Source organism: Rhamphochromis sp. 'chilingali' (genome assembly GCF_963969265.1).
Source record: "Rhamphochromis sp. 'chilingali' genome assembly, chromosome: 4".
Lineage (NCBI taxonomy): Eukaryota > Metazoa > Chordata > Actinopteri > Cichliformes > Cichlidae > Rhamphochromis > Rhamphochromis sp. 'chilingali'.
Window position 1 is genome coordinate 12,696,368 of NC_137948.1, and position 72,089 is coordinate 12,768,456.

A 72,089-nucleotide genomic window follows, 5' to 3' on the forward strand; every position below is an offset into this window, starting at 1 on the left:
TTGTGATGAAGTATCAGTTGCAGATGGAACTGCTTAACGACACATAACGACATCCTGATTTGAAAGACAAGATAATAAGCCAATTTGTCTAAAAGTCTCGTGTTAGACGTGTTTGAATCAAATGTATGTGTTTTTTTCCACAAATATAATCATTTATCATAATGTTAAAATTTGCCAGTTTTACTTGATATGCTTGAAAAAGATTCCCATCAGCCTCAGCTGTGCTTTGAATTTAGTGCTGATCAGCAATTATTAGCAGGATAACACAGCTACAATAGTGGCAAAGGTAAACATAACCTTCTGTGCCAAATGTCATTATGCTACCAGTCGGGCTGGGAACCGGTTCACTGATGTTAGACTGGCTACTGCTGGAGGGTAGAGCGAACAGCATGAAGCACAGGCAGACACAGCTGCAAATGATTGTCAGAAGTATTACATGTGCTCCTATCCGGTTGTTCAGTCTGACGTCACTAGCCGTGTCTGGGTCTAAACTCCGCTGCAGGTCCATATATCAAACGATCATATGGCATTACTGAGAGTTGAAAAACTGTCTAAAGTCTTTCATCTTTAATAAAATGATCAGCGTTCTGCTCTACCAGGTGTAACAATTGAGTTTAATATCCAGGCATCCATGAAAACTGAATTTATGACATTTAAAGGAGTTAGAAGTTAGCAGGGAGTTAGCTCGCTAGCTTCTATCTAAATACAATATAGCATGTCCTGACTGCGGGGTTTTGGAAACAAATTAAAACGTACAGCTCTGTTATCACTTCCAGCATAAATGAAGACAGAAAACTAAACAGCAGTGACGTTTGTAGGGTTACTGAAGTTGGGCTAGCTGGTATATAATGATGTGCTGCGTGACCGCTAGCGACACAGCTAGGTTAGCATAATATAAACAAGCTAACTTTTTTTCCACTCGATAAAAGTTACCGTGAGTGTTCTCGGTGGTCAGGAACAAATGTAATCGCATGGCAGGATGCTGTAAAAGGACCAAACTTCAGCCAGGAGAACAACTGAGATAATCCATCCACAATACGAGGTTAGTCATTCATATACTGCTGCATGGGCTGGGCTGTAGTTACATCCTAAGGTTTTAAAAACTGAGCTTAAATAAATGATTAGCGGTAATAAAAGCCGAGGGAGATCAACAGTGATCACTGACTGTTTTAGGAGCTTTTTGAGATCAAATAGAAGAAAATACATAACATTAAACATGTTAACAACACAAAAGCCATATTAAACGCAGACTACTTTAGACCCGGAAGTAGGATTCGTCGCGTCATCACTGAACAACTGGATAGTGCCTCAGTGCATTTTCACAGCTTGGTCAGTTCCTGTCGACATCTTTATTTGGTTTGGTCATATTTTTTGACAGCCAGCCCAAGCGACTGTCACTGCAGGATGAATAGTAGAGTTAAACACGTTGAACATCAAATATTTACCGTTAATGTATTTGTGATTTCAATGTGTTTAGCTTTTTTATTTTTCCATTTCATTTGGGCGTTTTCATTTGCCACTGATGAGAGTTTTAAGGCAGCAGGGTTTGAAATTGCTTCTACTTTCCAGTGACTTTGTGACTGATGGTCAATCAGGCACAAAATTAACAAATCTGCATACAGCACCTCCTACGTTAACATTTAGGCTCAAGTGAATCTGGCCAATAAATAAATAAATTAATTAAACAAAATAAATGTAATTTCTTATCACAACAGGTACTTTACAGTGAGCCTCCTGCACATTTCTCAGCCTAGGTCGCAGCATGCTTAGAGAATCATTAGACTGATAATTGGGCAGACTTGCAGGGCTATTTTTGCTGCTAATGCTTCCATAGCAGGTTGTCAACTCTTAAATCACAAAGGACAGATGGCTAATTTTTCACACTGGGGTTAGGTAGCTACCTCTGAACAACATAGTGTTGATTATTAGACGATGACTCACAATTCCCTGAGGTGAAATAAGTGTGATGATCCTCTACTAATAAAAATAAATTCTGTTATTATTGACGTTCATTGTGTAGACAGGTATGACTATGAGAGGACATGGAGGAATTATACTGTACCTCAAGAAAAGTAGAAAAGACATATAAAGATACACTCTTTTTATGTGCGAGATACAAACTCATCAGCGCTGGATATTGTGTTCGTGTCACTTTACCTATTTATCTCGAGTACCAGTCATATATTATATTATGCGTCACAGATAACCTTGACAAAAGGACTAGAGTTTATTGATGTACTTGTCAACAAATGCAACTTCTCATGTGAAGCACTGGTAGCGTATATAAAACTGTATGACTGATAATACACCACAGGTGTCGTATACAATGATACTGCACCACACAACCTTTAGAAAAACAATTCTCAAAAACTGCCAGAATTTCAGGCCACATCTAGAGTTGATTTGTAGTTTTTAGATGCATCTCATAAAATATTTGAATGTACAATATTTATGATATAAAACACTGAATGAATAAGACATACTCAAATATGAATGCAGAGTATACTGTAGAAATAAGGCTCTCGGTAAACACACGCAACATTAGGCTGTTGTTCCCTGGGAACATTTATTAAAGCCTTATATAATAATTATTAACAAGGTAATTGAGGTTTACGACACAGATTACTCAAGCGCATACACTACAGCACATTCAGTTGGAAAAGACAAATGAAAGCAGTATCATCTGAGATGATGAGGGATGCTGCCTCCATCTGCTGAAGAATGACTAGTACTGCAGTTTTCTACGTGAGACGTTAAGCACAACAAGTTATCTGAATAATAAATAATTTTCTGAAGGTTCTGATCGATTTTAAAATCTGTTCCCCAGATTCCCCCTGATTTAAACAAGAAAATGAACATGTATGTGACAAATTTGCCCCTCATGATATACACTACTTTCATTTCTGCTCTTTTGCACTCAGTTTAGATGCATCCTGACTTCTTTAGAAGATGCTTGATGGAGAACAGTGCAAACAGCCTCATTTTAAAAATACATTTTCCTACATTACCCCCAAATGACTAATTTTGTGCTAATATACATTGATTATTGATTATTGTTTGATTTGCATTGTATATGTAAAAACTCTACACTCACTTTCTTGAAGCTGTTTTCATTGTTAGAATCTTATGTCATCAGTTGTGGTAATTCATGATTAACTACATTGAAAATGCATTGGAAAAGGAAATATTACTGAAATAAAATTCCTGTTCATCATAACATAAAATGGTTAAGTTATAACCCAAAAGCTATACTTTAATTTTGTGTAATATTAAGATGGCTATTTTATTGTATAATGATTTCATTAATGCAAATCACCTGTTGCACATTCTGAATTTGTTCAATGTATTTGTGTAAGTTTTGCATTAACTGTTTAGGAATTACAACAATTTGTATACCGTTTCAGAGGTTCAAAAGCAGTTGGATAATTGACTAATAAACTGTTTTATGACTATGTGAGATTGGTTCCCTCAATGTCTAATAAAACATTTGACAGATAAAAGATCTGGAGTTGATTCCTAATGTCATTCTTTCATTTGGTATCTGTTTACAGGAACGCTCAATATGAAGTTCAAAGAGACGCTGATGCAATTGCACCAGCAGAAGCACATTATCACAGAGCTTCACTGTTGATACAGGAAGGCTCTTTCACTGATCAGTATCAAAATTTATTAGGTCAGATCCTCTGATATGTAGCTTCATATAGATTATCTGTATGTGTGTTTATAAACAGTTTTCAGTCAGAAGATAAATATAGAGCAGTCTGTGATAAACGTTTTATGATCTTTATCTTTATCAGTTTTCAATGGCAGTTACTTAGAGAAAAAACTCTAACCCTCTGAACATTCAAGTGATGCAGGTTTATCAATCTGACATAACTTTTATTCTTGGGATTACATGGAAATGCAAAGAAAGGATCTTTGACACCAAAGCAAATATATACTTAACTGATCATACTGTTGAATGCAAAGATTATCGTTAAGCTGACAACAGAGCCCAGACACATTTCCTTTCTTCAATTGTTTGCCTGATTTTTCAGTTTGGTTTACCCATGTTTTGAACAAACTAAATGAAAAGGAAATTAAAATGTAAAGGAAATAAAAAGAAAACACATTTATGTAAGATGTTGAAAACGGCAATCTGTTCTGCAGTTCAGATTTTGATGCACACAAAGGTCATCTTCACCATGACATCCTTTTGTTCTTCATAAAACCATATTTTACATGTTGTTTCACACTAATATGGTGACACTAATTTTTCGTGCGTACCCAGTTAATTCCTTTAAAGTCTTTACTTAGGTGTAATCAAACAGCAGGAATGTGCAAATGCAAATGGTAAAAATGGTAAATGGCCTGTATTTGTATAGCGCTTTACTAGTCCCTAAGGACCCCAAAGCGCTTTACACAACCAGTCATCCACCCATTCACACACACACACTGGTGATGGCAAGCTACATTGTAGCCACAGCCACCCTGGGGCGCACTGACAGAGGCGAGGCTGCCGGACACTGGCACTACCGGGCCCTCTGAACACCACCAGTAGGCAACGGGTGAAGTGTCTTGCCTAAGGACACAACGACCGAGACTGTCGGAGCCGGGGCTCGAACCGGCAACCTTCCGATTACAAGGCGAACTCCCAACTCTTGAGCCACGATATTATATTAACATTTTCCACACAAGCATTTAAGTGCAAATAATTTTATTGACATAATGACAAAGACAGAAGACAAAGCAAATCTGAAAACTGTTATTTGAAGGTCTCCTTTATGTAGTGTTGACTGCGTATCTGTAGTTCTCACTCTAATAATATAGATTTTTTTTATTTACATTTTCTACCTACAATCCAAAGGTAAGGTCTGTGAATTGCAGATGACAACTCTGCTGGATGTCATGTTAATGTAACTTTAAAATGACATGATGATCCAGTGATCATCTCATGATGATGACTGAATCATTCAGGTCAAATATGGATTTCTGCTGAGGGACAGGATTTGTAATTATCTGTAATTATCTTTCTCAAGATGCTCAAGATGTTTACTCTATTCTCTTGCTCTTCATGGCCAGAGACTCCATGACAGTGAAGAAATTATGTGGTGTTTCTGTTTCCTCCAGTTCAGAGTTGGCACAGAAATCAGGAGGCAAGTAGTCCATAGGGTTTGAGGTGCCAATTACCCAGTTGAAGGTGCTGAAATTAAAAAAATACAAGTTTACTTGTATGACTAGGTTACCAACATCAAATTCAAAATTTACAGATGGAAAGCAGAGAATAGAACACCGTAACACTTCAGTGTCTTAACTTTTGCATGGTTCAGGGTCAAAAATCCAAAACAGGTTCTCATACATATGATTCTGTTTTCTACTGTATAATATAATAATATGATATGTGTTTGCATTATATTGTTAGACATACTGTAATAAAAAGAAATTCCCTCTCAAATCTAAAATGGTTGCTGAAGTTGTTTTTAATATCATTAGCACAGTTTTTGTTCCATTTTGTCTGTTTTAGTTTTATATTACTGCGACAAAGTGGGTGGAGCATTTGCACACTTTAACACTCACCATTTGTCTTATGCGTGTTAATTTTACACACAACATTATATTGTTTTGTCTGCTTGTGCTTATTTGCTGTGGTTTGCCAATCCTAAGGTAACATTGCTTCACTTTGTGTGTGTGTTAAATTTGTGGTTAACATCAAAACAGTTGATCAAGTTAAAGGAAATACACACACATACATTTTCAAGTTTCTTTTATAATGTTCAATTTTAAAAAAAATTTTTTCCCCAGGATCCATGCAGGTCAAGTATCTTGTTACTTTTATAGTGCTGGTGATGTCATGGTTGACATCACTGGGCCAAACCAAGTTGGGAAGGGGGGGGGTCTTTCTGTAGGAAGGCTTGTTTTAAATGGATTTGTTAAGAATATTTGAATTTTTATTGAATTTTTAATTATTTATTTATAGGGAACCATTTAGCCATGAAATTGAGCTAGTGATAAATTACTGAGTGTTATGTGTTTCTCAGATGTTCATGTTGCTTTGTAGTTTTACTGGCTTACCAGCTATTGGTATATCTGGACTAATTGGCTGTGTAGGCTTCAGATGGGGAGAGGTGTGCTGTGTGTGTTGTGTGCCTGTCATGTTGGTTAGTATATATTAATTTATGGAATTTCATTTATGTCTAAGTTTCATATGTCATGTAGAATACTGTAAATCTTATCTAATCTACCCTTTTCTCATAACTCAACTTTTTTTTGCTGAGTCTGTCTACATACCTTCCCTTTACATTCGAGACAGACTCTCTTACAGTTACCTGACAGTGAGCCACCCAGATTGTGGAGTATAGCTTGCGAAGGACACAGGGATGCAGCCGATCTCAGTAAAGACAGTTGAATAAAAGCCTGAAAACATACAGTATAAGTTATATGTAAACAGGCTACCTGAGTGGCATAAATGAAAAAAAAGTGTTATTTTACATTTACTAAATTCACTACTATTTCTTTTTATTTTGTCATAAATAGGAATTTACACTTCTTGTCACTATGCTCGACATGCATGCACAGGCAAAGGTAATTTGGTCATTTAGTAGTACATTGGCTTAACCTAATAACTAGTAGGATAGAAAGGTTTATTGTAACATACTGCCAATCCTTTACTACAATGTCTACTTGAAATTACCAATCAGTGTGTACATTTACACAAAAATAAATTAAAATTTGTCTTCCAAAATAATGAAAATGGCACATAGCACTAGTGGTAGTATTCATGGCCTTTCAGCCTTAGAATTAGTACAGAACACATTTATTTTTGCTTCTTCTTACCATTTTCTGAAAGACTGCCATACCAGGTGTTGGTTAGCACACCCATTCCCCAAGAGGAGGAGGAGCCCATGAACACCTGACCCATCAGTTTAGCATCAGGGGGAACTTGCATGGGAATGAAGGAGGAATCCAGCTTCATCTTCTTGCAAGAGAGTGTTTTCCAGTTGGACTCGTAATAGACCCCCTGAAAGGATGAACAAAGAGAGTGAATGCTCTTTGCCTGTTCACATCTTGGCTTGTATGCTGCCACTGTAGTATTGTAGCCAGCACGGTCTTATAATATGTTTGCATAAATATCAGTGTGTTTTTGTCATTTTATACTTTCATTTTATTTTTTCAAATGTCACACTACGTTCATTTATTTTTTTATTCTAAAGATTGGAATTCTGTTTATGTGTTAGGTAAGACAGAAGAAATGAGTAATTTGAATGATATTTAGATACTTTTTGAAGTGGGAGGGATCATTATGAAGGAAAAAAAACACAAAACATTAACAGTTTAATGAGGCTTTACTACCTCTCTAAAAAGCATCAGCTGGTCCAGAGCAAAGTCCTGATTGTCACCAATTCCGAAGTTTTTAACTCGCATCCTCTGTCCCAAAGCATCATAGGTTATTAATCCCGTTGAGGAGATGAGTCCATCGCCAGTCATCTGAAAAGGAGAGATAAAAGCCAGTTTTATGAATGACCTAAACATTACTTAATGGTCATTAAATTATATTTAATCTGCTATGTCTTTAGTTCAAAAGTTTGTATGATGTCTGACTGCACTACTGAGAAAAGCACAGAGAACTGTCTAATTGATTCACAGCAAGAAACTGGATATCATGTGTCCATCCAAGCAACAAAATCTTTGTCTCAATGAAATGAAGTGTTTCTAGTTGTGAGAACTCATCTGAAGCAAATGATATCATCTTGTGAGGCTTGTGAGCATGTGAGAAAGTGAATGTCTCAAACATATATTCCTGAACTTGTCTCTAGTTAATGTCTAAAACCCAGGTACTAATGTTAAAACATATTTCAGTACAAGTTGAAGTACTTCAACTTCAGCTTATTGATCAGCTGACCTGGTCTTTGTGGATCTACACAGCTGAATTCAACAATACATCAGCAGTTATTTCATAAGTTGTCCTGGCTGGTTTCCATCCTTTATACTGACAGTAAGCTGTTTATGCTGTCTTCATATTATACTGTATACAGCCACAATCAGCTTAATTTCAAATTCATTTCAAAACTTCTGAGTATTTTCATGAAACCTTTAAATAATGCATTCAGATTGTTTTGCAGCATGTTTCACAATATGTAAAAATATAATGCCACACGTACAGACCCAATATTTGATTTACAAAAGTGAGGACTTACATGTAAACTTTGCATTTCCAGTTTATCCAATACCACTGCAATATAGTGTCAATATGAATATAGCTAGCAACACTCTGTGTGACAAACTGCACACACACTCATGTGTTTGGCTAGATGCTGAAGTGCGGGTTAGGCAAACCAAGTGTGCGACAAACCAAAGGTAACAAGCTTTTTTTGAAAATGCGTGAACTAGAAAGTACAGATATTTTTTAAAAATGTAGGGAATAAAAATAAAAAGTTGTCAGAAAAATAAATACTAAAGAAAAGTACAGACACCTGAAAATTCTAGTTAAGTACAGTAATGAAGTATTTAGACTTCATTACTTTCCATCTCTGTTAAAACCTAATCTGTACATATTAAGGCACAAAAAACTGCTCTGTTGCTGCATAATCATACTATTATGTAAGGACATATTACATCCAACAGAAAAGGGTTTAGTTGGCATAAAATGCAAGAGAAGTTTGCTTAACACTGATCAGAGCAATAGAGATATATAGTAAGTTCCTAAAGATTATCTGTGGAGCACATCAGTGAACTCACCACAGTGAGCCCTCCACTCAGCAGCTCTGGAACGACTGTGGAACAGAAAGTCAAAGTCAAGCTTCATTTGTTATAACAATCTAAAATTAAATGCATAAATATACTCATTGGAGAACCTTAGCTTACTATACAAATTAATCTTGGCAGCCTAGTTTGACTATACCTGGTTTTTAAGATAGATTAAAAAATATGTCTGTGTCTCTGAGTAAAAATAACTTTTCTAACATTATGAATTGAGTTTTTTCATATTTCTGTTTCAGGCACATTTAGCAGGTCTCTTAACACAGATATAGACATCAGTTTGAGTATCTTGTTCATCTAAGTCCATACTCACCACAGGGTTTGGGGTATTGGGCGACACCCACTGCCAGCAAGAGGCTCAGGCAGGACAGCACACTAATGAAGTTCATGGTGAGAAAGTTGCAGAGTCGCCGGACCAGGAGAATCTGTGAGCGCTCTGGTTCAGGAAACACTTCCATATAAATCTGCTAACAGGAGGCAGTGCCCACATCATGTGACGTCCTTGTGCGTTTTCTGGACTATCTACTTCACTAAATAATTAACAGTTGTACTTTACAGTTTACAAGACATGGCTGTTTTTAATGTTGAAGCCTAAAGCTCATGACTTAAACTGAAAATAAAATGCAAGTAGGCTATTCTAATATGCCTTATATTTTATCTTAAATTTACATATCTTTTGCAAAAAAAAAAAAAAAAGGGTGTATAGAATGTCATTAAAGTATTAAAGAAAAGGTCCTTAATCTGAAAGATAAAAATTAATAATAATAAAAATGAACATTAATAGTATAGCCCTTTTTGAAGGTTATTGCAAACAATTAATCCTTAACCTATAATTATTTTGCATTGCATGTGTTGCAAGTCTTCTTACAGTTTGTGCTATTCAAACCTGAAGATTTAGTGCCTTTCTCAAAAACAAATTTACCTGTAAATCATTAGTTAATGGGCTAAATGGCTCCAATCTTTTAACTGCAGATGTAAATATTCCCATGTTATTCTAAATAACTCCACCTGCTTATTTCTCAGCCTTGATGACAAAAGCATATCTGAATGTCACACTGTGGCGAGTTCTTCAGGATCCTTTGGTTATGCACTTCTACCGGGGGAACTAAAAATTAAACAACTGACTCACTTAAAAGCATCAGTTAGTACAGACCAAAGGTCTCACCGGCTTTAAAAACTAACGTTTTTAACTTGCATACTCTAAAAGCATGATAGGTTATCAATCCTGCTGAGGTGATCTGCCCACTGACATTCTAGGTTTTGAATACCACAAGTGGCAACAATGATTAATACATCAACATTAACCAAAATACAAAAAGTAATGCTTACTTTATGTGTTGAGTATTTGTATAAAAACAAATATGATCGCCACCACTTTTCAGTAGCCCAACTGTAGCTGATTAATAATGTCATTATTTCAAATATTCCTCTAATGTTCAGAAATTCTAACGGTCACCTTCTTATTATTCTTCCCTACATAACAAAATCCACAATGACACTTTAATAAATATATTTTTTACTTGTTATTATTATTTATTTTTTACCTGTGAGTGAGTGTGATAAATGACCCCCTTTATTCAGGGCATTACAGTTCACACAAGGCCAATTTCCAGTGGAAAGAGATTTGGGAAAAAAATAAAAATGTATATCAGCATATGCATGTTCATCATATATATAAATCTGTCTTTACACAATTGACTCTCAAATTAGCAGAATGCATAGTGGTAAATAAAGAAGGATTATCAAATACTTTACCAAGAGAAATGGGTGAAAAAGCAGAAGCTATTAAATACATTGTGTGCGTTACTGTCAGTGCTAAATTTCATATAAATAACAAGTAGCATTAATATAACAGCATGATTAAATGATCTTAAAATGCCTGTTGAAAAATAAATGAGGAAGATGTCTGGGGAATCTGCTTAAAAATTATGTTCACAAACAGTGAGATCTGTAAAAAGTCTTAAAAGTAATTTTTAAAAATATGATCTATCTCTAGATAGATATCTATCTATCTAGATATCTATAGATATATATATATATATATATATATCTCTATATCTATCTATCTATATATATATATATATATATATATATATATATATATATATATATATATATATATATATATATATATATATATATGCAAATAAACTTCTGGTGTAGACCAAAATCAGTATCCTTTTAAAATAAGCTGAAAATCACAGCTAGTAGACAGATGTGAGACAAGTAAATCTCATAAAAACAGTTTGATAGACAAAAACAATACAGGTTACACATAATTGGATGCATATTATATTTATTTTTCAATATGCATATTAAATATTAACCTTTTTTTATACCTTAGATTCCCTTGGCATCTCAAGTTTCAGGGCAATCATTAAAACAACCATCTTTAAAGAAAAGGAATAAACTCAAACATTTCAGTGCAAAGTGCTCAAGCCAAGTTCATTAAAACAACATACGATCCTGTCTCCGAGTTTAAAAATGAATTAGTTGACATGTATAAATAAAAGAAAACGAAAACAAGTCTGGCAACTGTCCATAATAACTGAACTGATGTTACAAGAACAAACCCCTTTTTTTTTCCAGTGTAAGTTCCCTTGGTTTGCAGCAAAGCATCAACTTACAAATTCTCACTTCATATACATATATTAATATGAACATTTTGTGTATTTTAATATAATCTTGTTACAGTTTCTACAAGAGGTCCATATGAATTAAATATTATATTAGGTGAACTTCTGTGATTTAGAGGTTTAGGATTACTCGGGATTTCTGCGTATTATCCACATACAATCTGTTGATATTGTCAGGGTTTTATAGATAATGTTGGCTCGTTTTGGAGATTATCATTACTCCAAAATTTGCAATGCACTCACACGTACACCTTGTTATCACCAGAGGACACTATTGGCATAAATGTCAAGTCATACGCAGGAACCCTGAGTACTGTGCGTGTGACCTTGCCTAAGCATAGGCAGACGCAAACTTGTTTGTTGTTTAGTGTCAGTCAAATGATCGCTCCACAGTCATGCTCATTCTGAGTGTGTTGAACTCTGGTAGAAAAGGCATCGTCTTTATCTGGCATCATCTCAAAAAAAACAACTCAAACGGCAGATTTTTAGCACACAGACAAAATGTCGTCCACTCACATTCATCCCTAACTTTCACCGCACACTCCATATTCCTCCCCATCCACCCAGCTTTATCTCAATGTATTTTTGAAACCTGTCCACTGCATTAATTCACAAATATTTCTGCTCATTCAACCACTCCACTTTGGTGATAACAATTTGCCATTCTTCCTGTAGCATTCCCTAACTGACTTTCTACATGGTATCTAGGATAAGCTTAACATAATTACATTATTAGTAATTACAGCTCTGTCTATGCTCCCTACTTTTCCTTTTAGTGCCCAGTTACCATTTCAACAATTCACAGCTTTACACATCAGTACCAGTCACTCCAACACACAGGTAACCCACACACACTCATCTGAACAAGCACACATCAGAACTGAGGACTATGTATGTCAAATCATCAATGACACAGTGCAGATAAGGTGTGCTGACATTAAAGATGTACATAAAGATTTAGAGAAACAGAAGGAACATGCAGGTGATTCCAGTTGCTGAAATGGAAGTTTAGAGTCTCAGTTTTTGTTATGGTTGGAATTACAGTAAAGTTGACGTGTCTGAAGAGACAGATTCTGGGTGGGGTAAATTTTCAAAGCCTGTTCTTAAACCGCATAATCAGGAGAAAGTCACTTGATGCAAAGAAGATTCAGCAGTTTAGACAATAAGTGGCTATGCTCCAGAAAGAAAACTTTGAGTTTTTAGTAGATGCAAGGGCTGAGTGTGATGCCCACATCTAACACTGAAAATTTATGGACCCTTAGTCTTATCCTCCTACTCCTTCGTGGCCGACTGTCAGCAGTCTGAGACTTCAGAGGTGTTGGAGTCACTGGCAAGTTTCCGACGTTGCCTCACAGATTTCTCCTCATCCTGTAGAGAAGACAGTGTTTTAACCATTTGGTGTAACTTAAATCTAATGCCAAGAGATCCTCCGTTTCTCGCCTGACAAAATCTCATCTTGGACACAAGATATCAAACATAAAATGTCTTAGGAAGGTTTACAGGACCTTGGTACTAGCATGTTTGACATAATAAAGCGTATGGTGACTGTATGTTTCATTGTATTATTTGTAATGTGGAGTGTAATAAACATTGAAGCATTTTAAGGGTCTGAAGATTTGCTGGAGAGCTTTTCATCTAAAGAGGTGAGTTATTATTGTTTCATTGGAGCAAAGACTGGTTGCTGGAGCTCAGAGAATTAAAACTGTAGTGTTACCGTCTGAAAAACTCCATTCTGTCCCCACTCCCCAGGAGAGTGGTCTTCAGGGTACTCTGCTTCATCCTCCTCTTCCTCCCCTTCTTCCTCTCTTACTGTGTCCATTCCATCTTCCTCATATTCTGTCAGACAGTCCGACTCCTCCGCTGATCAGAAAGATTTAGAGGAGATATTATAGAAAGAAATTATTGAGACTGACCCATCCATTTAAGGTGGCACTCATAAAATATCAGGAACATCCCCTATTATATTCAAGAAAAGAGACAAGGATACAATTCCTTATTTATCAGACTTACTGAATTGTACGTTGTCACAAAGGAGAATGCTGTAAGCTCTGTCTTTACTATTCTACATCAGAAGGAAAATATATTCCAACAAAACATCAAGAGCAACTCTTTCTAGACAATAATGAATTAGTAATTATTTACCTTCTGCAGCAAGGTAGCTTTGGACTGGCTCTATCCTCGATACAATCTCTGCAAGATCAGTGAAGTCAGCTCCTGGACACGTGTAGGACTAATGGACAACATGTTATTATTAGTATTACATATAGAACTTGCAGGTTCACCTTTAAAGACACGAGTTACAGCAGCCATGTAAGATAGGATTAATAGTTTAAGTGTGCGTATGTGCCCTTCTCACATCTGTTCTCTTGCTGTCATTGTAGTCGGCTGAACGATGGTCTTTCAGCATGTTCTCGATGATGTCACCCCGAGCCCAGCCAGTGAACACTAACTTGCCGTGCTGAAAGCCCACATCCTGCAATACACAGTAGTTCAAATGAAAGCTGTAAGTGTTTAGAAACAGACCAACTGATTTAAATTCAGACTGAAACACTGATGGATCCTGTGGTGTATTTAGAGTAATAATAAACATTTATATTTGCACTATGGGATGTTAAACCAACAGTTGACTAATTAAAGCTGTGATAGCTTTTCTTATGTTGCAATATACTATCTAAAGCTAGTAGCTTTACTTAAAAAAAACATTTAAAAAATTAGCTGTCGATTCCATTTTCAAAGAAGCCCACATTGTTTTCCAGTATAAACAGAAACCAAAGTAGTACTTCTCCCTTTTTTGCCCAAATAATCAGATGATAGACACACGAATTTTAAAGCTGATCCATAATATGAGACTAGGGATTTACACAACTGTACTTGATGGGTTTAGATTTTATTATTGTCATTTGTATTAGGAAATATTTAACCATATATGCTTAGAGGTGTATAATCAATTGTGTAGTGATAGGATGTGTGATCGTACTTGTTTTTCAGATTCTCACCCTTCAAAGAGATTACACCCATTTTGGAAGTAGCCTGATTTCAGGTTCACACAAATAAAGTGTATTTTTGTGCAATTAAAAACCCCATACTGGGTAAGTAACTCACATAGATCTCATCAAACTTGCCAAAGTCCATGGTCTTGAAGCGGTCAATGGGTGGTCTGATGTACTCACAGTAGGCACTCTTCTTAACCACTTCTAACTGTCGCACGCACGACACATAGGCCAACCGTGACTGGATCTCTGCCATGTCCGGCACCTACAGAAGGGAGTATCATAGATCTTTATTCAGACAACACACTACCAGATTTCACAATAAATAAATAAAGATGAATCTGCTGATTCCATAGCAGAATTGGATATGCTACACATTGATCAGATGGACTCAAAAGGTACCACTGCCTCATACTGCCAACCCATAAAAGGCTTTTTCCCAGAAAAATCTTTCATAGAAAAATTTTGGCACCCTCTAAGAAAGTTTTAGCTCGAGCCAAATAGAAACATTTGGAACCAGTATTGTTGGACTCCACTTACTCAGTTACAAAAGACATTTATGTTAGCCCAATCTAAGACAGGAAAACTCCTGCATCCAGTACCTTTACTTTCTCTGCCCAGGGATTGATCCGTTTCCACAGCAACCACCAGCCCGACAGGCAATCGCCATAGTTACACAAGTCAGTCTCATCTTGACTACCCACGTCGATGGCAATGACTGTTCTGGCACCCGTGTTCCTCGCAATGTCCGCTGTTAGACGTTTAACACCAGTTTTTTCACACACAAGCACACAATCACGCAGACGAACGACCATAGCGTCACAAAATCCGGCAGCAGAGATGATAAGACAATAAATACGGTGTTAATAAGTTTGTTTCAGGTTTGCCTCCAGAAACCTTCATTTTTAGAGGCTCAGTGTTCTAACAGACGTACACCACAAAAACACAAAACTTTTAAGACATACAAGTTGTAAGCTCACTTCAGAGAATTTACAGCCAATTAAATGAGATGTATATATGTAAACTATACATATTTCCTGGCCAAATAGCGCAGGGCCTTTTTTATCCCCTTATTAAAAGGAGCTTTGCAATAGTAGGCATTTTTGTGGTGTTGAGTCTGTGGAAGACAACCCACAAGCCTGAAACACTGATCCAGCACCCCAAGAACAACTTTAAAAGCAGCTACACAGAAGGCAGAGTGAAACAAACAAACACAGGATGTTAATTTGACAAAGTTCCCTTCCACTGGATCAATCTTTTGGGCCCAGGCAGCACCATATTTCACAAAGCATTAGCCGGGACACAATGAGAAATGATTTAAATGCAGAGCAGAAAACTGCAATAGGCCAGTCTCATTGTGAAATATGGTTCTGTTTCTTCAGTACAGAGGATATTTTTTTATTATAAATACATCAACCCAGACTCAGGGGAATTTTCACCGCCACATCAAAATGAAAACTATGTAGTATGCATCTCAATTGTCATCATCATCGCACAAACATTTCAGGAATATGTACCTTTGGCTCTGTGCAGTTGCTTTTAAGCAATGATCATCCATTTACTAGTCTGCAGACAAAAAAAGTTGTTCCCCTGAGTCTGAACACACACCACTGATTTTTCCTCTTGTTGAAAGCACGTGACAAAAAAAACTTACGTTTTATTCTTACAGCTTAAACAGAAACCTCACCAGGCAGCTTTTTGGGTTTGTTTTAATGTAAACTTGCCTGAAGTAGTTAATTTTGAAAATGTGTGGAACATTTGTATGATTATAATACCAATTAAGATTTTGCTGCAAGCCTGTTAAAAATATTATTGCCAATCATACAACAGTTTCAACATGAGAAGAATCAGAATGTAATCTCAAAGCAGACTGGCGTCTTATGCATGGCGGTTTTGATGTCAGAAGAGGATTTGTTTCCATTTCTTCAAATGTATATTTACTAGAAACTTCTCTCCAACATTTTTAATTCTATCCCTATCTGACACCAGGCTGCTTCACATACAAATACATCCCCACTGTTTAATGCAATATTTCCTAGTTGTAGAAAAAGCCTTGTATTTATATAAAATTTAAATAAACTTTAAACGTTGCATTTCTTCCCCCATCTGGCAAACCAGGTTACTTCAGCGATTGATTTAAAGTATAGTTTGTTTTAATCTGGGCTTTTCAGTCCACTGATTTGAATTTTCTCATTATATAAATTTGAACCGGCTTAATATTCAGATGGGGAAAGCTCAGCAATACCACAGGACTTTCCTCCATTAACATTAAGCATTCATCCACTTACTTAAAAACACAACCTCTTAATATTGCTAACCTAAAAACCACCATTCAAAGCATCCCCCCATCACCATCCCACCTTCCCCCTCCTCTGGGAGACAGGAGTTGGATAGAAATTAAGGACTGGATTGGTTCGGGGTGGGGTGAGGTGGGGAGCAGGGGGTTACCACCTATACTTGCCTGGCAGGTTGTTGATGTAGCCACCATCCATTAGCAAGTTGCCATCTTTGGGGTCGCAGAGAGGCGGCAGGTACCCTGAGAGGGTCATGCTCGCCCGTACATAGCGCCACAGTGAGCCTGGCACACCAAGGAGGGAAGGAGGGAGGAGGAAGGGGGGGATAACATCTCAATAATGTTTGCTATACGTTTCAGATTAGTGTCGACACAGACCGCAATCCAAACACCAGAGCGAGGTCGGACAAAAGAAGGTAGTCGATCCCTGCAAAGGCTAGGACTGTCGTTCTGCCTACCTTTAAACTCTGCTGTAAACCACTGCAAACCTCATTACCTTGCACATAGATCCTGTGTGGCTTGTGCAAAAGGTAAAAAAGTAAATGGCAACCATCACAGAGAATCAAGGTTGTTTCATCTCCAAACTATGTCCCAAAAACAGTGCTTCACTGCATATGATCCTCCTTTATAAGTTCCTCAAAATCTACAGACCTATTGCAACGTTAGTGAATAAACCAAAGCAGTAGAATCCAATTTTACTCCTATTGCCAACTGTGTGTAGGGACGGAGCAGTAGTAGATGTTGATGTGACAATGTTTGGAGATTTTTCAGAGTGAATATTACAGGGAAGCAACCAGCCTACTCTGTCCTGCAGTACAGCTCAGTGTCAGCAGAGGGCAGGAGCAGACAAAGTGCTGCATGGGTTGGAAGGATAAGGAGCACCACAGAGAAAAGTGAGGGGTGCTACTATGCATAGAGAATATGTGAATGCTTGAACAGAATTACATTACTGAAATGTGACTTCTGAAAAAACACCACTTGCAGATTTTCATCCCTGTTGATTGTTTGTCATTTTAAGGGCTTCGTTGACTGTGTATAAGAGGTGCAATGTGCAACAGCAAGATCCAGAACACATATTTTCTAATAATAATAATAATAATAATAATAATAATAATGATATTTGTCATCAATATATATTTATGAAAGATATATAGATGGGATGGCTTTAACTAACATACTGGCATGCATAAAAAAGCAAGCAAAGCCAGGGGAGAGGACAACAGCTGGATAGGAGGGATTGAACATGCTCCTGTAGGCAGAGATGACTGAAATAAAATAGAAGCAGGGAATCAAATTGCATTTCAGTCCATTTGACATACACATTTAGGTGAATTGGAACACACAGTGATTTACATGTGATGTCAACATCTCATGTAGATTGCAGCCGTTCACCATCTCGTCAGTTCAACACTGAATACTGTCTGTTCTCTATACTTGATCTCGAGCTGATAAATCTGCCAACATCTAAATTAATTCAGGTTGACTTCAATTGAAAATGACAAAGAAGAAAGAAAAAAAGCCAAGTACAGTGATGCATGAAGACATGCCTCAACCTTAATGTCATAGGAGAAGTGTGAGTTTCAGCAAATAGATGTGTTCAGATGAAGCCTGATGATCATGCAGCTCTCTATGACCGACAGATATCCAAACATGCATGGAGAAATCCTGAGACTGAATAAACACAGTGGAGTTCAGTGGGTTTCGTGATTTTTTTTTTTAGGTGACACTAAGCTAAATGGATAAAACGTGTTCTCTGTGTGAATAACAAAGTCAATGGGAGAGACGGTATGATGCAATCTGGGCTTTAAGATATATGTAGGATGTAGTCTTTCCTTCCAAACCATGGGCTCCCAATATCCACCAAGTCAAGGTGGGGTTAGTTACATTGAGAACTTGGGAGGGAGACGAAAGAAGAGGAGGGTAGCTGGGTGGTTGATTGTCGATTTGGGGATGGAGGCGGGAGGGGGGAGGTTTTGGTGAGCGGGTGTTTAAAATCTGACCTGGGACATTGTTAACATAGCAACCATCCACAAGCAAGTGGCCATCCTTGGGGTCGCACAGGGGAGGTAAATAGGGGGTGTAGGAGGCGCTGGCTCTAACATAGCGCCAGACACAACCTGTCAGGAAATGGAGATGGAAAAGGAGCAACACATCAAATATGGGCCAGACTCCACATCACAGATGGGGTAAAAGAAATATGAAGGAGAGTAAAAGAAAGAAAGGAGAAGAATAAAGAGAGAGAGAGAGCGAGGAACATGGAGAAAGAAATGCCTGCAAGATAGTGAGGAAACTGAAAGTAGCCGCAAGTAGCTAAAAAGAGAAATGGGAGTATAATCTCATCAAAATTACTTTTATATGCCTGTGATTTTAAGAAAATATTGCAAATTCTAATATGATCCACCTTTTATATAGAGAGCTAAACTGCAGGAGTACTCTATAACCTTTTAAATGTAACTATTTGAGGGAAAAGAGGTTACCTCAGAGCTTTGTTCAGAATACTAACAGGATATCAAAATATTTGTGAAGTAAAATTTAATTCAAGGAACAGAATATGATCTGACATGAACAGTTTATTTTTAGGATAAATATTAAAAGCCAGTGGTGATGTAAATGAAAGAAAATGAAGGAGAAAGAACAAAGTATCAGAGAACAAATTTGAAAAGAAAATAAAGAACAGTGATGCTATCTGATGTGTTCATTAAGCATGTCAGAGAAATAGTATTAGCACTGTTAGATGACTGGTTCATCCAGCAAGGTGCGATAAAGACAAGAAGACAAGGGATAACTGTAAGAGACATGAGATGAACAGACAGAAACAAGGAAAGAGAGACAGACAGAGAGTCTTAGGCCTCCAACTAAAGCTTCTAAAAAATATAAAAAGGGAAAAAAATCCTAGGTAATTTTTCTGTAAAAGATTTGCAATTTCTATTTAGCTTCATATCATTCTTAAATTTGTGCCTTGGCTGTGTTCCTCACTGGATAAAAACCAAAGTAAGTAATTCAAACTCTCTGCCTTACAACAACCATCAAAATGACAGTTATTATTTCCTTTCAGTGACTCAGAGTGACATATTCACAATAGCACCAAGCTAGAAATGCTGGACAAAAGCAAACCAAAAAAACCAAAACCAAAGAAAGCACAGAATGGAGATGAAGGAGTGATGGATGCAACATGGGATGGAAACCACTAAAAGGCAATGCGGTAAATGGTAAGTTAAAGTGTTCTGGATCCTACATGTTGACATGGGAGAAGATTCAGTATTCTGAGGTGAGTGACTACACAGGTTATTTTGTCTTTGTTGTAAACTATAAATGAGCATATCTGTAATGTCTCTCCATGCTCAGAAAGACCAGACATAAAGTTATATATGAAGTGAATTCGGGGAGTTTTAAACATAAATTGGATTGACACTAAACAATGAAAAAGCTACAGGTTTGTTTGTTTTTTATATTAGCACATGGCGATAGTAAGAAAGGAAAATCCAGATATAGAAGAGAGAGGAAGAAAGAAAGAATGAAATTTAAGTAGGCACATGATAAGAGGCAAAAGATGGCAACAATGAAACCAAGTAAGAAGGCGTAACTCTAGCAGTTAGTTCATCCACATGCCAAGATGCAAACATAAGCATTCAGCGTGCTTAGCTGCAGGACTGAGACCTGAAAGCTTATGAACTCCTCAAATCCAGCAATCAGCCAGTTAATAATTCAAAACACTGATTTTACATCAAAGACTACAATAACTTCATTTAATGTACAAGACTGAATATTAGAAACGAGCATTAAACAGAAAATGGTAAACTGGATTTGAGGGTTGTTTTTTCCACACACAGTCGTTTTAGATTGCAGAGATTCATTTTGGCTATTGTTAGTGATGGTGCATTTTTAAGCAAGTCAAAAAGAACACACATCTCAGCAAATACACAGACAAGCATCAAAACATACGTCCTTTCTTTTGTACATACTTAGCAAAATCTCTTTCTAACACTTTAATGGAGGCATACTCCAAACAAGGTTGAAACTGGCATGTTTTTTGTAGGAACAAATAAATGGGTTTGCAAACGAAAGGCTACATGTTCCTTTGATAACTGCACTGTAATCACATATTCAAACATTTTTAATTATCCAATCTAGTATTTCTCCCTGTCTCATATATTTTGATATGAGGAACTTAAACCTGCTTTCAGAATAACTTTAAAGTATCCTCCCACGGGTAGTGGACACAGTAAAAGCAGGCCTCTGTTTTGCCCATTTCCAGATGCACGCCTTGGATGCTGTTCTAGTAGTTTTGCATAATTTACAGTTCAAAAGAAGAAGTGGCTCACAGGGATGACTTTTACATGTACTGACCTCATTACTGGAAATTATGTCCCTATATATGAGAGAAGGTACAGAGAAGCATCATAGCCTCCCCCCCTTAATCAAATATACAATTTGCCACCTACACATATATCCACCATATTAGTATTTGTCTATGTGGAGATTGCAAACACACCAGTTCAGTTTAGTTTGGTGTACATCCACCTCCAACCTTACATCTGAGACTTCTGAGAACATGCAATCCTGCCACTCTCATAATGCATTAGCCAGCTAAATGCTTGTTTGTGGCATCAGCTTAAGCCTAAACGTACAACATTTACAGATTTGCCATCTAGAGAATACGAGACATTATAATCCCTTTAGTACCTCGTGACACTTGACTGAGTAGAACAACATGCCAGTATATTCACTTAGATAAGAGCTTTGATCACTGTACCATATTATTTCTGACTGACTGCTGCAACCATTTAATTACATATAAAACCAATTTCACACATTAGTTTTCTGTCATTCAGGGCAGTAAAAATGGATTAAGTTGGGTTAAATTTAAAAAGAAGCAACTGTTCATTTCCACTTACATGTATGCATGAATGTGAACTATTCTTAAATCTTAGTAAATGTACTCCATGTAAACATAATGTGAAATACAAACGTACTGTAGTAATCTCGACTAAATTTTAAGCTAATAAAATGCTACAGGGGTAACGACCCCTGCGGTTAGAACAGCGCTCACTTACCATCCTGATGAACACGCATAGCTGAGGCCGTGATGTCAGTGGTGACGTTGAAGTACGGCAGCCACAGGTCCTGAGAAAACATTTTATTTCAAAGTTAATGATAGAAAAAAAACAAAACCCTCTTGTCTTATGGCAATGTTGTTGCAATAGGGAAAAAACATTTTGTACCACAGTCCCACCTCTATTTGCTTGTCCTGAAACACTTTATAGATGCTGGTGTTAAAGGCAGAGCCAGAGAACATGGAGGTGATGGGATAGGTAAGATCCAGAACTGTTTTAAACACCGAATTCATTGCCTGTTAAACAAAGAATTGCAGGGAATTAGTAGATGTTTGTCAGATTTTTGTGAAAAACTAAATTGTCATCAGATATGACCAAAAAAATGATTGCGTTGATAGTCCTAGATGTGTGCTCTACCTTAGACCACTCTCTTGCTCTCTGTTTTGTTCTAACAGCACTCCTTTCTTCTGCATAAAGGGCACCGATGAAAGAGCCAATTGAGGTTCCACCCACTATGTCAATAGGAATCCCTGCTTCCTCCATAGCTTTAATTACACCGACATGAGAGCAGCCTCTGTAAGAGGGAGACAATTTGTCTGAAAACAAGCAAGTACGCACGATGCAGAGTACATTTACAACATCAGTATTTGAAATGGCTTTTAGACTAAAAGACAGACACATTTTCCTAATGCTGCTTTACTCTGTATACAGGCACAGCATAGTGTTTCCACATTAGAAATCCTTCCATACATTACCACACAGACATTAACTGCACATTAGTTTAGTACTGCTGAACGTTTGTGAACTTTATTGGTGCAGAAAGTCTCATCGACTTTGCTCACCTAGCACCGCCACCTCCAAGCACGAGAGCAATGCTGTTTCCAGTGAGGACTCGGGCCAGCCGAGAGAAGTCACTATGTCTGTCTGCAGTTTTCTCAAATACCTTCTCATACACCTCCCTCTGCACAAGCACAGGAAGAAAAACACACAAAAATAAATACAGGGGTTACATTTTATTATGTGTAACAATATTATCAAAATATTACAATTGCTGTTATGTTGAACAGTAAATAGGGCTGGATGAGGTTGCTTTAAAAAAAACAACAACACTCAAGCAACATTTTAATGAATGAAATGATGCAAAAAACAACAACCCCCCCCAAAAAAAAACAAAAAAAAAAAAACAGTGAGGCCTCCCCAAAGTGACAGGGGAGTGCTTTACCAACTAAACCTTCTATGATGTTTCCAACATGAAGTGCATACTGGCAGCTGTAACCGAGTTACAAAAAGTTTTAGTGTGAGAGCTATCCTAATGGTGTGTCTTGTGGCTGGAGTGCCAGAAAAAGAAATTACTCTTCAAGAGAGTCAGGAGGTCTGGCTAGTATTTAACAATGCGAAAAGCTGCAGATGTGAAAGGGTAATGTGTGTGCACGTGCCCTAATTAGCAAAAAGCAGAGAACTGTGTATTGTTTACTGTTAAAATGTGAGGCTCAAACCCATGTGGACTGTAGTTAATATCAATCTAGCATACTCAATATTCAAAACAAGGCTTTTATATTCTCCTAGAATATTGTACCTTCTAGAAATTATGGTACTGATATCTCTGCCATTCTGTCCACCCCTAAATGTAAATAAACTGAAAGCATCTAAAAATCCTATAAAAAAATTGACTCTGTACCAGTTTGCTGGGACCTCGTCTGGAGAAGACCCTCCGGGGACACTTGAGGTGAAGATGCCCTGAGCACCAGCTGCGCATGTTGAGCCACTCGACTGTCCTGGAAGGTCCAGGTCCATCTTCTCTGTGCAAAAGGACCAACTGTTTCAAAGCTCGCACTGCTGTGTTTTCCAGCATCTGCTCCAACTGAAGGAAGACGAGACAGTTAAAGTTATCTGTTGCCATTAGATTTCTTCTCTTCCCAGCTCTTTTCCCACACACACACACACACACACACACACACACACACACACACACACACACACACACACACACACACACACACACACACTTCTCCTAGTGTAGGTTCCTGGTCCCCAAGACCAACAATGAGGATGCAGTCAGCCTGTCGGATGCAGCGCTGTGTCCATGGGGTCATGCTGTTGTCTGTCTGGTAGAGGACAATCCGATTGATGTCCTCCTGCTGGGCCAGCCAGCCGGAGAGACGATACTCATGGATACTGATGGATAGAGAAGAAAAGCAGAGACACAGACAACGACTTGGAGGTATGAAAAGTAGCAGAAGTAATTTGTTTACATTTTAATACATTATAGGTATGCAACACGAACCACGCCTACAGCATTTATAGCACTTATTTGCAATGCCTATCTCTACAAAAATACAAAACTCAGTAACATCTAAACAAGTAAGGAAAAAATAACACACACACTAAATGCATAGCTTCAAGTAAAGCCCAAGCAACAAGAAAAAAGGGTTTGTGATACAGACAAGATTCTTTGATTATCAGACTGACCTGTCCAAAGCCGAAGCACCCAGACGTTCTCTAATTATGTCACTGGTTAAAAGTAATGTAGGTCCTACAAGAGTCAAACAAATTGTATATCACAAAAAAGTAAAGAACTTGTGCGTCTGTTTGTCGACCTGCTTTAATTTAAAGACACAGCTACACAGAAGTCAAGCAATCCCACTAAAAAAAGGATTTTTACGAACAAAACTGAAATGTGTGGGTTTACCAATGGCACTAAGTGCATGGCTGAGCTCTAGGTTGAATGCATTGATTGGCACTTCATCACAAACAGGCAGCACTGCGACAGTGGAGAGGTTGCTTGCTGGGTTGGTGACATCAGCACTTGTTGTCATGCTGGGAAGACTGAGGGCTGAACCTAAAAGATTAAAACAGTGAACAAATGGAGTGAATGAGAAACTGAAGGCTGTAAAAGCACAGCTGGCTGGTGAGGAAGCACGCATGTGTGTGTTACTGCCCTCACTAGTCAATACTTGAATCGACAAAATGAACTAGACTATGTCAAGATAAATTAGCATTCAACTACATGACCAGAGTGACGCATAACGCCATCCTGCACAGGCGTGGGGGGCGTTACCCTGAAAAGAATATAACACTCCTAACTTTAGCAACACTAATCAAACTAGCATGACAAACTAAATCTGTATGTGCAACCACATGTCCCAGTGATGACGTGCAATAATAACAGTAGTATATGTGTGTATGTCTCGGCAACATCTGCAATATTTAGAATACCATTTAATTTTTGAATAAAGTGAATAATGGTCTCATGTGGTTCTGCATTAGTTCTCAACCTTGCTCATTAGCGCATGCTCATTTCATTAAATCTGGTCACCTGATCTTTTTTTGGTTTTTTTCTTCTCCTCAATTTACTGGACTTACCAGAGAATGGCCCACGACCCTGCTGCAGATTTCCCAGAATCTTCTGACCCAACAAGTGGATCAACCTTGTCACCACCTAAACACAACAGTAGAGAAAATTGAAAAGAAACTATGTTATTATAGTACATTAATAACATAAAAAGCCACTTAATAGTACTTCAAGGACAAAGTCACAGACCTGTGGATATCGTCGCTTGATGTTGTTAAGGGTTCCCTCGGGCAGTTTAACCAGCTCAGTGTCTCTCACAGCATGGACCGTTGTGGCTCTTGGCTGTTTGGTCAGCGCCTCTACCTGATACATAGTTAGATTGGATTAGTCCCTCACTTAAAACTTAAAAAAAAAAAAAAGAAATGAGAAGAAATCTAATCGAAATTTTCCAGATGTGGAAACATGCAGCACACTGCTCTAGTCCCAATCCTAGCTCAGGACCACAGCTGTTTTTAACTTAATAGTCTTGAGCTTATTTTACTAACTAGTATCTATTCACACATGGGTAGGATGAGACAAAAATGCCTTGTTCTCACCACTCCAATGAGTTCTCCTCTACCGTATTCCCCCACCAGTTCTTTCTTGCCGTTCGCCTTACGGATGACTGAACGCAGACGTCCATTCAGAACAATGTAGGTGCAGTCTGACTTGTCATCCTGTCTGTTGATGCGTAGATTACAGGAAGAAAAAGCATATTTTACATTTACCGTTATAATTATGACTGAATAATAAGAAATGTAACAGGATGACCAAGTATTGTTTTCACATAGATGCAAAGATTGTTTTCATTTCTTTGTCTAAGTAAAGACGAGAGCAGAGTACCTGTAGAGGGCTCTGCCAGCTTCTACAGCCATCCAATCAATGGCAAAGTCCATCTGCCTGACAAAAGGAGACATCCGGATTGCAACCGTGTGGGCTGCACTCAGCACCACGCTGGGCTGCTCCCTCATGATCCTGCAGGGGGAAGCATATAACAGAAAGAGTGAGAACAAATACTGAATAATTCACACTGGAATATGGTCAAAAGTAGAGAGATATAACTCAAAACTGGGAGATTACTTTAGAAAAGAATACTAAAAGTTTACTTTTTTATATTTTAAGCTTTCATATTCTCTGGATGTATGTATGAATTTCACAAGCTGGCTTTTTCTTATTTATTCAGGTGATACAAGCTTTGTGTAAATGTGTATGCATGTTTGTTTTTGTTTTTAACTCAATTTAGCTTCAGTTAGCTTTCAGAGTGGGTTTGCTCATTTCAGTTCTTACTGTTTGAAAATGTTTAGTTTTAGTTTAGTGTTTATTAGTTTCAGTTGTTTTAGTGTTTTTAATTATTAATGTATGGAGCGCAAATGGTAGAGGCAAAATTTAGGAAAATCAGCACACGTATTATAATAATTAAAAAAAGAAAAAGAAGAAGAAGAAGAAAAAAGCAGGCGTTTTTGAAAGCAGGTGAATCGCATTCAAATTCTCAATCAACATGTCCATCGGTGCCTCATCGGCAAGTTGTGATAACAAATTTTATAAAATTAACAGATGCTAAAACTAAGGGTATTTCTCCCATATTTTTATTGTATTTTAATTAGTTTTTATTTGTTTCAGATGGTTTACAAAAATGTCGTTTTTAAATTAACCTCCTGGGACCTGACATCTGCATATGGGGACATCACATTTTGGGTTGTCTAGACCACAATACTAAATTTTGCTCTTTCAAATGGCTTTCAAACGGGCCGTATTGCTCAAAGAGGCACAATTGTTGTTTCTCATTTTGCTTTTGTGTTTTGCTGCTGTGTTCAGACACCAAATAAAGAGTTTTGCACATTATTACTCAATTGTGACTTAATAGTTTTCTATCGAACACTAAAAAGCCAAATAGCAAAGAGAAATTAAAAATGCATGCCATGAAAGAGTTCAGGTCTTAGGAGGTTAATTTATTTTTAATAACCTTAAATATAAGTGAAAGTGACCTAAAGTTATTTGCATCTCTTGCACTTAAAAGTTTATCCGCACTAAAGCCGTAAGACTCACTCATAGAATTCAGACTTTGAGATCTTCAAATAAGTACAGTCTCGTACAGCCTTGATGGTAAATATAAGGGGTTCTCCAGTGAGTACAGCAAGCTGGCCCACCATCTCTCCCGGATGGGTGACAAACAGACAGACATCCTCCTGCTTGCCGATCATCCGCTGGTAGACGTGCAGACAACCAGACAGGACAAAGTGCAAACTCACGTCCTTTTGAAGTGAAAATAGGAAGGAGGAAAAAAGAAATACAAAGACAAAAATAACTTTTACTGCTGCAGTAATGTACTTTCTTTCTTTACTACATCTAATCTATTTCTGCTTTATTAATGCAATTAAAAGAGTAATTTGTAAGTTTTCAAAAGGTCATAGGGTTTCAGAATGTGTGAAATACCTGGTCTCCCTGTCTTGCTAACACAGCTCCTGCTTTTGCATGGTGCAGAGTCACTCTGCTGTTTAACAGAGATGGGTCCTGCATAACAAAAGGCAGAAAGCAAAGCAAAAGTCAAAAATTTATTGGGCAGTGACAAACGATAAAGCTAAGTGGAAAAAGACAGTGAATGAAATGCTTTTACTCCACTTTGTTGAGCCTCGGAGAAAGATCGTGCTGCAGGCAATGATTTATTTCTTCACTCACACTTTGATCTAGTTACACAAATTTATTTTAAAAGTTTAAATGTAGCAACACCTGCACAGAGGCACAGATTGCATCAAGTGAATTACACAACCCCCTAAAGCACCACTGAACTCTTGCGTTTATTTTTTGTCATCACAGACTCAGTAACTCTTTCTTTTTCTAAAGCAACAGTCAATCATAAGGAAACCTATTTGCTTGCATTATTTGTCAAAACAAATTGTTCGTCGTATTATGATCACAGCCTGTAGGAGTTTAAACCGGCATAGAACAACAGCAAAATACTATCCTTGAACAATCAAAAAAAGTAAAACGAACCTCAATCCTCATAAGCTTTAGGACCTCCTTCTGACCTTCCTCAAAGAGAGCGGCACTGGATCGATTTGACACGGGTGTAAAAATGTTGTCCACAACTGGCTCTTCCTCTGGATACAGATAGATTCCTGAAGGAACTTCATCTACTGTCACCTTCCTCTCACGCTGTTCCTGTGATATGGACTGTAATAATGTAATAGAATAATCATAATGTAATATGCATACTTTGCCAATTTATAATAGGTGTTCCTGCTGTTAAATCAGGAATTCTAATTCTAAAAAACGTTATCAGAGATACAGCACTACTCTTTTTCCACACTTTCTCAAATATCTTATATTTAGCTTATCTTTAAATATTTTTGGCTTATGAATCATATATTAATTACTTCTTTGTTATTCATTAACTGTGGTCTATACTATTCTCCATTCTAAAATACTTCTGTTTTCTTTAAGTAATTAACCAATGTAATGTATACATATAAGGAGGGTTTATATCTTTTCTCATTTTTGTCCTGAGAGTCTGCAGTGTACTGACCCGAGTATAAGTGGGTGGAGTGTTGCTTTCCTCTGCCGAGACAGAAATCCGTCCTCTTTCATACGCCATGTCAAAGTCTGATCTTAGACTTTTCTGTACACCTGTTTAAAAGGTCAACATTTAAGTGGTTTAATTATTCTTAGGTTGATCTATGTTTAAAAAGAACAAATGAAAATGTGATGGCGCAAGCAAAAGGCAAAATATATTGTCATTTTTTTAAAAGGTTTTGCCTGCTTATTTACCTGCACTGTTAAAATACATTTCTTACAAATACAAGTGTTTCTAAAACAGTAACATTAACAACTGGTCATATATGTTAAAGTGGGCAATAGGCAAACTTTTTAATATGAGCAGTATACATTAGGTGTGCATAGCATATTGTAGATGGATGAGCTGAACGGTTTGTGGTATCAGTGTAACACTTCGGCTACCCATTCTCTGCTGGCTTCTCAGTAATCATTCTACATTAAAACATGTTTAAAATATCACACTGCACTGGAAGAAAGTGTCTGACTTTCAGCAAAACTAAAGAACAGTAAGACAATATAATCTGTCAGTACAAGAGAAAGATCCCTCACCAGCAATGTCTACAGGCATTGAGATTGTCCTGCTAAGAGTTGGCACTGTTCCATCCTTCCCTTGTTCTCCTGTTGTGAAAAATAAATACGATTTAAAGCATTTCTAAGTCACCCCAAAGCAAAAATAGCACCGGAGAAGACATATGCAGGGTTCATACGCATTTTTTGGGGTCAAATTCAAGCACTTTTAAGCACTTTCAAGGTCCATTTTCAAGCTTTTCCAGCACATAGCCAAAAAAAAAAACAATTTATGTTTCACTTTGCATCACCTCAGTAAGAGGTAAAATGTAGGGGCGGGGTCACACATTGAAACAGACTGACATGCAGAGGTGCGAGGCAGCCCAGGCAGGGAAATTTTACTTTGCGACTCCTTTTATTTCTCTATCTGATAAGAAAACTATTCGGTCAGATAGTTATTTGTGGTGAATGAAATACAGTTTCAAGCACGTTTAAGCACCACATCTGAAATTCAAGCACTTTTCGTACCTTGAAAAGGCAATATTAAAATTTATGAATTTTCAAGGATTTCAGCCACCCATACGAACCCTGCATATGAAGCTTTAAAGCAACTCTGTACACCTCAACTAAGATTCAGCTTCTCTAACACTGTGAGTTACTTAATCTGTATGCTGACACCCTACCTGGAGTTTCACCTTTAACGGCTGCTTCTCGGTGCTCCTCAGGTACCGTCAGGCTGCCAAAGCGTTTGCCATGGCGTACAGGACTGGTGCGAGTAGGGTGGGGTGACTGCGGTGGCAGACGTGAGGGATGCATTTCCTGTAAAAACAAGTAATGTATGGATGAGAGTGAGGTAGATGATTAATTTGAGTGTGTGTTCACAAGGTGGAAAGTACACCATGATATTAGTATTTAGGCACTGAAATCATGAAAACAGCAGGATGTGTATGAGGACTATGAGGTCCAGGTCACAAGGGTTACAGCACTTGTGAATCTATGTTACCGGTAACTTTACTGGTTGAGTGATAACTATCAACATACAGGAATTCTGTGGACTATTTTAAAGCATTTGAATGGGCAAACACGCATTACTCCTCGTCTTAAATATTTATATTGGCTTACATTTGATCTCAGGACTAACACCATTCTGAACTCTTTGATGAATATAATTGGGGTTTTTTAAGGCAATTAATCAGTTTAAGACTTTCTTTCAAACTGGTGCCTTGATAAGATGAACTCACATGACTGAAGAGCTCATTGGTCAGCCCCAGATAGTTGTGCAGGGCTAGCACTGTTACTCTTTGGAGACGAACCATGATAATCTGAAATGGCACAACAGAAAGCTAGTCATTTCAAGCATGAAAGGAAAACAATTAGTTTACAGACGTCGAGCCAGAAATACAGTGTGTGGAAAACGAATCCATAAATACGACTCTAATTTTAAGCACATCTACAAAAAACCCCACAAACACTGAGGAATAATAATCATTATACAACTCACCTGTACTACTCGCACTAGACTCTCGGGATATTTCTCAAATATAGACAGGAAGGCTTCTACAGGCAAACGGAGAACAGTGGAAACCTCTGCAGCCCGTGCTGACACTGTTCTATAAGGCTTCTGGTGGCCCTGCACACAAATATCCAAAAGAATACTTTACATTTTCTCAGTCTATCTGTACTTACAGAAGCTCTACAGGTGGGATGTTTCTAATTAGCAGTTTATTTGTTTTTATATGGAACGACCCCAAAACATTACTTAATTTCAATCGACACAGATTGAATTGGTTAAGGAGTTATTTAGAAAATAGGTCGCAATATGTACATTATCTCGGCAATACCTCTGAAAGATTGAAGATTGTATGTGGTGTTCCTCAAGGTTCTATTTTGGGACCTAAACTTTTTAATTTATATATTAATGATATCTGTGATGTATCAAAAAGGTTAAATTTTATTTTATTTGCAGATGACACAAATTTTTATTGCTCAGGAGAGAATGTGAAAGATTTGGTTGAAATTATGATTTATGAGATTTTAAGATTGAAAAAATGGTTTGATGTAAATAAATTATCTTTGAATCTGACAAAAACGAAATTCATGATATTTGGCAATCGTGTAAAGGAGGAAGAAGTCATTATGTCCATTGATGGAGAATTGATTGAAAGAGTTACTGAATTTCGCTTTTTGGGTGTAATAATAGATGAAAATTTGACGTGGAAATCACATATTGAGTATATTAGAAAGAAGATGGTTAAAAACATTTATATTTTGGGAAATGTAAGAGATTTATTAGACTACAAAACAATGCGCATTTTATATTTTTCATTGTTTTTCTCATACTTTAGTTACTGTGTGGAAGTTTGGGGGAATACATATGAGAATACTATAAAACCTCTAAACTTATTACAGAAGAAAGTCACACGAATGATTCATAACGTTAGAGAACATTCAAATAAATTATTTATAAAATCGAAATTATTAAAATTAGGAGATTTAGTGAAACTACGAACACTATTAATTATGTTTAAGGCTAAAAATAATATTTTGCCTTTTAAGTTACAAAGATTATTTTTAATGTGTTCGGGGGGAGAAGACAGCAGAAGGAAATTTTATTTTAAGCATCAGCTAGCTAGGACTACACAAAGATTAATGAGTCCAACGGTTAGGGGTATACAACTGTGGAACTCTCTTCATTATAATTTAAAGAATTGTATAAATTTACATTGTTTTAAAAAGTGTTACATGTCTAAAACGATAACTCAATATGAAGAACGTGAACGAAATTGGAGTTAACTGAAAAAGGATCCATTATTTTTTGCATCATTTTATTTTATTTACTTATCTTTTCTCCTTGTTACTATGTGGAGTGGTATATTCTGATCTGTTTGGTTTGCGTTAGGACCGGAGATAAATGTTAGTTTGTTCCTTGCTTTTTGGTGCCCACTTGCAATATAAGTTGGATTGTAGATAGGGGGCAGAGTTTAATAAGAACATTTTCTTCTTCCTGCTCCTTTTCACACATGGTTGCAGTGCTTTACTGATAGAAAGTGTGGTTGGTTTGTCTGAAAGAACTAACTGTGGAAACTGTTGTACCAAGTGTGAAATAAATAAATAAGTGAAATGAAATGAAATTTAGAAATGGATGAAAAAAAAAAGAAAAAAGAAAAGAAATGAATGCTGGGTTTAAACCAAATAATTACTTTAGAGTGTTGTGTCATCCAGTGAGAAACGGTTAACTGAGTCAGCAGGTGAATGTGCTGTAGTATGTAGGTGTGGGCCAACACAATGACACAAAGTCATGTTATCTTATTTAGCGCTGTGTAAATGACTGTTATGAGAACTGGCAGGGTCTGTATAAGTAGGTGTGGCACAAAGCCTTTATGTGCGGTAAGAAATAGGTGTGACCTACTGTGATGACATCCAGAATGCTCAGGAGGCTATGCACACTGTCTCCTGGGTAAACCTCTTTCACCACATTTTCTTTGCCATCCTGGAAGACAGGAGTAACGCATTCATATCTATGTAAACAATTAAGTTGTTTTCTAAGAACTTATACTCAAGTTCAACTTGAGTGTGTACATAAAGATTCACACAATCAATATACATATAGATGTACACAATCAAGTATCAATATAGATAAAGCCTGCACTAACATCTCCCTCAGGACTTAAAACTTGGTAAATATATCCAAACACTAACACTGGCTAAAGGAGACATGATTAGCTACAATTTTTTTAAAGCCAGTGTTCTTGTGGGTAAGCACCTTGGTAAACCACTTTGTGCAAACTTATGCAAGCAGCAAAGTATTTGTGCAAACTTACAAAACATACAATAAACTATAGTCATAATTAAAAACAACAGTTCATTGCATAAAATTCAGAGGTAAACATGATTAAAGGGACACAGAGCCTGCATACCGTTCCAGTAAGGCACAATTCTAGTTTTCCATCCTGAACAACATAGATGCTGCTGTCGGGCTGACCTGGCCTGAAGACATACTCCCCTTGTTGGAACTGCAAAAACACCATGTGTTTGCACAACTCCAAGAAGAGTGGCTTCTCAAAGTGACCCAGCACCCTGTATGAAAGGACAAAAGGGAAGCTTGGGGGTTAGGAATTACACTCATTGCAAACAGCTGCAAACACTTGGTTTGTACAAAGGGCAATTAAAATGGTCTTTCTGTTTAGTTGTGGATTTATATATTATAAAAAAATATGCAGAGGTGAATTAAATATTATAATACAGTATATGACACGAGAATTTATCAGTTGATGGTTCAATAACAGCAGGTACAAGGCACTTTTTATAGTAATGTAAAGATCCTACAGTATTCTGGAGAAAACCCCAACAAATCAAATTAAGCAACCCCCTATGAGCAAAACTGTGCTTAGGGAGGACCAAGCACCTGGATCTATGTACTCTGGACTACAGAACACAATCACACAGACATTAAACCTACCGGACATTTTTAAGCATGTAGAGCACCTCAGAGGGGAGGTGGGAATTGGCCACATCAAATTCAGTGAGGTCTGCCTCCAGCACTGAGGGAGGGGGCTCCTTAGCCTGAAGGATGGGAACCTCCTTTTTAAAGCGCAGGATCCTACACAAGTCGCATGCAGGAAGATAATAAGAAGGAAATAAGAGGAAAGCAACTGCCACATAAAGAATGTTAGTACAATCAAAATAGCGTATGCTTGATGAAAGTTAGCATTCAGATGTACTTTTTGGCAATGTTGAGCATCTTCTGCTTCTTCTTTAGGCGTGGCCGTGAAGAAGAGGATGTACCCACAAGGGACGAGGTAGACTGGGAGACCTGATGAAACATAGTTTTGTTTAAATATTACTCTTTCCTTAAAAAAAAAAAAAAGTACTATACACTGAAACACTACGAGAATGACGTGTTTCTGTGTGTGCGAGCCAGCTAGAGCTTTTATACAGCCTGACTCACTTTACGCATGATCTTTCGCCCATAGAACATCACTTTGTCTCTCTTGCGGAAGCGGTATTTGGGAGCCTCCTGAGCTTCTAAGTCTGTTAAACATAATAAATGACATTACCACAGGTATACACACTACTGACTTCATGACTATCCTTATGCGTTTTAGATGTACAATGAGAAATGCATTTCAGCAACTACTGACTTCGAAGCTTGATCCTCCGCAAGATGAAGAAGATTAGGATGGCGATGAGGACTATGGCGATACCTGCACCAATTACCATCCCCACCATCTGAATAAAGAGGAACCAAAGAGGGAGAACGTCAGTGGTATACATTATAGTATTTACAACAGTAAAGCATTTATTTACTTGGATATTTTAATATTAAAGTAATATTTTAGTTAAAGTATTTGTGTTTTCTAAAAAGAAAAAAAAAACTAAGTTGAGGCCATTAAAAACAAATAATTTTATTTTCAGTTTTTAATTATTTGTTCATTGTCATCAAGGTACATATATTACCAGCAGTAAACATGGTTACACCTACTTGAGATGTATTACCGTAGGTAGTTTCTGTTAGTTTTCCAATTTATTTCCAAGTGTATAAATCTACAGTTCCCTTACCTGTGTGACAAATTGGCTGTTGAATGAGACTTACTAAGACATGAAATCAAACTGGATGCTCACCATGCTCGTTTGTAGTTCCTCCTCCACAAAAGTCTTGATGTTATCAAACCCGTCCTAATGTAACAAGAGAAGACACAAACAGTACAGTCAATCAGAAAATGAAAAACAAAACAAATTAAAAAGTGTTTTAGGTATTGGTCCCAACCAACTACCGGCCAATAACCTGCCTCAGTACCACATGGAAGCTCCTTTTAGGCATCATAGTGGCTAATATGAACAGGCATGTGGCTAAATATATGAGAGGGGCACAGAAAAGAATTGGCAAGAATACCACAGGGGCGAAACACCAGCTACTGGTAGAAAGAGCAGTTGCTTGCGATTGCAAGACCAGACTGACCAACCTGTGGACCACCTGGATTGACTACAAGAAGGCCTATGACTCAATGCCCCACAACTGCATCCTGGAAACCTAGAGCTGTACAAGATCAACAGGTTCCTAAGAGTCTTCCTCGGGAACTAATGGGGGATATGGATACTGACTATGGAACAGGGGAATTGTAAGCCACCTCCTCCTCACCTACATTGATGACATCAAACTGCATACCCACAGGCAAATGGAAGCCATGAGAAGGATGGTAGGAAAACCACAACTAAAAAATACCTGCAGAGAGTAAGGCAGGTCCGGAGGAGTCAGCTGAATGGGAAGAAGAAGATCCAGGCAATCAACACCTACATCCTGCTAGAGATTAGATATCCTGCTGGGATACTAAGCTGGCCAAAAGAGGAGACAGAAGCCATGGACATCAAGATAAGGAAGCTCGTTAGTATGCATGGAGGGTTTCACCCCAAATCCAGCACCCTGAGAGTTTATGCTATGCAAAAAAAAAAAAAAAGGCTGGGGACTAGTGAGCTTCAGAACCACTGTCCAGGATGAGACAACAAACATCCATGATGACTGCGTGCTTAGTAAATACCTCAGTCAGCAGAAACACAAGAAAGAAGAGGAGCAAGGACAAGAACCATGATGGAAGGACAGGCCCCTGGACAGTATATGCCACCGGCAGATAGATGAAGCAGCTGGCATCCAGCAATCCTACCAGTGGCTAGACAGAGCTGGACTGAAAGACAGCATGGAGGCACTAATCATGGCAGCACAGGAACAAGCTCTGAGGACAAGATCCATAAAAGCTGGGGTCTATCACACCAGGTAAGACAACAGGTGCAGGCTGTGTAAAGATGCCCCTGACAATCCAGCATATAACAGCAGGGTGCAAAATGCTAGCAGGTAGGCCATACGTGGAACACCATAACCAAGTGGCGAGATGGGATTTTTAAATTTTTAATATTTTTTTAATTATCTCTTAGTATGAAGCCCGGGCCTGCAGGCTTCAGTTCTGAAGTGCACTGGAATGTGAGAATGCGGAATTTGTCCTTGAGGAAGGACTGCCTAATGCACATGAAACAACAGTCAAAGGAGATGAGAATGCAGCAACTCATCTGATCCTCTTCACACTTTGCCCTTACCATGTTTCACATAGTTACAAACTGATTACCACACAGAGTTTCACAGTTTTGGATACTATTAATAGACTCAGGATTTCAGATATAAAATTACTGGGCTCACAGGCAATATATTTTGGCTTTTCTTTCAACTAAGGAAATCTTTATTACTTAAATTAAGTAATATCAAACTCAGCACTTACTTTTGAAATAAAGACTGTCAGTTCAAAGAGTTTGAAAAGAGTGCAAAGATCTTGTGGCCAAGACAAGCTTCTTTATGTGTCTTTATGTGTGTGTGTCACTAACAATCCATCAGATACCATATTGCAAGAGTAAGAGTAATAGGTGCTGTCTGACAGCCAGACAGTAAGACTGCATGTCCGTTATCAGTCATTATTGATTACCGTATGTTTAGCTAAGGGTTATTAAGCAGTAAATGTCTTAAGCTGGACACGTCACTTGACACTCACTGATAGTGGAAATTAGAGACAGTAAGTGCATGGACAGCATGTGCACATGGAAATGCACTACACCTGCAGACTTAGAATAAGAGTTCAAAATATAGTTCAGAAATCAGTGAGTTGAGTGTGGAAAGTGTACATGTATGTTAGGGATGGGTATCGAAAACCGGTTCTTGTTGAGAACCGGTTCCCACTGTTTCAATTCCTTGGAGTTGTTTGCCATTTTTGCAAACGATTCCCATATCGATTCCAGTCGCCCCGAATGACGTCATCACGTTGCGGAGCGTCATTTACCTGGCAGGAAACATGGCGGCTCAAACGCTCAAAAGTTTGGTTATACTTTACGAGAACGGATGACAACAGGGCAACTTGCAATACTTGCAAAGTAGAGATTTCATTTAAGGGAGGAAACACTACGAATATGCAAAAGCATTTGCTCACAAAACACACGATAACCTTAAATGAATGTCGTGTTTTTAATTCTGCTCCGGACTCGTGAATCTCAACCCAGCAGCAGCGGTAACGTTTGCACGTCCTCTCCCGTTAATGCGGCAGGTAAATAATCAACTAACAGTGCATATTATGTTAGCGCGATCTGCCTTATTACAAAACCTGCCATTACTGTGCATTTAGGTGACCATGATGAGAGAGACAGACAGAGTCTGGTTGGCTCAGATGCTGGCAGTTCTCGCTGCAGTCTACCGGTAACGTCTCCTTTCAGGCCAGGATAGACGAATGTCACCGAGCAGTGACTGAGTTTGTGGTCAAAGGCTTGAACCCATTTGCCACAGCAGATGCCCCCGATTTTCAGTAAATGAATGTGTTTAATTGTAGGCAGGGACATTACTGGATATTCTTGTGTAATTGCTACAGAATAATTTATGTTATACTTTGTTATTGCTACAGAAGAATATTTATTTTACTTTTACAATTTTTTCCCCCGGGGACCTTGTGACACCCCATTAAAGAGCCGTAGGCTGGATCTCTTAAGATCTCACTGTTGGGTTTGTAAGGCCATGTTACTCCTAAATCTTGTTCAAAGAGAAGATATAAAACAAAGTTCTAAGCTAGTCGACCTTAGTGTTCTCCTTTTTAAAAATAAGAATCGATAAGAGAATCGAATTGTTAAACAGAATCGAAAATGGAATCGGAATCGTGAAAATCTTATCAATACCCATCCCTAATGCATGTGCATTTGTCTCAAAATGACAACTAGGACAAATCTGTCACTGTGCATGCATGAAAAACCATATTCAGCTTAGTCTACACACTCTAAAGCTAACTTTGTTTCAAATGAAAGCTCAAATTGTGCACCACTAGGGTGGTCAAGAATGACCAAGCTACAGACAGACAAACTGGTGATGGCTAACCAACGAGACATATTAGTGGTGGACAAGCAGATGGCTCTAGTGATGTAAACGTAGTCTACACACTCTCAAGCTAACTTTGTTTAAAATGAAAGCTCAAATTCTGCACTAGCTGAGAAGTTTTAAATGGACACTTGTTTCAAGGTCTCTTTCTAAAACCTACAAGTCAGCTTTTCATATTTTTGTAAGCACAAAGTTATGTGCTAATACAAGTCACCAGCACACCGTTTTCTACTGGCAGGTTGCTGTGGCTTATGTTAATAACCTTGAAGCCTGTTTCCACATTAGGATTGTGAAAGACTGCCCATCCGCTGGAGCAAGGACACGTATACAAATAAATACTGTAGTCAAAACCAACCTCTTGGCTGTGACCTTCACCCTCTTGTTCGGAGGTACTCTGTCCCATTGTAACCCTGTTTCTTCATAGGGATGGTCCATCAACAGCCACTGAGAACAAAGATAGATATGCATACTCAACAAAAAGCTATTTTGACATGGCACGGTATGAAAAACACAGGTACACACTTTCAAATTATGGAGAGGCAAATTCTATTTAGCTGCTTACTGTGATTTTTCCTGTTAACACAAGTCAAACATATCTTGAGCCAACATGTTTAGCAAAGCAAAGTAACTTGTTGAAAGTCAACATAAAGCGTTCTTTGACATGTTACAGTTTGGTAGTCTATGCTGCCCAGCTGAGTGAGAAAACCACAGTTTGTACTACCAGGAGTATGAGTGGTACTATGGACGTGCATCCACACAAACAAATTAAATAGTTCACAGCTGCAGGAAAAAAAATAGTGGGGCAGAACGAGCAAATGTAGTTCAAAGACAAAGAAGTTGTTAGCACACACAGTTGCATAAGAGAAGAACATTTCTCAGTCCCTAACTAAAGTTTCTGGATTAGCTGTCTAACTGCATCTATTCTTCAAAAATCGCTTCAACTGCACAGAAGAAAAGGGATCCAAAAATTTGCATCCTACAACAGCATATTGCTGACATCACTGATCCAGGCCTTAGTTACACAGAAACACGGCAGGCTTGCTAGATAACAGATAAACGACTATACAGGTAGTAACTCATTACCCCCTTTTCACCTTTTTATCCTTCCCCTTCATCCAAATAGGAATGATTTTCTTGTTGCTCCACTAAATTTGTGCCATTTTTAACGGGACATTACATGATGATGAAATTAAAAAAATTAATTAATTAATTAAAAAGGCAGAAATGCTGGTTGACAACAGCTTTGTGTTCGTTAGGTTTGTATCTTAGTTTTCGTGTGTTTACGAGTGACTGCATAAGTGGAGAGGTTTTTTGTTGTTTTCTGTTTATTCTTTTGCACATACAATTTTCCTTTAACCACTGCCATTGTACACTGTAGTATTTTACCTCCCCAGAGAGATACACACTGAGCAGTAGGAGATGTACAAGTTTATCCAGGCACATACCACCTAACTGCCCACATCTGCCAGAATACAGACAGATACAGCTGACACAGGCATTTATTCTATAGCAAAAACAACAAGCTCACTGTCTACAGACAAATAAATAGCGAAGCTGACTGAGGACTATGGAACGCCAGGACTGCCATAATGAATTAATTAAATACACCATTAAATAATTAATTAAATGTGGCAATAATTAATTAAAATTGGAATTAATTAATTAAATAAATAGTTATGACACATGTAATTAATTAATTATTGACACATTTAATTAATTATTTATGTATTTCACATTTTAATTAATTATTGACACATTTAATTAATTAATTATTGACACATTTAATTAATTAATTATTGACACATTTAATTAATTATTTATGTATTTCACATTTTAATTAATTATTGACACATTTAATTAATTATTTAATGATATATTTATTTATTTCATTTTGGCAGTCCTGACGCCTGGCTCTCATCATGAAATAATTTTATCTGTCAGCCTCACCCATCAAACTCAGGGGGCGGGGTTAACGCTGATCGAGTCAAAACCATTGCTTTGGCCTGGTGGCCATTGTTTCTAGCACACAACAACCGGCATGTGGAAGCTAACAGAACTGAGCTTTGAAAAACCCTGTTTGTGTGTTACCAAATACCGTTTTAATATTTTTTTAGCCGAGAATGTAGTGGTTTAATCTTCATGTGTCTGGTCGGTTTGTCAAGATACAGCCTCTTTGCAAAAGTGTTTCGATGATTTCGGAGATGTCTGCCCAGTCTCACGGCAAAGCGTGGGATAGACCTGCTCGCCTCGCAAGCAATCCCACCGACAAAGCGCAGGCCCCGGTACACAGCTGTAGTAACCCCCGCTGACTTCTTTTACTGAGGTTATATTTATCGATGTTTTATTTCCTGATGTTCTTATGTGTCCTACGTGTTTCAGTCGCCAATTCTGAATTATAACTAACATTAAAAACATGTTTAAGGAGGAGAGAGAGCAAATAAATCTGTTTAACATCTGATCTTTGGGTTTTTGTTCAGTAATCAGCGTGACCTGTGTATAAACACATAAAAGAGATAACGTTGGTGTTTCCGTCATGTAGTAACTGCTGGCTTTAACTGTACAAAGGTTGTTCGACACTATGAAACACATACAGACTTCATGATGTTCGGCTAATATTTTTATTGTGAATATTAATCATGCTGACCTCGCTCTGTACACCACGCAGCGAGGTCAGCATATCCACGATATCCTCAGCTCCATGAGTTAACACAAAGTTTCCCAGCTGACTATCTAACTGCCAACTATTCCAGAGACGTGAAAATATACAGCATAAAGAAAAGTGTAAGAGACTCAGCAGCAGATTAGAATAACAGTTATACATTTAATAAATCACCAAATGAATCCAAGAAACGAGCAAACCTGTTCCGACAATTTGAATTTGTATTCCCTCAGCTGCAGACTCGCTGCTGTTTAAATGTTTGAAAAGGAAGATTAGATATAAAAAACGTCAAACATAGACTCAGTCTGCCTTCACATTTGATATGAGGCCAGCACGTATAGTGGCCTCAGCAGGCTATTACTGAAATACACGTGCTATATCATAAACTATGATATAAACAGGGAGGTCCTATTAACATGTTTAGTTTTAAAGGACACCTTCCTGCCTTTAGTCTCATTCATGAGCAGTATTAGTTTTCTTCTAACATCCAGAAGTCTGCACGATGTGTTTCATAGTTTGTAACAAGCCTTTGACAGGTAAACATAACATGACCGAAAAAGAAAAAAAAAAAAAAAAAAAAGAGAGAGAGAGTGTTGACATAAGAAGAGAAAATTCTCTCAATTATGGAGACAGACAAATGGTTCATTTATGTTTGATGTGTGTTTATTCCTCCCTAAATATCGTCGGTGAAGTTCGCCATGCATGTCAGATTTTCCTGCGCATTTTTATACCTCTGCCAACAGAGAGAGAAAAAAAAAATCACATTCTAACAGACAGCTGGTGCTTAGAATACAGTTGAATAACTATTAAAAAACAGATGATATTTAGATGATAGTTCAGTCCAACACATGTGCCAGTGAACCATTAAACGTCTGTGAAACTATGCAGTTATGAAACGTAACTTTAACCTCAGCCAAACCGATTTGCTCAGTTGTAAATAAAACAGCGAAGTAAACGTGACCCGACAGACAGAACCTGAGTGAATGAAGTCCAGCGTTTAACCACTGAGAGCTAAAACTCAGCTGAGGTTTGAAAGCTGTGTGCCGGTGATTGGACATCAGCCGCTGATAAAGCTGTTCGCCTATAAAGTGCTCTGTAAGGAAACGAGCTCCAGCAGCTCTGCGCTCGGGGAAAACACTATATTTACTTATCTTGTGCAGAAAAATGCGCTGACATTGCGTTATATCGAGCACCGGCTGCCCAGTTAAACTGTGACTATCACCAGGTAACTAGGCGTGTTTCTTGAATTAGCAGCAGGTGTTAAACAGCTGACAGATGAGGAGGAGGATGCATGCAGGTAAACTGAGGGTCTGTTGAGCTGATCGCTGGTTTCGTGAGAAAAATGTCAGCTCGTTCTTTATGTTACAGAAGCACAGAGACACAAGACCAGGCGGAAAGAGACGATCGTTCGGTGAAAATGAGAATCTGCGAATGCAACATGTGGAACACGGAGAGTGGAATATGTAAACAAACCGGTTAACGTAACCCCCTCGGTGCACTCTGCATGCTAACTGTTAGCAGAGCTAGTGAAATCTCTGAAAACATCTGAGCACTTTTGCAAACATGTTCTATGTTGACAACCTGACCAGACATACGTCGCGACATTCGCGGCTAAAACACTGTTAAAAGTGTAGCTGGTGACAGAAAAACGGGGTATTTTAAAACTACACCACCACCATTGCTGCCTGTGATTTGATCTGCATTCTGGGATAACTGGCTGCCCCAAGTCTACACAAGCAATCGATTTTCTAGGATCGACCTGTTTTGACTTACTTTGCACGGCAACCAATCAAATGTTAGAGAAGCTGCATGGGCAGCGTTAACCCCGCCCCCTGAGTTTGATGGGTGAGGCTGACAGATAAAATTATTTCATGACGAGAGCCAGGCGTCAGGACTGCCAAAATGAAATAAATAAATATATCATTAAATAATTAATTAAATGTGTCAATAATTAATTAAATGTGTCAATAATTAATTAAAATGTGAAATACATAAATAATTAATTAAATGTGTCAATAATTAATTAATTACATGTGTCAATAATTAATTAAAATGTGAAATACATAAATAATTAATTAAATGTGTCAATAATTAATTAATTACATGTGTCATAACTATTTATTTAATTAATTAATTCCAATTTTAATTAATTATTGCCACATTTAATTAATTATTTAATGGTGTATTTAATTAATTCATTATGGCAGTCCTGGCGTTCCATAGAGGACAACCAATTACCCACTAACTCTAAAGCCTCGAGCAGAAAGTGATGCTGGAGGTTAAACAAGCAGATTCTATGTTTGCTAAGGGTATACAGATTAGGCTGCTGCACAAAGAGGAAGATGCCTATAAAGAAGCAAGCATCTTATGGCTAAGAAAAGACATTACAATAACAATGCTGACCCTTTTTTCTGTTTTATAAAATCTTTTGGTATTGGACAGTGGAAGTTACTGGAAGTTTTGATAAACGAAAAAGAAAATATCTTTATATCTTAACAAATTATAAAATATATTGATAATTTTTAATGTGAATTATTCAGGACTATAAAAACAATTTTGAAATACCAAAGCCTTTTATCATTTTCCATAATAATAAAGAGCTGCAACAAATTTTGTTTATATTGAAACACTAGCATTAGTAAATCATCCTAACTGAGAATGACTGTTTTTTGTGTGTGTTTGTTTTGGATTCCTACTTGAAAAAATAAATTAGACACTCAACACTAGGGATGGCACCGGTTCTGACATAAACGGTAGTAACCAGACTGAAAAGCAGCGCACATTTCAGTGCTTTATTTCGGTGCTTTTCTTTCCTGAGACCTCATACACTTTGGATTCTAGCCATTCATTTTACCTTTCCGAGGACAGAAGGCGGGCCCAGGTACATACGTTCTTTTAGAGCAAAGCTACAGAATAAAAAGTCTGGCTGTACTTCACAGCAAAAGATGCAAACTCATCAGCCTGCAACAAGTGCTTTAAGGTGATACTGTCCAAAGGAGGTAACTCCTGGAATCTGATGAAACACCTGGCGACGCATAGCGTTTTTTTAAAAGCCGAGAAATGCACAGTATTTCATAGCTTGCTGCGAGACCTCACACACCGAGCACATCTACTGCGGGTGTGGTGCCTGTTATCGGACCCAGAGTTAGCAACATCCCCCAAGAACCCGAAGAGGAGAGTCCTGGCCCCTAGCCCTGCCAGTGTAGCAGAAATGATGAGGATGATGATGGCAGCAGCAGCCGTTCTTCTCTGCGTGAGTAGCTTAATGTTGTTCGTGTGTAATTTACGTTGAGTAGGCTAACCACGTTATTACATTAATGCACGTAAGGTGAACTAGCAAACACTGTCGTAGTTACATGCGGTTGTCTTCTTGTTTGATGGCAGATACTCCCTTCACCCTGGCCAAAAAGGCTAAAATGACCAAAGAAAAAGTGGGAAACAGCTAAACATGAGAGGTTTTTAGACAAAATTGGTGTTTTTTCCATTGATTAAGCACTGCTTCCAGCCAAGAGTGATACCATATATCCCCTATACCTGCAGAAAAGGCTAAAACATTGTTATCTTTTTACAAAAAAAAAACAGCTAAAAATGAGAGGTTTTTGGACAAAGTGTGTGTTCTCCATTCTTTAAGCACCGGTTCGAGCACTGTTTAAGCACCGGCACCGTTTCAAAAGTACCGGTTTGGTACTGGTATCGGATAAAACCTAAACGATACCCATCCCTACTCAACACACCTTTAAACTGAGTTTGGATTATATTTTTCTACAAATACTGACTGTTAAAATTTGTGCAACATACAGCATGTCTCGATGTTACCACCAATTGCCTAAATGTTTAGACAGGATGTATACAATAGAGCTGGGCGATACGAGATTTTTTCATATCACGATATGTTTTTTTCATTTCAGATATCTATCACGATATAAGCCAAATAACTATATTTGTAAGATTTAAATGTGCCGTTGCTCACAAGTAAAATGTGAAATAATCAGCAGCTTGTTTTTATTTAAATATTTATTTCCCATAATAAGTTCAACAGGGTAGATGTACTTAAGGAACATGAGACTTTTTCAGATAAATAAAGGCAAATATTACAAACTACACAAAAGGCAGTCACTAAAGCGTTTAAGTTTCAAAATGGAACAAACGAAACAGACTACTAAATTGTCAATTCCACTTAGAAACAAAATATTAATTCTAAAAATAAATCTTAGTTTGTTTTACAGAAGAACAGACAAAACTGACTAACTTTTGTCAATATCAAATAAACTGAGAACTAAAAGGAAATTCTCAATCTCTCCTTGTTGTATAGCTTAGCTTTTCAAACAGTTTTAACAGTTACTTTAGTCTGACAAAAGTCGAATGACGAATTAGCGCTTCCAGTCAGAGACTGAGGCTACGTCCACGCGTACACGGGTATTTTTGAAAACTGAGATTTTCCGTTTTCGTTTTAAAAAATAATCCCGTCCACACATAAAGGCAGAAATGAAGGAAAACGCTGCTATGAACATGCCAAAGCAGCAGGTGGCGCTAGATTCCTAACCGTGCAGAAATGTTGGCCAATCAGAAGTCTAGAAGCCTCGGTGGGAAAAAGTAAAAGCTGGGGCATAGAAGCAGAACCGAGTCGTATGTGTGGAGGGACTAACTGTGTGTATATGTAAGCATTTAAACACTGCAGAGAGTAGAATTAACAGTAACAGTATTGTAGAAATTCATTTCACCGAAACAATAACGTGGCGCACAGTGTGACGTATGCACCAGTTTATTGTATTTCCAGACTTGCTTTCGGCACAATTTACAGTGCACGCTACTCTGTTTTTTGTCAGACTTGAAATAGCCGAAATACCTTCACACTACGGAACTTCTATGGCTCTTCTGTTCGACAATCTCTCCGGCGTTGGAACCATCATCTGTTTTCTCTTCGGTCACGCTCGGTTGATTTTTCTAGTCGGCACACTCATTTCCTCCATTACGCGCTGGCTCCATTACCCGCTGGCTGCTTCCCAAACAAACACACGTGCGGCTTGGCACTTGTGCTGTACATAACAAGTCACGCGACTTGACGCTGCGGCTGTGATTGGTTCGGCTCTGCGCTACTTAATTTGGATTGGCTGACCTTTTTTTTCAAGAGGACAAGAGCGGTGAAGTCTATCGCGATAGTTTAATTTCTCTATCGAGTAAAAGTTATATCGCGATACATATCGTTATCGTTCTATCGCCCAGCTCTAGTATACAACATAAACTGCAATCAGCAGCAGCTTTCTCCTGTGCGATTGGTGACTCGGAGAGAGATAGAGAGGCTGGACTGATGCATGGATGAAATTCAATCTGTGAAAAACAGAGTGGAGTGTTGTGTTACATGAAGTAACCCTGTGCATCATAAATAAAACCACAGAACAGCATGCTGCTGCAAAGGACCCACAGAGCTACAACACCGCATAGGAACATCTTTAGCATTTCCTACCAAAAGGCACAAATCTTGGATCCTGGCATTTATCTGGATGTTACTTTTACATATACCAGCCACCGAAACCTTGCTGCAGACCAAGCACACCCCCACGTGCCCTCCATACTGAAAACAACTACTCAAGAACTGGAGGAACACAACAAAGGATGCCATGGTAACCTGGCCTAATTTAAGAATGGACAAATAGGCGAGCTAAGAATGGACTGATAAAGTAGTCCCATGTGTTGCAAAATCTTTTTTCTGCCTCTGTTGAAGCAGCCAGTGTATCAAACCTTGCGTAAATCCAGACAAAATAAAAACTGAAACTTAGAGTTACACTTGACACTTCACTCAGCATAGTTTTAAAGTGTGGCAATAGCACCTTTAAGAAGAGTACAGGATGATAGACCCAAAGGAGATAGTATTCACCCTCTAGCCTCCAAGCAGTGCCCCTCTCCATGCAGCCCTACTCCTATTGTTCTCTAGGAACAATGAAGCCAGTGTTTAACCCACTATACACGATCTGACCTGGACTGACTGTTAACAGAGTACCGACTATACCATGAGATTCATGGTAACAATAACAACAGTTTGGGCTTTCAAGGTCTTGTGATGTGTATGGTTGGAAACTCTGACAGATAAAAAAAAAAGATTCCAAAGTGGACTGAACTATCACTCTGTATCTTAATGGTTAAATGGTGTATTTAAGACAGGTAAAGGGAAACAAAACAGTTCTTTTGTTGTTACTTTCAGCCCAAACTGGGATTTTTTTTTTTTTTTAAATAAAATACAGGCAGCATAGAGCCCTGACACATGCAAACTGCAGCAAAGCAGTGACCAGCTAGTTATATTGTACCGATCTGTCCAGTGTTTTGCCTGTATTTGAGTATTAAAGCCCTTCTCGCACAAAATATACAGTTTAATATATTTAGGAAGTGTTCTGTTAAATTGTGGACATGCCAACCAGGTGCAGGAAAGCTACACGTGACTGTGAATTTTGTTCAAAAACTGTTCATTAGCTGCACGGATTTATGTTCACATTAGCCTTATTGTGCTCTGTCCAGAGCCTGTAAACATAAATATCATATTAAATTACACTCCTGCTCTTCAGGGGGCGTCTTCTGACTACATCACTGCCCACTGTGTGAGGATGACATTAGCTCGTGTTTCCATCCAGCTAAAACTGCTCTCCATAATTTACGCCCGAAGCGGCGCTGGTTTGCTGACTCTGGTTATTTGGTTGCGTTGTAAACAGACCCTGGTGGTGAGGATTCACCTTCAGTACATTAGAAAAAAGTGGAGTTTTTACAGTAAGCTTTACGACATTTAGGTAGCTAGTACACACCAGCAGATGGTGTTTTTATTTTTTATTTTGTCGCAGTAGTGTACCGTTAGCTAGCAAACACTCACATGAAACCAATCCCGAAGACGACAGTGGCTACATAGATTAGATTATAGTTAGGCCTCGTTTAGTTCTTTCAACTCGGAGAACCGCTTATTATTAGTATTAGTATTAGGACACAGCCGATAAGCTGGAAGTAGAAAAATCTTTGCTACCTTCAAGGCAGAGGGCACCTGACAGATTATTGTCACGGGATGTTAGCTAGCTGTCGTTACCGGTTTTCTCCGGCCATCATTAATGACTTGGGGGTGCAAGAACTTCTAACCATCGTAAATACGATAACGGGCTTGGGTTTACAGTTCGTCTTTTTCTGACCTCCAAAAGAGCAATGTGACAGAGCTATAATATTAATATTAGTGACACAGTTGAAGAGCTATCTCCGGTTTTCACTACTATCATTAAGTAAAAGCCTCGTAAAATTATACAGTCGTCTACTAAAACATATACCAAACTCATCTCTTTAAATAATATATGTATAGAAGGATTTACCTAAGCTGATACACTCCGGTCAATCGTCACGTACAGTCAAGTGAAACACAACGGAAATCATCTTCAATGTAGCCCCTCCTCGTCTAAGTCCGCTAGACCTCCGTCCAATCAACATTGACGATGTTGTCAAGTCGGCCCAATTAAAATACAAGACTGGGCGCTGGCCCAGATCTCCCGCCCACATTTATGTAAATAAAAGAATCTGTGTCCAATGAGAATTTAGAATAACTAACCAGACGACCCGTGATTGGATAATATTTGGAATGATTGACAATAAGACAACCATCACTCGCCTTTGCCGCGGGATACTGCTACACCTTTAAGAATGATAAAAGTGTTAATAAAACAATCAAACCTCAATTAGTTCCTCACATGTCCGTCACTTCCGTTACGTTTAAATCTGTCATTAGCTATATGTTATTTTCGGGAAATCGCTCTGTCTTGACATTAAAATATAGTACCTTGTCGAAACAAGACGGCCGTTATTTTCACCCAATACCTTTTACTGCAAATAAAACTGAAGCAACGTTGCCCTCTCGTGGGAAGTGTAACAAAGTGCTACTTTAAGAGAGACAACTAAAATAGACATCTTTTTTTCCACACACTAATAAAACAATGAAGACAACAAAGGTTCGCCCTTAGAATACATAATCTTTATTGTGAGGTCAGTGTCAAGTAATGAAGTTACAGCTCTGCAATGGGCTTATGGGGCCAGTATGGGTGTTTGACCTTGTCCAACTTTGTCTCGGGGAAGACGCTGTTGAGGTCCTCGATGGTCATCTGATCGAAGGGGATCATGTTCTTAAATTTAGCCAGCTGAAAACACACAAAGCAGAAAAGAAGTTTTTAAACACCATAACACACTCATGGTGCATTTGAGCAAATAAGCCAACTACTGTCTCACCTCTTCTTCATACTGAGCAATGCGGGCCTTGGATCCTTCAATGTAGGCTTGTGCACTTTTGTTCTGTTGGAGAAGAGTGAATTATGAATTTGAAAGAGCAAAAAGAAGAAGAGATTTGGGATGCAGCTCCCTCTGTTTTAAATGTCAATTTGTGTTTAAACAATTTTGTGACCTTTGGAAAATTCTTTGCACATTTACAATTCTTATTATTAAAATATGTACACATGGTATGGCTGCCAATTCTTCTTTCATCATTACAGTTTCCAGATAAAAATGTTCTTACTTTTAAGCTAAACATGCAAATACATTAATTTGTTTGATCTCGCCACTTACAGCCTCAGCCTCCTGCGCATTGATGGTGCTTGTCTGTGTGTCAGTGGGCTCAGGAATCTGCAGTGCTTTAAACTGTGTGAAGGAAGAATAAAAAAGTAAAAGATAGAATTTAATAACACAGGGAATTTAAGCTCTACTTTTTGTGTCCCACTCAAAGCTAGTCTGAGACTGTCAGACTACACATAAAAATGGATAAAGCATTAATGCTTCCTCCCATGGTAAAAAACTGGGAGTTGGGAGCCCCATGTTATGGCAAAGCATGTGCTAATTTTTATTTTTATTTTTTAATTATAGGCAATACAACTTGGAATCTAAGGTATTTCAATTGCAGGATTATTTTGTGCCTGCAACACGCTTGTTTTTGAGACCGGTTTTGAGTGGATTGTGCTGCAAACAAGGAACATGAGCTTTGGAGAAAAAAACAAAACAAAACACTTTCTAAAAGTAGTGGGTCCTGACTCGTTTTCGTGATCTGTTAACTCACTGTTATATGTAAAAGAAGGTTTTCAAAATAATCTATGCTGTGAAAAACTAAGTACACTATTGATTGAATAGCCTGTAGAGCCACCTTATTAGTAATAAGGTGAAGTAATCATTTTACATTTGTTAATGCATAATTCTCTTAATGTCCCACTGACAGCATTTTGATCATTTTGAGGTCTGTACTTAGACTGGGTCACTCCAAAGCCTGGATTTTTTTTTTTCAGATGGCCTCACGTTTGACTCCAGAATACTTTGGTAAACACTCAGTGACTGTAAGACATTCCGATCCTGTGGCACCAAAGCAAGTCCATATCATTAGCCCTCCACAGTTGGTATGAGGCATTTGTGTTGATATGCTGTGTTTTGTTTTTGGTAAATGTGAAACTGTAAATTATGGCCAAACATCTCCACTTTGGTTTCCTCTGTATAAAAGGACAGGAGTCATGTGGTATGTTACGATGCAACTTTCCAAACTGAACTGTTCTTTTTAGAGAGAAGAGTTTTTCTCCTGGCAGCCTTTCCAAATAAACCATAGTTTTTTGGTCTTTTTCTAACTGTACTGTCATGAACTTTAACATGTAAACATGCTACTGAGGCATGTAGAGTCTGACATGTAGCTGTTGGGTTTTTTGCAGTTTCTCTAAGCACTGCACGCTCTGAACATAGAGTGAATTTGCTGGTCCACTCCTGTGAAGATAGTAGGATTGTGTTAATATGACACTGAAGTTTTAAAACTGTTAAAACTTCTGCTTTAATTGGGGTTTTGAAGATATGTGGCCACCAACCATGTGACTTAACTTGTGACAATGCAGAGTCAAGTAAATAAGGCTCCAATCACACAGATCTAAAGACTGGTCTGCTAACCATTTGGCAAGCACCAGTGCCCTACCAGGAATAAGTGGTTGCTGGAAGTTGATGGCTGTCACCGGGAAAATGACTGTGCATGATGTATGAGAAATCTCAATCGAGGTGGTCACACTTGTTATTTGATTGGTTAATCAAGCGCATTTGATTATACTCTATAAATCTGTCAACAAAATATTTTCAGTGCAATCAAAATTTCTCCTGTGCAATAATTGAATATTTATTTTATTATTGTTTTTAAATATGTACCACTGGCTTTATATTCATTTATTTATTATACTTGACTCTTTTTAATCTTTGTACTGATGTTTTTTATGTCTTTATGTGATCTTGTGCAACGTAATTTTGTTCTGCATTGCGTCTTTGAGGTACTGCTAAGTGAAAGCAAATCTTGAATTAGCAGCACCTGACTGCCACTTACCCTCTTATTTTCAATGGAAGATGTAAGGGTGTACTTAATTTTTCACAGGGATTCATGTAGTTATGTGAAAACTGATTTGATTTTACAGCCACTACAATGGGGCATTACAGGACAATCTTTCATAAAATGAAAACACAATTTTAATTATGTGAAAAATTTTCAGAGCAGCTAGACACAACATTAAAAATGCCACAAACAACTTTTTAAAAATGGCATTCTACACACGCTCTATTTGGTGCTTTAATATTGACTAATAACCTGCTGAGAAAAGCTCACCTTTTTCTCAAACTCATCAACCATCCCGGCTTTGGCCACTGCACTCCTGTAGAAGCTCCAGTCAATAGCCACAGGCTTTTCTGGCAAGGAGGCTAGCCTGGTAGGGAGGAGAAGAGCAAAAGAGAAACCCAAGTAGATGATATTTAAGGTGCAAAGAGCAAATAAAATGGACAACAGAACTGTTCACAAGTTGATACAAATGCAAAATTCAGTGATGATGCTTCTAGGAGACAAATTAATGCAACCGCCCACTTTAATTATTATAATGATGGTATAAATTAAAGTCTGCAAAGAATAATGAGACAGCCGCTTAATTTTCTATTAAATCTCTAACATAAATTTATTCATTAAATTGATGTCATGCAGTTACTAAGGTGATGCTTTTTTTTCTCTGATGTTTTTTATAATCACTGGAAACCAAAATAATAACTGAGATTAAAATGAAATTATTCACCCAGGCCTTAGTCTGCAGGTTATACAAGATGACATGTCAACTTGATCAATCTGTTTTCTACTGGCTGGGTGACCCAGTCACTGTTATCGCTGCTCTCCATGTCATTAAGCCATGTCTTAAAAAGAGTTTCTTGTTCCAACACATTCCAACTCCTTAAGTCTCCCACAAACACGGCTCTCTCTACAACCACAAATAGAATGGAATTATGCAGGAAACATTGCAGTTTAAATAACACATCCCAGTGTACTACAGTCAGTTGTTTTGTACTACTGATACTTCCAGCATCAGTAGCGTACAATGTGTACAAGATGAGCCGTTCAAGCAGCAATAATTAAGATAAATATCTACCATTTGCACTATTTGCTGTGTTCTCTTGAAAGCAGAAAACATCTTCTTTCTACTAAAGCTGCAGCGATTGATTGATTCGATTATAAAAAATTCTCGACAAACATTCGATGCTTCGTTTAACACTCTGTAGCGTGCTACCGTCGCCATGAAAAAGTGATGCATATTTGCCACTAAAAACATATTCAGAAGCTGCATGTGAATAAAAAGGTTTGTCAACATTAAGCCCAGGTAGCCTCCAGTTTTAAACAAAAACACTGATAACACAATGGCAGCAGTGATGATGATGCTGGCCCAGCTTAAGGTGGAGCCAGAGTGTTTACGCACAGCTAAGAGGCGGAGCCGTTACCATTATGGTGAGCTCAGGTTTAGTGAAAGAAAACATGTTTTCTAACATCCAAAAGATCTGCACAGTTCCTGTGTTCACCCTTAAATCTTTTACTGGGAAAACCTAGCAGGAGTACTTCATCAAAGCATGTGATCAACAAACTCTGATGTTAAGAAAAGCCAAGTTTGCGGCTGCTCAATCCACAGACGTTTGTTTTACACTGGGAGAAATCTGCAGTAATCCTCCAGAAGTTGAATTAAAACAAACAGATGACCTGTTAACTTAATCTGATTATTGAGAGTTTACTTGATTGGGTAATCGACAGATTAGTCGATTGATAGCTGGAGCCTAATTTCCACACATTGGAGATGATGATGTATAACATAGTGAGAGGTGTATATCATACTTGGCAGAGATGCCATCACTGCGAGTCTTCAGTGCATTGAACATGCCACGCTGGTTGGGTGGAACTCGCTCGGCAAATGCCACCCAGTCAATGGCCTTCAGGGCTACACGACGGCCTGCCATCTCGACTGTCTGAAAACAGAAAGGACACATGTTTTTATTTATTTTAAGTATTGAATTAAAATGTCAACAATCATCTAGACAAATCTTGTCAACATGTGTTTTGGTCAATAATTAGTTTGTTTGTTGAGAAACAAACAGAAAACAGGAAAATCGTCTGTTGATGAGGAGGATACCTGGTTTGAGGCACCACAATGAGAAGACTACTTTTATTTTACAACTGGATTTCAAAACTTACACAAGCATCATACAGAAAAATCATCTGAGAACCTTGCCTTTCACTCCTGCTGCCATCCTTCTGTCAAACATTACCACCAACCCTGCACACTTCTTCGCCTCTCTTGTACACTGTCTGTTGCTTTGGTTGGTTGACCCCAGGTATTTAAGATTCACCAATTCCTTAGACTAAAATCAGAATAAACTTAAATATGTAAGCCTAAAATTTTAATATACATTTCAAATGCATTTGCATAACGTAGGTTAAACATAAGGACAAATGAAAGGCATATTCCTCACTCAATAAATAAAGAATGAATGTATATCATTAAGGAACGAACGGGTATACAGTTATTTTCATGTTTCCTTAATTTATGCTTGCATACTGTGCGTGGCATTCAGTGTATAAAACCCGATTGAATTGAATATATAAAATATAAAATTGAGTGTCTAGTGATTGCAGCATTTGGAAAGACATTTGCGTTTACATAAAACTGACAGATGAGGAGTACCTTACATTGTTAAATGAAATAACTTTCAGACAGTAAATATATATTACATGTTCACTTTCAAGTTATTGAGAGTGGAGAGATATTTTGCTGTACGCCGAGATATGAATAAAATACTTCAACTCAATGTCCTCATTTCGCTGGACCCAGAGGTCCAGAGTTTCTCCTGGTCCTCTGGGTCACGGTCAGACAATATGAAGCCTGTTGAAGCTAAATAATTGTTGTGTCTTGATGAAATACACCCAAGTTATTCGTAGCGCGTTTTATATTTTTTAAAGATAGTTGCAGTGGCACCGTCCGTGACGTTTTGCTCAATTTAAACACTCAAAACCGGCCAAAGGTAGCTAACTCTGTTAGCTTGCTAGCCAAGGTCAGAGGACTCCGTCTATGACACCGGGACTTTGACAAAACACGAATGTGGCCGGTCAGGCTACTTTTCCATCTTCCATCCACCGACACATGCATGACCCCAACTAACCATTATTTAAGAAATTATTATCAGATATTCTTTCAATCAGTCACCCCTTCTCTGTACTCACCTCGCTGCAGTGTTGTCTGTGACAGGACGGACCAACGGAAGAGCCTTCTTCATCAGCGCCTTGAGCCGCAAATCGGCGCCACCGCCCTCTGCTGGACAGGCTGAGTAATCACAGCCTGTCTTCATGCGTTTCCTTTTCTTTCCTTTTTTTCATTTGCAAACTTTCGCAATTATGCGATCCAGCTTCTAGAAGCCAATTTCTAGAACTGTGGGCTTAAACAGTGAGTAATTATTAAATAAATAAACCCTAAATCTCACTAACTCTAAGCCTTTGGTTTCTGTTTCTTTTTTGTAAAAAAGAAAAGAAAAGAAAGAAAGAAGGGGGGTCTAACTAATTTAATTGAAGGCAGATTAACAAGAACAAATTAAAAATTGAAGAAAAGCGGGAACTTTTGAGGGTTTGGTTCAATTATGGGGGAAATGTGTCTATTAACTCTATATTCCAGGTAATTATATTGGCCTTAAGAGTTTACCAGTGTCCCACAAGTGTAACCAGGCAATAAATGGAAACAATAAAATGCATCAATTCCAAAACCAAAGCCATCATTAAAAATGTGAGATTTTCCCAGAAACGTGGCGCAATTGGTGCAACCTGTAGGTTAGACAGATGAATGTCACTTGGTTACTTGATGTGCGCAGCAAAGATAAAAGGTTTCCTTTATCCTTAAAAATCCACATCCTTTGAGTCGGTCGTGGGAAAAATGTGTTTTTTATATTTAAAAGTAAAATAAAAGTGTACTATCTCCAATAAACTGTATCATCGCGACAAACTGAGATTCAAGTAATCTTTTTAGGATTTACAGACCAAACTGTTTTCGCTTTAAAATGTAAATAAGGAAAACAAAACAATACGCTATGCTCTTTATTTATAAATTACGAAAGGTGCACAATGTGGTAAAAGTAAGCGGATCTGCACTGAAAATCAAACAGCTATGTGGTCATTCCCAAATCAGATAATTAAATGCGTGTGAATGCGATGAGGTTGTCAGGTAAACGTTTTGCACACTTATAAATCACATAATAAAATATCTAAATAAAATTTGAAAAACATTTAACTAACAAAGCTTTTCCGCTGCACTGCACAGTAAAAACCCGCAGAACACACGGAGGCTCCAGAGGTCAATGGCGATATTAACAGAAAAAAAAAGTGAGTCAAGCACTTATCAATTCTTGGATAATGTTTATTTACTAAAATCAGTTTTTACAAGTTACTGCACATTTTGATAGACTCATGTATGTACACAGTACAGATACAAAGATATTCAATAAATACCACTTCTCCTGCCCTTTAAGCGAGACTGCAGGACGTTTAAGAACACTACAAATTTTATTTACATTTACAGCAAAATTCATCAAAGTAAATCTAATATCACTCCCATAAAGGCCACGTTGTGAAGGTTAAAAAAACTAATACATGTATTTTTTTCCTAAAATATAATTCTGTCTCCGTTCTTTAAAAAGAATGATAGAAATCGTGACAATAATACAGATATTAACACAGCAAAAATGGACAACGCTACCCGATAACAGAAAAAATATTCATATCTTGAATGAGGAATTCAAGTGATGATAAAGAGAGTACACTTCGGGGTCCTAAGGCACTGACACCAATTAAGTACTTTTCTGTTGCTTTTATTAATGTCCCCCAGCTTTAGAGGATTATTGCCTTTAGATCCGGACACATTTAATTGCCCAGTTGCTACTGGAGAGCACGGAGGACAGGCTGGGATGAAATATTTAAGGCATGTCATCTACTGTGTGAGTAGATGACATCTGCTTATGGAGTTTTGCTTAAGAAAATTAAGGCCAAGAATCCACGATTCTCAGAAGTGGACACAAAATGAGAGCAAGTGACCGCACTCGGAACGATTACGCACACGTTTATACACCGGTATTCGCCACTTGTCGTATTTGTCTTCGGTTTTGGAGTTTGGGGGGGAAATAGTCTAAACTCCAAAACTTTTTAATTGTGCTGTGGCCAAGAGCACACACGCACACACACAGGAACATTATTAAGACAAATAGTACATCCCATAAGTGACGGGTCCACTGAACAGTCCTGGCACAGGCAGACTGGGTCTCGGGAAGGCGTTTGAAGGGCCCCAGGATGGAGAGCTCATGTGCGCTCCGAGGGGGAAAGGCAGCGCGAATGCAGGCAGGACGGGCTTGGAGGCTAACTTAAACTTTTCCAGCTCGGCCTCCTGAAGTCTCTTGGCTTTGGCCCTCCTGTTCTGAAACCAGATTTTGACCTGAGTCTCCGTCAGGTTGAGAGAGTTGGAGAACTCGGCTCGCTCTGCGATGGAGAGGTACTGCTTCTGGCGAAACTTGCGCTCCAGCGCCAGGAGCTGGGAGGTAGTAAAGGGCGTGCGAGGTTTCCTGTTGTTTTTATGCTTCCTTAAAGTACACTGAGTTGGACTTGAGCTTCCTGTCACAAAGAAATTGCAAAGAGAAAAAGCTGAGGTTAGATTAAATCGGAGTTTAACTGAAGCGGGATTGTCACAGCAGGTGAACATAAGAGCCCTCGCCACTGGATACAAACACCAGCATAACGCAGCTTACACACACTGATAAATACACTGCAGTATATTGATGTTGACAAAATAACCTGCATCACACACTGTCACATCTTTGTGGAATCAAAGGCTTGAGCACATACTCAGATTTTCTGCTTTCATTTATGACTTTTTAAATGTTTAAAAGTTGTTTTATTTATTTATTTATTTATTTATTTATTTATTTATTTATTTATTTTATAGATAACAAGACATATATGGCATCAAATGGTAAAGGGTCGGTGCAGCAGAGAAGCGAGTGTTTCTTGAGCTCAGATGCAAAACATATTTCCATTGTTATGCATTTATTTACCTAATAAATGACCAAATAAAAATAGTATTTACGCATCATACGTGTGTAGGAAACAAAAAGGCGTCTCACAGTTAAACTTGTTATGCAGCTCCTATAGAGAGGTGGATAAATGCAGTTTATTTTTGTTTCTGATAACTGCGGAGGGACGGACTTACGGGGAGGTGTAGAAAAGGAGGACGTCTGGAACCAAGTGCTCTGATCTTTCTCACAAAACTGTGGACTGTCTTCGCTGGAGCTACTGGAAACACCCTGCGAGCTCTCAGCCGATATCTTCCTCTCCGCGTAAAAAGTCCTTGGAGAGAGATGTTCGCCTTGCCCAGCCACGGGCTTCGGAAGGACCAGAGCTAAATCTGAGGACGAGTAAGAAGTCCGACAGGTGGTCTTCTTGGAAATCAATGACTCGACGCTAAACGGGAGGCTGCTCCGCTGGAGTTTGTATCCTTTCTCGGTTGTCATGTCTTTGGGTTGCAGTTCCTCGCTCTCCGTATCCGTCTCCTCTTTTTGATGAAGCTGTTTGGCGTCTTGGGACGGCGACCCCTGCACAGGATTCATCATGATACAAGGGGATGGGGCCATGCACCTCCGTGCGGCCCGTTTAGAGGAATTACGTGGCTGAGGGGTACGGTGTCCAATGTGCGTCTTTGCGCTGTCAGCGGTGCCCAGTAGCTTTTTACGCGCTGGACGGGATCGTCTATAAAAGGACAGGGGCTGTCCCCCTCCCTGCTTCGACCAATCATCTCGTCAAGTTGGCCTCGTGACGTCTCAGAGTGTGGTTTTGATTGGCCTGTAGCCTTCCAAGAGAACATCAAGAAGGCTTTGAAAGGAAGGAGACGTTAATCATACAGACCCCATGCGGTGCGGGACTATTGATGGCTCTCACAAAGTAGCTTAGACCAATTTTAGTGCAATTAACCAGTGGGGAGGACTCTCTTGACCATTTACATCCTTTAGCAGAGCACTTCCATCGGTAGTATTAGTTTAATTACTCTCTTACTGTAAAGCTGAGCAAGGGCTAATGAGTTACGTGTCGATATCAAAGTCGTACTTTTATCAAAGAGATTAAAATATATTTTGTGCCCCAAATTAAATATAATAAAAGCAAATCCATTTGTCAATGAATAACCTGCCCGTAAGTGTATATTATAGAAATAAAAGTAAGTGAAACAGCTTAACAGAAATTCCAATCAGAAAGAGTGCGAAGCCAGGATAGAAATTGATTAGGTATGAGTGTTGGTCACACAGCATTGCAGCAATTTAAGGCCTGTCAGGAGCTCTTCTCCTTAACAATAGCCTCGGTTGAGAAGCAACAGGCGTTTTCTTTCTCCAGGTCATACTATTTAATAAGCCAGACAAGTTGTGTTTTGCAAGGCGCCAGACTCGGCAGGATCAAAAAGGAAGATACCTCGGGGAGAAAAGGCAACGGTTAACTCCACTTAACCAATTGTCCTCCGAATATTTCATAGTCCAGTGCATGGAGCTGGGTGGAAACAGGCGCTGACAGTTAACTGTTTCACGTCTGGGTTCATTTTTCCAGTCATCTGGACATATTTTGTTATGCGAAAAAAAATCTACAGCAAAAAATAAATTAAAAAAGAAAGAAACCTTTTGAAACTATTATAATGTGAAAATGTTCATAAAATGAGAAACATACCCATGATACTGAATGAGTATTCTTAGCTTGGAAGTTTTTACCATTGTAGTTGATAAAGTTCATTTCTGTTCATCACTGAGTTTATAACTGTTTTGTCATAAATCCTTTTTTGAGTGGGGTGCTTTAAATAGGATAAAATAGAATAAATAAATAGAATAAAAAAGCACAGTAAATGTGTAGTGAGGTAGAAGCTGAATAAATATGGAAATACCTATGGCGCGACACCTCATGGTTTGATTTGTCGCTCACAACAATAACTACAGTATAAATCCCTTTAAATTTAACAAAGATTAACATCTAAATTCTTCTCCGCTGACATGTCCAAGCTGATATCACATTAAACATGTCAGCAGCACACTGCAGCCTCCAAGCCAACACAAGACCCCACTGAGAACTCACACAGTCAGCAATGCTATCAAATACACAAGAGGAGGATTAGTGTGAAGATGGACTGAGCTAGTGGTCAGTCCAAGAACTTAAGCCCTCCACTTCCCCATCCTCTTTTACTCCCCCAAATTACTTTAATAGCCCCCCTCCAAGGCTAGTTGCTTAACTGGATAACAGTGGTATGTAAACTGACTTGATCTGCCCTGTGCATAACCATGTATCACAGCTGAACCTCACATAAGATTCAGCATCTGACTTTAAATACAATTCACATGATTGGCAGACATTTCTTTAAAAATTTAACAGAGAACCATTATTTGACTGACAAAAATCTTGATTGAGATCAGTGATGGCTGACCCCCTGAACGCCCTCAGGTGTAAGAATTTACCTCTCATCAGGTAAGAGGCACAACTCCTGCTTAATCATTCAACTTGAGTAAATCCTGATGTTGAGTCTGCTCCTTCATTTCCTATCTGACAAAACTAGTCCTCTGTCTCCTCACACACCCTGGCCCCTTGTCACCCAGCTGGTTTGTGTTTAAATGTGTACCCCTTCCCTCTTGCTCATCGCCATACTGTCGTGCAAGAAGGGGATGAGAATTGGGCCGTGGAGTGCACAGGCTGATTCATCTGATACAGGTACATCCAAAGATAAATCTACATGAGAAGTACACTTACCTCTCCTCCCCTGGTGTTTGGTGCAGTGTATTTAGCTTTGGGCCCCCTCTCCCCTACCTCAAAAGACATTTCTGTAACAGCATGTAGGCGAGTGAACAGTGTCAGAAGGTGTTAGTGAGTTTGAAAGCAGATCTGTTCTTCAAGGTCGATGCAAGCGCAATGGGAAGCACTTTCCCCTCAACTGGCACCAGAAATGAATACTTTTTCACATGTATGTGCAGGGGGGCCGTTTCCAACAATCTCATAGGTGAAACCATTTATCCAGTTCATAAAGTGGTGGTGGCACAATGAACTATGTGAGAAAACAGTTTAGGGCTGTAGACCTTTAAGGTCACTCTCATGTCAAACTTTCTTTTTTTTAATCATAGAGCCAAATAAACCAGTTTTCTTTTTCCTTTCTTTTAACATTTTTTTTTTACATATACAGACTTATTGAAGTGTGCAAAAACCTATGGATGCAGATTCTGTGTTATTCCTGTTGAGTTGATATCTGTCTTCCATCAATAATTTGTCTATTCCCCACTGTAGCGAGGCCTTCTAACAAACAGATCATTTATGAGGAGTGAGTGAGCCGTGGAACCCAATCCTTGTGAGATGTGTCAACAGTGGCACAAAGACCTGTAGCTACAGGCCTCAGCGAGATGGACACTTTGCTGACATGACAGCGTGTGGAGCAGATGGAGACATGGGAGCATGTTACTCTCAGCAACATCCCAACACGCCAATCTTGCTTTCTCTGGCTTTTCTTGTCTGAAATTAGCTGAAGAAAACCGGAATACTGAGCTGAAGTTTAACAAAGCTACCCTCTTCATGTAATCAAATGGAACATTCTTCGTAATGATGTAGTCATCATCTCTCCATGAAACCAAGAGGTAACTATTTATTATTTAAAAATTTCTACCTCTGCAAACACTTTAATCCGTTCAGCTTCCTCACATACGGCAACCAGCACAGCGCTCTTTGTTTAACAGCAGTTTAAAAAGCAGTTATTTGTGTTGCTCCGTGCTGCGGAAAATATCTTTGACCTTTAATTTGACTTAACAAGTTGATCCAGTCCACATCAGACTGGCTTCAATCCTGCACTTAAACGCTAGTTTGACATTTTCTGCCAAAGCCACTTCCTCTTGTGGCATCAGAGTGCCCTGTGTTTGAATGTCGGGTAATGAGAGAAATATTCTTGCCGTGCTAAAGGAAAGGAAGCAAATTGCCTCCATCATGGCTTCTTTTTTGGACTGTAAAAAAACAATCAGGGGACGGAGTGCCCTGCGGTGTTATAGCTGCTCTTTTTGACTCAAACCAAATAACAGCAGGGTTTATTTCATACATCAGTGGGTATGGGATTTTACATTTTGAACTCAGCTTTTAAATTAATGCTTGCTCATGAGCTGATACAGGCTAGATTTTTAAGCAACATCTCTAGCACTGCTCACCACTCGTTTGAGCGTCTTCAAAAACAGTTGTGTTCTTTGAGAGGGTTCCTCCTGAGCTCTCTTGCCAATAGAGATTGTTAAGGAGAAAAACCTCAAGAGGTGACAATGCAATTGGCAATTTCGTCTGGCTTTCCATCGGCCATAGAAATCCACATTCTTGAGGAAAGTCTAGAGACAATGCAAGTGGGCGAGTTAGGTTGAGCACTGGGGACGAGGAACTTTGTGTGGCTACTCTGCGGTCTCATTCACAAACCGAAGAATGTCACCACAATCTCATATGCTCTTAGCAGCCAAAGCTGCGATGCAGTATATCTGAAGAAGAAGAAGAAAAAAACTAAGGCAGCAGCATCAATTTTCTCTTTTACTGCTGGCTTCAAATCCCAGAGAGGCCAAAACCAGTAACTATTGTATAAATTACAGCAATTTGGTCGATATCATATTTTCTGTTTTACGTAATAAAAAAGTTTCGGCTGATATTTAAGCGGGGCAAGATAAAATATCAATAATTCCTTTCAAATTATTTCCACAAAGTGTAACTGAGAGGATTCTTCAATCCTTATGGCTGAATGCAGGTACATTTACAGTACTCATATGGTCCAATTATAGTAAATTAGGAACAATTTGTATGTATAACATTTCGTTGAACTGGAAAATAATCATAATCACAGCAATAAAACAGTAAGTGTTCAAAACAATTTATATCAAAAAGGATGACAATTTTTTTTTCTCACAAAGCTAAATCATAGTCACATTTTCTTTTTGACAATTGCTTCCAGGTGAGAATCTTTAGATTTTTTTTCTCCTGTCAGTGTATGTTTTACAAGCAAATGAACCATCCCCCATAATTGATGTGAAATTCATGTAAATGTAGCTGATTTAAAAATGCCCCATTCATTATTTTATTTAAAATGTCCGTCTCTTTACTAGCTAATCTTGCTTTGAATCTAATTGTAAGTCAAAGATTTTGCAGTCAAAAGCGGTTTCATGCACTGTAGATCCAAGCTGGCAAGGCTTGTTTCATAGTAATAATGTTATTGCAGGCACCAAAGGTCAGAACAAATATGTGTGTTTGAATATCCTGAGATTACAATTTCAAAGTCCTCCCCATGAGAAGTCGAACAAAGGAGAGGGTGGGAAGTTTAAAAAGCGGGGTCTCTTTCAAATAAATAAGCATGCCTCGGTCCTGAATAGGGCTGCTACCCAGCAGCCGGATTGGTTCTCAGAAGACTGAGAGCAGCAACTGTGCACGCTCTCCTTCTTCTTCTCATCCTCCTACACTTAACTCCCAAACACACTCATGTAGTAAACATCAGTAAACCTAATAGAGTCTCACAACTATAATTAACTGCCCCGCTCATTTCTTTATCCCACCTTTTATCACCTCTGTTCACCCCCTTTTCACTCGCTGAACAGACCATGGTCGAGAAAGTAGATGGGGGGTAAGAGCTCCCCCTTTTTGTGCTATTGCTTAATGAGCCTGAAAATACAATTGCACTGTCCTGGCTGTGAAGGTAGCCTGCAGGCTAGTGTAAATTAGCAGTGCAAGGAAGCCTGGAGGGCTGAGTCTTGCTGAGTAGCCAGAATAGAGAGATGTGGTGAGAGGGGAAAATCCTGTTAGGGCAGTGCATATGGAGGAATCACGGTGCATTTTTGACCCAACTGGAGCTCACAGGGCCACTTGTTGAATCCCGCAGTTGTGAATCTCAAATGCAATCACATACAATCTCACTACCGATCTGTGAGATTTATTGAGACTGCACCACAGCCATGTGTAATGGCATCTATTATGTGAGATGTCAGTTGTTCGTCACATTTAAACCTATAATTCCATTTAGTTCTTCACAATGGCTCCTTTTCAGCCACTACTACAATCATCATTCAATTTAATTTTCTATTCTTTTGTAGATTCCAAGGCAGCGAAGGCGAGTCTCCCACATTGCATATGTCCTCTTATGAGCTCGAGATGCTCTTTTGACCGCTCCGCTAGGCATCTGCTGCCCGTAGCTGCATTCTAATGCACATATCCTGCTGGGATGTTAACTTTAGGCCCTCAGTAATTGATGGCTTCCACACTTCAGCCGAGTCCCCCCTTTTTCCTTCTCCCTGCCGATTGTTGGTATATCTCTGTGGTTTGGGGTCTTTCAGTCAACCATTGTTCTTTTATAGAGGAATTATAATAGACTAAAGTAGAAGGAGAAAAGAAAAAGAAAGGAGGGGGAGAGAAGGGGAGGGGATAAAAAGAAAGTCGCTGCTGATATTTAGTGAACTCCGAAGGGGGAGTTTTCATTCTCATTCTGCAAGTTTGGCACATGCCTTCTGTTACTAAGTGGCAGTGGATTGAAAGAGCTTCTTGCATTTCCCATTCTGCAGCTCTGCTAGGTGCCTAGACTTACAACCCTGGCAGCTGTTGGGCCTTCTATGCAGCTATAGACTCCTCTCCACAGGTGAGCTCCCCTACCAAACTCCCAGTCTCCACTTCACTCAATAGGGCCTTTTTCAAGCCTTTTATCAGTGGGGAGAGGCTGCCTTTATGTGTGTGCCCCTCACATAACTGCAATTCATGGTTCTCAAGATTGCAATTAATGTTGCTCATTGTGTAACGCCAGGGTGATTTATATCTTGTTTTAGCATCGTCTTCCCAAGCACACTTGGACTTTTTGAAATTTTGTGTAAATGGCAATTACAACATCCAAGAAAAAACAAACATAAGCATCACGCAAACAAACGCTGTTTCGGTGGCACAGAGAGTGGATCTTTTTCTGAGGCTTACTTCAGATAAACAACGCTCTAAAACAAATGAATGGAAATGCAGCGCAGCTTATTTGAAGGAAAAATAACAATTTTGTGTCTAATTTCTCCTAAATTTGCCACATTATGATGCTGCATACAGTATGTGTTTATGTGATATGCTAGCCAAAGTGGCCAGTGGTTGGTCTCTATTTCTGTAAGGCAACAATTACTTTAAGCGCTATCGGCTGGACTGGTGAACCACTCTAAATGATGTTGTTGTTTTGGTTTGGGCAGGTTTCAGCACCTTTTTTCTTCAGATTTCAGTGGCAGAATATTTACTTGTTTATTTTCTTCTTCTCTTTTTTCTCCCTGAGATGCGAGCTGTTACATATTACTCCTAAGGTGTGGTGCCTCTTCCCTCAAAGGGCTCCACTGTTTCCTCCAAACTGCTGCCAAGCTGGGCTATCTATTCATTTGGTTACTTAAGTGTAATTGCTCCCCTTTGAAGCCTCAAAGAGGCAAATCATTTGCTTTGGCCCCGGGGCAGTAATGGTCACCGAACTGGCGACCCCCTCCTGGTCCGAGAGCGTCGAAGAGACCGCGAGAGGCCAGCTCCCATACGGAGAAGAAATAATACGGCCTGGGCCGCTCAATTTCACCTCCCTTTTCATCCCATTCTTTGAAAACTTTTTATTAACAACAGCTTTCTCTCTCATACCAGGGCGCCAGGAGAGGGGAGGAGAGGAGGCAGAGAGGTGGGGAGGGAGGGGTGGTGGTGGTGGCGGCATGAGAGGATATCAGCAGCGGGGGAGGAGATGGGGGTGGTGGAAGGGGTGGCTGTCCCCTGTAGATGTCTGCTGGATTCTCACACACTCACATGCACATGCATATACATACACACATCATCACTAGTGACAGGTCAAGGAGGCATTGAGAAAACAGCCTCCCCCTTCAGTCTCCCCCATGGCTCACACTGCTAAACAGGGATTCATGTTTCATATGCCACTGGCCTCACGCTCACGCACACGCACACGCACACACACACACACACACACACACACACACACACACACACACACACACACACACACACACACACATTCCTAATCCGCAGAAGCTTGCGAGTGCATGTGCATTTTCTAATATAAATCAATAACCTATATGACCCTGTGCTCATACACATGCATCTGTGTACCTGCTCACCTCATTGTAGACATGGGAATGTATTTGACTCGCCTCCTTTCAACCCACGATGGGCCGCGGGAATATGCGGCAACGCAGTACAAAGACCACATTTAACGCTCAAAATTACTCCACCACTTACTGTAATTGTCACAGGTCTGACCACATTGACATTGTAATCTCATAATAAGGTAATGGGAGGACTGAAACTGTGTACAGGAGTGCAATTAGAAGGGTGTAGTTCAGAAAAAAAGGGTTAAAATGTCAGAGGACAACATTTCCTGCCCAGGCGGAGGCATACAGTACTCCACGTTTGTGTTTTTCACGAGGTTTCACCGATGAAGACAAACCCAAAGCTGATGAAGGTGCTTTGTTTTCTTCCTTATCATCCATGCAGGCTGTAACTAAAAGGATACTGGCAATCACTTTTTAGCACAAAAATAACAAATTTCACAAAGAACAATCCCTCTTTAACGCAGGAATTGCACGTTTCAAATCTTACACTCTATCTGGACTCTGTACCGTTATAGCGATGTGACGAGGCCTACTTTTAGAAAGAAAAATGATTACTTCTAAATAGCGCAAGTTATCTTCAAGACAGTGTGGAGCCAAATCAATGTAGACAGGCATCCATAAAAAGCCAACCTGGTTATGAATGCTGCATTTTACTTGTATCATTTTGACTTTGAGGTTTTTAAGAGAGAAGCATTCCCTGCAGTCAAGCCAGATGGTAACAATTCTTAGACATATTACGAGCTGCTCTCTGCCAAATAGCATACCTTTGGGCTATGTTTTCAGTGGGCTATAAAAGCCAATAATGTAATTTTGATCTATTTTATCAGATATCACCCCAGCTCTGGCTGCGTTTATATAAGACAAAGTTTTAAACAGTACAAGGAGTCTCTCTGTTTTGCTTTTCCCTCTATAAGTGCACAATTTTCAATATCTGACCTGCTGTGTGGCTTTGCTTGTTTGACTTCTGCACTGGACTGAAATTTGGAGTGGGCCGCAACGGAGAGGTTGGCCTCCATGTCGTCAGACATATGGCACTTGGTATATGTAAAAATACACTTAACTATAGGTGCGTGGTTGCCCACAAGATGACTTGTGCTGGCCGGCCCAGAGAGAAAAGGGGATTCTTTGTGGAAGTACTTAAAAAGTCTGACCCTGACATCTCTTAATGTAACACTGACACAGTAGCAAACCATCCCAGCACTACACCACACTCCCCAGTGGCCTGCCATCAGGTCCATGACTCACCACTGACCTTGCAATAACTTTCCAGCGCTCTACCAGCCCCATTTAGAAAATCTTAAGGGACACGGTATTCAGTATGACATGGTGTAACACTAAACACACCTGAAAACAGAGCAAGTTCGCATAAACATACTGAATAACAGAGCCAAGGGATTATATCCCATCTGTGGGTACTTCTCCCTCGTAATGTCTAAAAAGTGTAATTGCCCCAGAAAAAACACAATAAAGTTGGGACGATCGAAGACATTAGCTCAGGTTTTCCATTGTGAAGCATGTTGTTTTCTTCAGGTCCGATCACATCCACAACTGGAAGCCTGCTGTGTGGAATTACTCGCACTAATGGCACTACACACTTTTGTTGCAGGAAATCGGACAGCCAGGCTGTAACTGCTAAAACGGCGATTAAAAACCCCAAATTGCATCATGATGTTGGGCAATTCAGCAGAGGTCTAAAAAGCTCTCCAAATGAAGTGAACGAGATTATTGAGCAGTTATGGGATGTGTAAAATTGTCTCGTGAAGCTATACCTCTGTCTAATGGATTTCTTTGGAAAAGTAAGACTTAAAAATAACAAAATCTAAATCTGAAGGCAGCTAGTAAAGACTAATTAAAGTTTGCAATAATAACTCTGTAATTTGCTTGTCTGTGGGGTCATTAAGTGTCTCCCTGGCTCGGTTTAATGGGATACAAACTGCAGTTAATGAGACAAATAGTTAGCTGTAATTATGCCCGGCTGAGTGTTGGCTATAGATGCTCTGAAGACTGAGCAACTCAATTTGAGATTTCTTTGTACTCAGTAGGTGCTGCTCATTTGCTGAATTGCGTGTATTATGAGTGGTTTAGATGAGTTTGTTTAATAGTAATTGAAGGTTGAGTACAAATACCTGAGCCATGAGGGGAAAAGAATGATTTGCTGATTAAAAAATGAGAACAGGGGAAAAACAGTTTATGATCAAATAGCTCCACCAGCTTTTAATTATATGTGACCTTTTTAAAAATGTGGTCTCAATTTAACATCAGAGGGAGGAAAGTACAGTGTGCATTATTGTGAGGTTTTATCTCCTCATAGTCATATCCCCTTATTGCTTGTGCTGCTTGTTAAAAGCCATTGTCGATAACAAACACAATTTTTCTGTGATAAACTGAGTAAGACAGGAGAGCCTCAATGAGCGGTCTGCACAAAACTGTCTTTGTCTCTCATCTCCAGCAGCCAGTTACAGCAGCCCCCCCACCCCACCCCCCAATGACTGAAGTCTGACTTAACTAAACATTTTTTTTTCTTCGTCCCTTTTTCTCTCAGTGAATTTGTGGTCGTGTGCAATCTTTTAATGAGCTCCATCTTTGACCTAGGTTGTATGTTTCCAGAGATGTCATGTCTTGTAAGTCAAGGAAAGACTTTAATGTTCACATGATTTAAACGTAAAGGGACAGATTCCAAAAATGAGGCCCAGTGCCAGAGAGGAAATATTATTCCTGTAAATGAGAAATTGTAAATGCAAAGTACATGCTAGAGATGATGTGAATACACTGGGAGCAACAGACTTTGAAGAGTCTGAACTTTTAAGATGAAAAAATGATTAAAATTTCCAAATCAAGACGTGCTAATGCTACTTTAACGTTTTCATTCCAAAATGAAAGCCACCATATTCTGCGTTTCCAATGTACACTACACATAAATCAGAATCCAAGGGTTTTTTTTCCCCCAATGTAGTTTTTTTTTCTTTACCGTAAATTTGTTGTGCGTGTTTCCTGTTAAAACACATGACTTGTGTCTTTATTCTTAACTTCAGATCATAAGGATGAAAAGAAGGCAAAGAGAAGGAAAAATAAAACAGAGAAGGACTTTGGCTTGTGACCGTAAGTGACATGCTTGCCACGGCATTGTTTGAGGTTTTTGCAGACCTGTAATCAAATTTGGGAAGGTTTGGAAACCTATCGTCATGGTGTGCTCTCCAAGACAGAATGATGTCCAGTGAAACAAAAAAAAAAAAAAGAAAAGAAAAGAAATGCTCTCGCACACATTCAACGTGCTGTGCTAGACTATGAGAAAATGTCTTTCTGAAAAAGAAATATCCCCCACAACAGCAATTTCCATGCACCATGAAAAACGTTCCTATTACAAATACAGTTGTTATGTCCTTAAATCTGTTTGTTTTGTCATATTGCTCCGGGGTTGTTTCTTTTTCAGGAAACCCTGCTTCAATTAAGTGTGATGGAACACATGTGTCCTTTATCGGGGGCCAGAATCTTCTCCTGTTGGCCTTTGAAACGACACCGGCTCCACGGGATAATTGGGTTTTAAAGGGGTATTCTCCCGGGTTGCCACTTCTTGTGCCTGTCTGCGTGGATCAGCTGATGTCTGTAGACTTTTTATAATTAATCATAAATTGGTTATGTATGTAGCTACAGGGATGATAGAAATCCTAGGACCCAACTCTCTTTTGTGTTGGGCCCCTGACAGACACACAGACTGACATCCCCCTCATAGGTGCGTGACTAAATCTGATCCAATTATATGATTCACCTTTGAAGTTTTACACTTTCTGCAAAATTGATGATTGTGCTGATTTAATGTGGACCTCACAGTAAACAAAAGCAGCTATACAGGTGTGGGTTTTTTTTTATGCTTTTGTTAGTAATAAAAGAAGAATTACAGAACAAGAGCTCGGCACTACTTAGTAATATCCTCTCTCAGATCATTCAGCTCATGACTCAGCTGATGACCTTCCTGCCCTTCACAGAGATGCTCCATCAGTGGAGGCTTTAGTGATCTCCAAACCTCCACTGACAACAAACCAGTGTTTACTGTTACGCTCCGCTTGCGTCACGTCACCAAAACAACAGCCTGTATGCGAACAAAAGACTTCATATTAAAAGCTTGTGACAGAGAGCACTTTTTTCACTCAGAAGCAAAGGGAAGAAGATTAAAAAGTTTATCCTCCTCGTTGCAGAAGATAGGTTTGCTCTCAGAGGAGATTGTGACAAAGACAGACTGAGCAGAGTGGAAAACTGATTCCCTGCAATCATCTCCTGTCATCCTTGATTTTGTTTATTTCTTTATATGCTGTGTTTATCTTTATGTATACCCTTCCAGTGACTTAAAGGAACAAAATAAAGCAACTCAATCACTGATTTGCATTGTATGGAAGTCTCTCACAAACACACATGCTTTAACTTTATCAAAGTAATTTCAGCTAACTATAGAGATCTCCTGAAGCGCTGTCTTAATGGTACTGGACTTAGTGTAAAGTTTTACACTGGCTGCCAGGGGCTCAGAATAACTGCGTGAGTTGTCAACAGGAAGAGTGTGCTTCATGACTACAGGCCAACAACTTTAATTGGCTTTCTGCAGGAATTTCTGCTTTGACAAACTAATTGACCCACAACTCCCTGGTGCTTTATCAACACAGGGAAACGCCACTGGGCCGATAACCAGCCAGCCTTGTAAACCAATCTATAACCAATGGCCAATTTGAAACATGTGTTATTGGCTATTTTACAACGGGTCCCCACTTTTCCTTGACTTGGATGTTTTGATGTATGCACAGGACCTTTTCATGTCGAGTCTGTCACTCTTTGATTGACAGACGCGACAGAGCCAAGCCAGCATAAGTAAGTGTTATTGTATCTCACCTCAGAAAAATCTTGGGAAAACTCACTTTGGTTGGTTCACCAAAATGACAGTGTGCATATGAGCCTGGTTTTTGTTGTTTTTTTTAACTTACCTCTTGTGGTGCCGTATGAAACTGTCGAGATTGTCCAAGTTTTGTCGTGTTGAGCTTTCTTCTGTCACCTTTGTGCAGCAGAAGATAATAAAATTTAGCTGGTTACGCTCACAGCACTGCAAAATTTAAATCTGTCTGTTGTTTTCTTTTTTCTATAAACATCTAAGTACAAAACAAGCCTTATTTAAGAAACTGTGTATAAAAAAAATAAACAAAAAAATACATTTCATCTAAGGACTGCTGTAGGTCTTGAAAGACATGATCTCTCAGATTTGCTCATGAAACTGGCCCCTTTTGCATCTTTCGTATGTGTTTACTTCAGTCGTAAACCATGTATGAGTAAACCACTGTAGGAGACCTTTAAGTGTAATGAGGGAAACCATTGCCTTGTTCCTTTATTAACCCTCGCGTGACAAAGCTATGTTAGTGATCAAAATAAATGACTGGGATGTTTATGTTTATGATATGCATGCTATTTTTCAAATAACTATATTATTTTTATTGAATCCTTTATTTAACCAATAAAAACAAATCTTTTTCAATAGAGACCTGTGTAAACAAACATTCGGATAGACACATAAGGACACATTATGCAGGTTCATAAATTAAGAAAATTATGTACAAGAGTAATTGCAGATAGTAGTTACTAGTAGTAGTTTTTGTATTTTGTGCCAATTTTAAGAAACTAAGTATTGGATTTAAGAGGAAACTATGAAGTAGAGCGAGTCGTCAACCCAACGCACGGTTGACGAATCGACACCCCGGCAATTCTAGTCTGCATGCCAAAGCATCCTTGGCAAAATACTGAATCCCGAGTTGCCCCCAGTGCATCCATCAGAGTCTGAGTGTGTGAGTGAACTTTAAAAAAGTGTTTAGATACAGAAAAACATCCTTGAGTGAATGTCTGTGTAATTAAGAGGGTGAATGAGGTTTGTAGTAAAAAGAGTGCTCAGTTAGAGGATAAAAGCTCTATATAATTACTATTCCTTTAACAGGTATTGTTAAAAAGTCCTACGAACTTATGTTGTAAGTAAATGGTAAATGGCCTGTATTTGTATAGCGCTTTACTAGTCCCTAAGGACCCAAAAGCGCTTTACACAACCAGTCATCCACCCATTCACACACACACATTCACACACTGGTGATGGCAAGCTACATTGTAGCCACAGCTGCCCTGGGGCGCACTGACTGACTGTGTTTAAATCGAGTAAAAGAGAAGAGATAAGCAGGCAGTCTTTGAGGTAGAGCCTTGAAAATGAACAGCATACAATGCTGCTCTCTTCTGTTAGCTAAGGAGGACAATGGTGATAAAGTGGTGAGTAAAAAAACAATCACCTGTAGTGCAGTGAGATACAGCATATAAATAATGTCACCATAAACTGTGTATATTATACTTATGTTGTCCCTTTATCTATGAAAGATATTCTATCTTCAAATCAAATAAACTTTTTTAAAATTTTCATCAAACATCAGCAGTATGTACAATATTTATCATGTTAGCCATACTGCAAGTTTTAAAATGTAGTGATTAGAAGTGTGAAACTGCAAAAAAAAAAAAAAATAATAATAATAATAAAAGCCTCATTTTAATAAAAGTCCACACATATTTCTGGGGTAATAAATAACCCTATATAACTTTCCATTATTGTTGGTGCACCAATGGGCCAAATCCTTTTTGAAGAAGTAGCTTGACAAATTAATAGTAGGAAACATTTTTATGACTAAAAATGTCACAATGGCGCATATAAATATATGACTGGGGTCATATATGATGTCGCTCGCTCGCTTAAAGGTTGTATGTTAAGAACGGCAGATTTTGTTTTTCATTCTTAAAAATGCTCCTACTCATTCTTTCTATATTCCTCCAGTGATGCAGTGTAGTTCACTGTTCACTGCAAGGATGCTTTTTGCCAAAAGGATGCAGAAAGGTGATTATAAAAACCACTTCATTCATGGCTTTGGTTTTTCATGGTGCTTACTGACAATGAGACAAATATCCT

At 38.6% G+C, this 72,089-nt stretch overlaps 4 protein-coding genes across 9 annotated transcripts; all 4 read right to left on the minus strand.

Annotated features, from left to right (window-relative positions):
* Positions 1-4,830: 4,830 nt before the first annotated feature.
* On the minus strand, positions 4,831-9,125 carry LOC308395998 (ependymin-like; the record flags this gene model as incomplete). The annotated part of the gene is made up of 6 exons (XM_080881058.1): positions 4,831-5,182; positions 6,306-6,393; positions 6,814-6,997; positions 7,330-7,464; positions 8,716-8,750; positions 9,050-9,125. 6 exons carry the CDS (start codon positions 9,123-9,125, stop codon positions 5,032-5,034), a joined length of 669 nt encoding a protein of 222 aa, XP_080737184.1. The 3' UTR covers positions 4,831-5,031.
* Positions 9,126-11,780: 2,655 nt separating this feature from the next.
* pnpla6 (patatin-like phospholipase domain containing 6) lies at positions 11,781-48,076 on the minus strand. Of its 6 annotated transcripts, none has more exons than XM_080880616.1 (37): positions 47,989-48,076; positions 38,348-38,436; positions 34,722-34,775; positions 34,241-34,328; positions 34,048-34,130; positions 33,821-33,912; positions 33,559-33,699; positions 33,017-33,176; positions 32,509-32,589; positions 30,601-30,729; positions 30,341-30,421; positions 29,795-29,918; positions 29,142-29,210; positions 28,564-28,664; positions 28,032-28,211; positions 27,474-27,551; positions 27,087-27,292; positions 25,884-26,015; positions 25,598-25,721; positions 25,251-25,364; positions 25,073-25,148; positions 24,399-24,548; positions 24,179-24,242; positions 23,716-23,884; positions 23,388-23,570; positions 22,552-22,670; positions 22,127-22,283; positions 21,889-22,005; positions 21,710-21,779; positions 18,656-18,772; positions 16,824-16,940; positions 14,965-15,113; positions 14,475-14,627; positions 13,729-13,845; positions 13,515-13,602; positions 13,087-13,232; positions 11,781-12,740 (listed from the first exon to the last, which is right to left on the minus strand). In XM_080880616.1, exons 2-37 carry the CDS (start codon positions 38,393-38,395, stop codon positions 12,666-12,668), a joined length of 4,152 nt encoding a protein of 1,383 aa, XP_080736742.1. In that variant the 5' UTR covers positions 38,396-38,436; positions 47,989-48,076; the 3' UTR covers positions 11,781-12,665. The 6 variants fall into 6 exon arrangements, with proteins under 6 accessions (XP_080736742.1, XP_080736741.1, XP_080736745.1 ...); XM_080880615.1 differs by having other exon boundaries at positions 29,783-29,918; XM_080880619.1 differs by lacking the exon at positions 18,656-18,772.
* Positions 48,077-48,619: 543 nt separating this feature from the next.
* On the minus strand, positions 48,620-54,288 carry LOC308395896 (ATP synthase subunit d, mitochondrial-like). The gene is made up of 6 exons (XM_080880943.1): positions 54,186-54,288; positions 52,803-52,933; positions 51,270-51,366; positions 49,226-49,297; positions 48,893-48,955; positions 48,620-48,804 (listed from the first exon to the last, which is right to left on the minus strand). Exons 2-6 carry the CDS (start codon positions 52,922-52,924, stop codon positions 48,673-48,675), a joined length of 486 nt encoding a protein of 161 aa, XP_080737069.1. The 5' UTR covers positions 52,925-52,933; positions 54,186-54,288; the 3' UTR covers positions 48,620-48,672.
* A 1,056-nt stretch (positions 54,289-55,344) lies between these two features.
* On the minus strand, positions 55,345-57,719 carry LOC308396229 (homeobox protein MSH-C-like). Its single transcript, XM_080881382.1, has 2 exons — positions 57,205-57,719; positions 55,345-56,609 (listed from the first exon to the last, which is right to left on the minus strand). The coding sequence occupies exons 1-2, from the start codon at positions 57,623-57,625 to the stop codon at positions 56,197-56,199; spliced, it is 834 nt and encodes a 277-aa protein (XP_080737508.1). The 5' UTR covers positions 57,626-57,719; the 3' UTR covers positions 55,345-56,196.
* Between the last annotated feature and the right edge of the window lie 14,370 nt (positions 57,720-72,089).

Coding starts and splice junctions, on each gene's coding strand:
- LOC308396229 (XM_080881382.1), bottom strand. CDS start 57,625: ATGGCCCCATCCCCTTGTATCATGATGAATCCTGTGCAGGGGTCGCCG. Junction 56,610..57,204: donor CTCCTTTTCTACACCTCCCC/GTAAGTCCGTCC, acceptor TCTTTGTGACAG/GAAGCTCAAGTCCAACTCAG.
- pnpla6 (XM_080880615.1), bottom strand. CDS start 38,395: ATGGGACAGAGTACCTCCGAACAAGAGGGTGAAGGTCACAGCCAAGAG. Junction 29,919..30,340: donor CCAATGAGCTCTTCAGTCAT/GTGAGTTCATCT, acceptor TTGTTTTTACAG/GAAATGCATCCCTCACGTCT. Junction 13,603..13,728: donor ATGACAGCAAGAGAACAGAT/GTGAGAAGGGCA, acceptor GTTGTCCATTAG/TCCTACACGTGTCCAGGAGC.
- LOC308395896 (XM_080880943.1), bottom strand. CDS start 52,924: ATGGCAGGCCGTCGTGTAGCCCTGAAGGCCATTGACTGGGTGGCATTT. Junction 49,298..51,269: donor TTGATGAGTTTGAGAAAAAG/GTGAGCTTTTCT, acceptor TCCTTCACACAG/TTTAAAGCACTGCAGATTCC. Junction 48,956..49,225: donor ATGCGCAGGAGGCTGAGGCT/GTAAGTGGCGAG, acceptor CTTCTCCAACAG/AACAAAAGTGCACAAGCCTA.